We start from the raw sequence: 72089 nt of genomic DNA, 5'->3' as shown, positions 1-72089 counted from the left end.
TCATTCTGAGAGGAGACTCGAGCTCAGCAGTGAGCCGAATATGGGTTGATAATGATGATGAGGATGATTATAGATAGGTAAGTACGTACTAAGTACGTCAAGACCTTTTTATAAATGACCTAGAACTTTATTTGAATGCCTATAACAATAAAGTTATATAATACTGAAGGTTTGCTAAATAAATGTATAATACAATACATTTCAAGGTCACACACAAACATACCAATTAATCCATATACTAATATAATAAGAGCCAATGAACAATGAACAATGTTCTGTGAACAATTAGATGGTGTGTATTTGTTATAATTATTTTATTTATTATAAATTTAAATTTAATATACTGTGTAATTCTTAGTTTTAATTAATATATTATAGTGTTTTGTATATTTTATGTAGAACAAGTTAATTAAAATTGTAGTATAAGAGCCATGATAGCCCAGTGAATATGACCTCTTCCTTCGATTAGGAGGATGTAGGTTCGAATCCGGTCCGGGGCGTGCACTTCCAACTTTTCAGTTGTGTGCATTTTAAGAAATTAAATATCACGTGTCTCAAACGGTGAAGGAAAACATCGTGAGGAAACCTGCATACTTGAGAATTTTCTTATTTTCTTAATTATCTCCGTCTGTGAAGTCTGCCAATGCGCATTAAGCCAGCAGCGTGGTGCATGGACTAAATTAGTCTAACGCCTGTCAGTCTGAGAGGAGACTCGTGCTCAACAGTGAGCTGATTGTTAAAGATTCTTAATGGTGATGATAATAACCGATTTTGTAAATTCTTTAACTTACCACTAGAAAGTCACGTTATTTGTAAGTATCATTGGGTACCTATATTTTATTCCCGTATTTCCACGGGAACGGGAACTACGAAACAACGGGCCTTCGACTAGTTGGTTATATAAATACTAGACGAACGGTCCGTCCGTGTATCAGCCGTCCTTCAAGTCTGCAAAATATTACTTACCTTGAACGTTAAGTACTCACAAGGTCATTGTAAAAGCGAGATTATTAGTTTAAATAAAATTATTTTCATTTGACTATATAGCCCACGCGTCCAGTGGATATGACCTCTGCCTCCGATTCCGGAGGGTGTGGATTCCTTCTCAGTTGTGTGCATTTTAACAAATTAAATATCACGTGTCTTAAACGGTGAAGGAAAAACACCATGAGGAAACCTGCATACCAGAGAATACTCAGAGGCAGAATAATACGGATAATTGGGTCTCTGAGTATAGAATAAGTATAAACTATCGTTTACAGTTTTTCTGCATCACCGTGTTCGGCTTTAGCCTATGGCTGACAGCGTCGCCCACTTCATTCGCCAACGCTGTCAGAATGTTTGGAAACCCCACATTGAAGGTAATTTCACTATATTACGTGAATATTTTCCATAATAATGAAAACTAGCTCATCTACATATGGTCACTTTTTCGTATCGAGGAAACAAAGTTAGTTAAAACATCTTTGAATATCTTAAAATTTTGTATGAAGCCCCATAGACCGACCGCACATCTACCTACACCTCGCTACGCCCTTGAGCAGATGTATACTTACTGTTTTTTAATTCTTAAAAACGTATTCCCATAGATAAGTATACCTTTGCCCAAAGTCCTTCCACTATTATATTCCTACGTAAGCTATGAACTCCACCAAACTAGGCCACGCACCCCACTATAGTATTTACAGATAATTTGTAACATAACTCCGTGTATGGCCTCGCATGCAGTCAATTATTCAAACAATAATCAAGCTTTCATTGTTCAGTAGCTCGAGGTATCGTGAATGTAATCGGTTCTACTTTTTTAAATGACACGTAATAGCCCTAACAGTTAATTTTTAACCTATAAAACTATATGAAATTACTTTTTCTGACTCTATAGGAGTCAAGAAACTGAAAGAGAGGTTTTTGCTATGACGAACAAAAAAAAACCCTGACTGTTGTGGGCTCTTATAACCAAGGCGCTTTAAAACCCTCGCAAACGTAACTTTAATTTTTCCTGGAAAATGGGGCGGGCCCTAATGTGGGATGCTACATGCGTTGACACATTAGCACTGTGTCATATCAGGGAGACAGAATCAAGACCGGGAGCCGCAGCAGAAAACGCTGAAACCGGTAAGTGGCTCAAGTATGCCTCTCTGACAGAGAGTTACATATTTGTACCTTTTGCCGTGGAGACCCTTGGGCCATGGAGTCGCAGTGCCAAAAAATTTTATCGAATAATTTCACCTCGACTAGTTGCCTCGACTGGTGACAGAAGGGCTGGCTCATTTTTTACGCAAAGGATCAGCCTGGCTGTCCAGCGCGGAAATGCAGCCAGTATTCTTGCCACCATTCCACGTGGGCATGATTTGTTAGTTATTAGGATAAGTTAGCTTAAGTTCCATATTGTATTCTCTCTCATTTCAAGTTTATACCACCAATTTCTCATAACATTACCTAACGTTTCAAAAGTTAGAAATTAATGAACTGGCATTGGGCATGGGTGACATTATAAGAAAGCTCAGAGTCACACAGCGGGCGATGGAACGAGCTATGTTAGGAGTATCTCTGCGTGATCGAATCAGAAATGAGGAGATCCGCAGAAGAACTAAAGTCACCGACATAGCTCAACGAGTCGCGAAGCTGAGCTGATGGACGTTGGGATCCCAAGGCGCATTTTTTATAATCTATGAATTACCCCCTTCACTACAATCTCACCTGATAAGCGATGATGCAATCTAAGATAGAAGCGTGCTAACTTGTTAGGAGGAGGATGAAATTCGTTTTTTACATGACATCGTACCGGAATGTTAAATCGCTTGGCGGTACGTCTTTGCCGGTAGGGTGGTAACTAGCCACGACCGAAGCCTCCCACTAGCCAAGTGATGTAAGTTTACTCTTACAGTTAAGGGTTGCTGATGCCTTGTAACGGGGTAGGCATATCTTTAAATCTAATAAATACTTGGTCCACACAATACCAAGTGCAAGTTGATGAAATGAATAAAAGCTATAGTCCACAACTTTAGGCTTTTTACACAACCATATCACTTCTCAAAAAGGTTCTTTTAGGGCGACACTTTTCGTTTCGATTCACATACATTGTATTTTTAATAATAAGCTTTACGGCTCTGGGTTCTAGCCCTTTTGAGCCCGGATTCGCAAACAATAAATTAATTATCTCGGACCAATAATAGAAGGACCTACCTCGCAAGACGTTACCTCTCTGTCAAAGAATCAACGATCTATCTATATAGAGCGGGGCATTTAGAAGTGTTTGTAAAATCGGCTGGGATAGTTGAGCGGCTAACGCGTGTAAAAAAACTAACAAACGCGTTAGATTGTTCGATTGTATCGATGTTTCATTGTTGTAATCGTTTTCGTCGTCTAAAAAACTCCCTAAATATTCCGGTTTGTGTAGTAAGTAGTTCAATGGCATGAAAAACGGCCAACAACTTCTAATTCAGTAAAAGATGACGTGACGTTCAATTTGAAAATATTTCTATTTTATTTTTGTTATTCTTTACATGTTAGCCCTTGATTTCAGTCTCACCTGATGGTAAGTGATGATGCAATCTAAGATGGACGGTATGATTTCTACACGACATCATACCGGAACCAGCCAGACCTGGCACAATTAAGAAATTCTCAATCGGCCCAGCCGGGGATCGAACCTAGGTCCTCCGTCTTGTAAATCCACCGCGCGTACCAGTGCGCCACGGAGGTCGTCAAAAACATAATTATAATTTATAATAAATTTGTAATAAAAACAATATCTAAAAGAAAAATCGATTCTATTCTTCTAACGAACGAACGAACAGAACATCGATCCATTAATTTAACGTTCTGTGTACAGATTATATTATTCTTGTTAAATATTTTCGATGAGTGAGTTTACCTCGTCTCTTTCAAAAAACGGCAGGCAATTTTGTTTCTGCATTTGGGTGCGATTTCATTTCCATGTCTAATTCGTCTATGTTAATTATTATATAGAGTTTGCACAATGTTGGGCAAAATTTGCCCAAAAACGATAAACGACATAAAAAGAACCTTAAATACCCCAAGCAGACATGAGTCACAAACCATTTTCAAAAACATAGATATTAAGATTTATGGGTATTAAATGTGCATTTATAAAATTAAATAATAACTTTAATAATTTTTATAAATGTCGTATTTTCATATCAAAAGAAGATGTTTTCTTTTATTTTAATGTGAATTTTACCTTTCATTTATTGCAGAAATACCCTATACTATGATTAATTTTTTGATTTTGTGTTATTAAGTGAAAGAAGATTTGACATTTCACACACACACACTTCACAGCACAAAACACTACTTTATTTGTTGTCTGTGACTAATACTCCTACCTCACAGTATTCGTTAACTAAATCCAGACTGTTGTGCGTATTTTCTTCCTTTGTAATTTTTATTATTTCGTTTTGTTCTCGTTTCATTGTTGTTGTTAATTATTGTTTATTTGTTGTTTGTTTTTCGCGCGTATCTTGTATGTATTATTTATTACCTCATATCTTCGAAACCGCTGAACGGATTTACGTAATTCAGATATACCTTAGATTTGTTTTAATAACCCAAGTGTTCTTAGATAGGTGAAATTAAAAAAAAACCAACAAGACGACTGTGAGATGCTATAGAATCGAGGTGATTTTTTTTTTAATATTGCAACAAGGGAATCAAATTCAAGGGCTTTTTGTGAGAATTTCAAAATGGTATATAATGGCCAACAAAAAACTACAATTAGAAAAACTAAAAATTATGAAATAAAATAATTAAATAAACGAATAACCCGACTGCATAAATGATACAAAAACTGATTAAACTAAAGTGGGGACCTATTAAAAAATGTAGACGTAAATCATTATATTCAATATAATAGGTCCCGACTGTTTTCTAATTTTTTTCTACACTTCTGGACTGAGCTTGTTTTTTTTCTTTTCAGTTTTTGTATCATATAGGCAGTCGGGTTTTTTATTTGTTTAATTAATTAATTTATTAATTTTATTTAGTTTAGTACGAAAATGAGTGAAGCGGAGCCTGGTACTAGCCGGAGCAGTTATTCCGCATTGCTATCGTTTCCGTCACCAAAAAAGAAACGTACGAAGCTATCACCCTTATCGTCCTCCGAGAAAACCGTTTTGATTAATGTGTTTAAATATGTCGAGGATACCTTATGCTAGCTTATACATAATAAAAAACAAAACTATAAGGGTTCTTTATTGACTACGGAACCCTGAATATAAGTGAAACATTATCTGTTAGATAAATAACAGGATATAGGAATATAGAATAAAAAAAATATTGGTTATCAAAGGAAGTTTTATTTCATGACAATATTCGTAAATAATGCTGTAGTAAAATGTTGAGCACCCCTGAGTCAGCTGTTTTTGTTTATTTACATTGTTTAAAATACCTACCCGATCTGACTATAGTGGTAGTAAAAATAGGTTACGAGTGAAATCCGTACCGCTCCGTGACATACCGACTGTTCCACTGAATCTAAATACTTATAGGCGTTTGTTATCGTAGAAACTACAATTCATATATTGAATACCTACCTACTACAATCTTGTCCTATACTTTTCTACATAGTAAGAGACGAATATCTTAGCATTCCATGGATTCACCGTGCGGGTGCCGGGTCCAGCGCGTGGTAGAGAGAAAAACACCAAGCAAAGTCCAGGACTTGTGACTACTGGATGTAGTGTTAAGGAATTCCTTGATGATCGATCAACACTCCCCTTCTCTGCTTGTATTGTTCTCCCTACCTGAACAAATTTGGTAAGATCCTATTAAAGCAGCTTTGGATACTCGTTCTAATATAGAACTTGCTGCACTTCTAGAGAGGCCTAGGTCTTTAAACAAGTTATAGAGGGATATTGCTGGTAATCCTCTTGCACCTACTTCTACCTAAATATCGCCGTGGAGGTTTTAGTATATTTGGTGGTTATTGATATGAAGACGACGATTTTATTGATAGGTAATAGGTATATTTATACACTTTACTTATTATAACAATTGTATATGGATATAAAATAAAAGGACTATCAAAGTGATGATGCGATGTGGAATGGAGAAACGGTAAAGATGTAATGTATGGGCGAAACAATATATCCACGCATGCGCGGTCGAGGGAATTCTAAATATGAAATGAATGTAGAATGTGAATGTAGATGGCCTAACCTAAACTGGGCGAACGAAAGAGTTCGTTCGCCACAGTTCGTTTATATTATATATATATATATATATAAACGAACTGTGGCGAACGAACTCTTTTATTTATTTATTTATTCACTTTTATCCTGTGGTCCTTCGGAATGTTAGTCTCCCACGGCACAGTAAGCTCTACAAGTACTATTCGCTTAGTTTGTTTGGACAAAAGGAAAATGTCTGGTCTAGATCACGAAATAGCGACATCCGTTGGGATTTTATAATGTTTCTCATAAATTTAGCCATTAATAAAGTCGAATCAGGTGCAGAAAACCTAGGATAAACACATTTTTTGTTCCGTCCACAAGGAACCCTTATAGTTTCGTCATGTCTGTCCGTCCATGGTTTAGCGCAGAGACTACTAAAAAGCTGTGAATTAGCTTGAGCATGAGCTAATAATAGGCCATATTGTGTGCAGGCTTTGCTGCCCGAGGAAGCGTTATCCCCACCGCTGGGCGTGGGACTGGCGGTGCTGGCAGTATTCTTCTTCTTCGTATCATTCATGGGCCTGTATGGAGCCATCGTGGGATCACAGTTTCTGCTTTTTATGGTAATTACAAGTAGACGCCGCGCGGTTTCAACCGCGTAGTTCCCGTTCCCGTAGGAATGCGGGAATAAAATATAGCCTATAGCCTTCCTCGATAAATGGGCTATCTAACACTGAAAGAATTTTTCAAATCGGACCAGTAGTTCCTGAGATTAGCGCGTTCAACCAAAGAAACTCTTCAGCTTTATAATATTAGTATAGATTATGGAAAACATTAAAAAGGAAAGGAAAATTCCGAGCCGTTATAGCCCAGTGGATATGATTTCTGCCTCCGATTCAAGAGGACGTAGGTTCGAATCCGGTCCATACACCTCCAACTTTTCAGTTGTGTGCATTTTAAGAAATTAAATATCACGTGTCTCAAACGGTGTAGGAAACTATCGTGAGGAAACCTGCATACCTGAAAATTTTCATAATTCTTTGCGTGTGTAAAGTCTGCCTTTGGCATTGGCCTAACCCTTCTCATTCTGAGTGGAGACTCGATCTCAGCAGTGAGCCGAATATGGGTTGATACGTAATAATAAAAATAATAATGTAAGACAATATCTAATAAAGAATGGTTACTATTATGGAAAACAATATCTATACGTAAAAAATGTACATTTACCATCGATAGCAACCCATATTCGGCTCATTATTGAGTATGAGTCTCCTCTCAGAATGATTAGTATATAATAGGAGAGGATAGGCCGATAAGCTGGCACAAAGCTTCACACACGTGGCGCAGTGGTATACGCAGTGGATTTATAAAACGAAGGTCCTGGGTTCGATCCCTGGTTGGCCCGATTGAGATTTCTTTAGGTTAGGTTACTTATTAATTAATTTGAAAGCAATGTAATATGTAAAATGCAAATGTTTTCAGTACGCCACCCTGCTGATACTCCTTTTGTTATTGGAGTGTGCTGTCATGTACTACGTCTCTTCTAACTTACTGGAGGTCAGTATATCATCATCATCATCATCATCATCATCATCATCATCATCATCATCATCATCATCATCATCATCATAATCATCATCAGGTGACGCCGCAATCAAGGGCTTTGTCAAGCAATAAAAAAAATACGCACTGCACTCAGTGGACCAGTTGCGAATCTGGCACCCTATGTTTATACCGGCAGTACAGCCTAATACATTAAGTAATTATTGGCTGTACGGTGTAATGCCTTTGCCTGTTGCATACGAAAAAAAGGGGTAGAAAAAATACAAAAAAAAGATGAGGAAGAGCAATATGGGCCTCAAATTGATTATATTATATCAAAAACTATATTAACAAAATAAATTGTAGTATTTACAAATGCAAAAGTAATTCTCTTTGTTTGAACTTTCTCAACATTTTAATTTCATCGCCATTATAATAATTTTCGACAGTGACAATAACAATAAAATCTTGGTAACATTATTAATTGTCGTACATTTTCCGCGAACTAGAAGTATTTATAAATTAATAATTATTTCGCCCTTTTCGTATTCTATTTTTCTACCCCTTTTTTCCCTATGCAACAGGCAAAGGCATTACACCGTACATCCAATGATTACTATGTATTTAACTAATTTACTTTATACGTAAATAAAGATACGTTGGTTTAAATCAATAAATAGTAGATAAATACTATATTGTTATACAAGGGGCTAAAAAGACTCATTCTATTTTTAGGGCAAAGGCGAGGTCCGCTAAATAGAAACAAAGTTTAGTATGGGCTTAGCCCCGCGTGTTACACTATACTTTTCAGTACGATTGCGAGAAAATAAAATAATTCAATACAGTACCTACATAGTCAATGTTAAAATTCTTTTTGCAGACGCAGCTCGCAACTCAATAAAAATCAAATAAAAAAATACGTATTCCAAAGACAAGAACGCTGCATTTCGTTCTAATTTCAAATTTTTTTATCAAACAATCAGGGCCATAAATACGTACTTGTACCCACTTATTGATGATTCTATTTACGAATGAAACCTCCTTCGTTTAATAGAGGTAATTTTATTAGTATGATTAAACTATTTACGAATTAAACCTTTTTCGTTTTATAGTAGGCCGTAAGATAAATTAAAAAAACAAAATTACTTTAGCCTCTAGAGGCTGAAATGCTTGTTTAGCCCCGCTGTGGAGTGGTAATGACAGTGTTTTTGAGCAAGAGTAGTGAAAAAGTACTTAATATCTTTACAGAAAGGCTTACAGGAGCCCAACAGCTATACAAGCCACGCGCTCCGACTCTCGCTACGCTGCTGTGACCTCACTAACAGGTATTTTTATTTATTTATTTAATACACTTTATTTGTACACCACAAAAATAAAAGAAAACAAGCAAAACAGAAACACAAGAAAAAGTAGAATACAAAAGGCGGCCTTATCGCTTAGTAGCGATCTCTTCCAGGCAACCTTAGGCTTAGGAACTTATTAGGACAACTGTAGGTGGTGTGTACGTAATAATATTGTACATATACATACATACAAATAACTACACACTAATACATAAACCATAATACACAATTATATAATAATTATAAATATCATAAAATAAACTAATATATAAATATATCATTATGTCGTATGATAAATATTCTAATAAAATAAAATATGTAACTAGTGACTAAGATAATATGTCGTAACGGACAGGTACCTAGGTAAATTAAAAGAGTATTCTCCGAGTTAAAGGCACAACAAGCTCAGCTAGGTTTTCTTTTCTGTTATTACTACGGCCTCCGTGGCGCAGTGATATGGATTTAATAACGGAAGGTCCTGGGTTCAATCCCCGACTGAGCTGATTGAGGTTTTCTTAATTGGTCCAGGTCTAGCTGGTGCGAGGCTTCGGCCGTGGCTAGTTACCACCCTACCGACAAACACGTACCGCTGAGCGATTTAGCGTTCCGGTACGATGTCGTGTAGAAACCGAAAGGAGTGTGGATTTTCATCCTCCTCCTAACAAGTTAGCCCGCTTCCATCTTAGACTGCATCATCACTTACCATCAGTTGAGATTGCAGTCAAGGGCTAACTTGTAAAGAATAAAAAAATAATAATAATAAATATTACTTGTTAGAATATTCATTAAAATAGAGGTGTATGTCTGTGTGTATTCATCATTATCAGCCCATATTCGGCTCACTGCTGAGCTCGAGTCTCCTCTCAGAATGAGAGGTTTAGGCCAATAGTCCACCACGCTGGCCCAATGCGGATTGGCAGACTTCACACACGCAGAGAATTAAGATAATTCTCTGGTATGCAGGTTTCCTCACGATGTTTTCCTTCACCGATTGAGACACGTGATGTTTAATTTCTTATTGTATTGCCTATTGGTTTAATAAAACAGTAATAATTGATGAGTTCCTTATGATAAAGGTGCTCGGAGGCCATTGGATCAGCTTCCACCTTCACACAGGAAGTAAAACTGAAATTGTAATGTTGTCATCAATTGTAAATTATACTAATAATATATAATACTTTATGATTTTTTTTAAAAGAAGCAACTGTTGAGTTTCTTGCCGGTATCTTCTCAGCAGAACCTGCCTTCCGAACCGGTGGCAGAATCCTTACAAATAGTCATTGTAAACGGAGCCTACTTGAAATAAATGAATTAGGATAAGTTAGCTTAAGTTCTATATTGTATTCTTTCTCAATAATAAAAAAAAAATTGTCTTGTTTTTAAATAATTTTCAGAACTTCTGCGGAAAGTGCTTCACCCACCACACCGTGGTCATGTTGCGGCGCGGAGGCGTTCCCTACAAACTGCACACTCGATAAAGTTTATACCACGGTAATTATAAAAAAAAATCGGTTGTCTGTAAAGAGGGTTTACTGACGATAGTTGAACAACGTCAAAATTTACTGATGGAATGCTTGCGTTTTTCAAAAGTAAATTTCAAATAACGTATTTAAAACAATAAATAAATAAAATACTGTTTATTTTTCTAAAATACTGTTTAATAATCTTCATAGACCTGAATATGAATAGGATGAAGAATAGAAGATGTATAGGAATGACATTTGCTATCGACAGGTCATGTGATCAATATTCTATACATTTTTCTAGTTTTCGAAACGTTAGCGATCGTAGAAAGAGAATCGACATGCCATTTGGCTAGGGGGCTGGCCTTTCTATAACGCCTGCACTATTTCAGGGATGTCATCAAGCGATAGTGACGTGGTTGTATCGTTACGAGACAGTGATATACGTCGCGCTCGCATCGTCCCACGTGCTATTGTCGCTCTGCTCACTCCTGAGAAGAGCGCTCAGTTCGTCTCGCTCTTACACCTAGCGCTCGCAGCGCCGCTCTGGCGGTAAGTTTACCGAACTTTTGAGCAAAAATAAAAATAAAAAAACTTATTGTGACCCGAAGTTTCGCTTGTGTAATCATTAGGGATGATGACAGTTTATTAAATTGTATATAAATTAAGAGTATGCTAATAGTAAAGCAATTTTGTAAAAGTAAAAAGGTATCTGCGATCATTACTTTCGGAGCTACAGGGATTTAAAGGGTCAGATTTGCGGCGCTGCCGCGGATCCCTGAAAAACGCCCCATACAAAATGGCACGAACTAATGACGTCGCAGGCAATTAATGATCGTTAGATTTGTATGGGCGTTTAAACAAAATTACTAATATCTTTGTTATTTGTGCGTTTATGTTTATAGTTCATATATTAAAAAATGTCACATTTAATGTAAGGAAGCTAAAACTGTATGAATTTTCATCTAATTACGATAAAAGATTTTTAATAGATTTTGAAATTTTATAATCTCATTTATTTTGCAAATATCCAGACAATCTTTGCTTTTTATGTATAAATTAGTTAACATTGACCTTATTTACCCGAATGTATCATAAAAATCAATATATTCAAACCTAGTCATCATCCATTGAAACGTCATAAAGATTGCTTATTTGATATTATATAAGAAGGCTCAGAGTCACACAGCGGGCGATGGAACGAGCTATGTTAGGAGTATCTCTGCGTGATCGAATCAGAAATGAGGAGATCCGCAGAAGAACCAAAGTCACCGACATAGCTCAACGATTTGCGAAGCTGAAGTGGGCGGGGCACATAGTTCGAAGAGCCGATGGTCGTTGGGTTCCCAAAGTGTTGGCCGACCCCCCACCAGGTGGACTGACGACATCAAGCGAGTCGCAGGGATTCGCTGGCTGCAGGCGGCTCAGTATCGTGATGTTCGGAAGTCCCTACAAAAGGCCTTTGTCCTGCAGTGGACGTGCATCGGCTGATATGATGATGACTTATTCTTTCTCACAAAAAAATGTACATTTTTATAGCAATTTCATCAGCAGAGAGACCTCGTGCGTGGCGGGCGCGTGTCTCGCCGAGCATCGAACCTGTGACCGAAGACGTGCTCATGGTCGTGCTGGGCCGAGGCAGGCTCGGCTGGGTTGAGAAGACGTGAAAACAGTGCTTTAATTAAAAATACCTGCCCGCGGTATCCAGTTGTATACTCTTCTCGGACCTTCGTAACTTTAAGTTACTTAACTAACTTTGTCTATAAGTTTTCTACTTTAATTATAACCATAACACCATACATGATGTATGTATTAAAAGTGCTTGTAATAAACGAATTTTTGAATTTATTAATAGCACTTAAAATACAAATTCAAAAATAAATATGCCTAATACCCATTAAAAGAGAAAAAAATTGGAAATTATTAAAATTTTGTGGTATTTTTTTTTAACGAAAACTCTTCAAAACGAAAGAAAAATGCTTACTGCCGATTTGTTAAAAAAATTTTGTAAAGTATTTCCATTGAATTATATATTTATTTAAAAAAAAATTGATATCTAATAACTTTTTATGTTAAGTAATAAAACAAAGTTATTTTTTAAAAAAAAAAGTAATTTATTATACCAAACAAATACAAATTTTCACGCAGTTTTTACGAGCCCTTAAGCTAATGTTATGTATTAGTCTCTATAGCTTTTATTAGTAGAATTTATATGAATACTTTTAAATATACACAAATTATAAAATAAAATATTTCTCATTAAACATTTTTATTTTATTTATTACTGTAATTTGAAATTTATTGTATTTTTAATTAAAAAATAGTGTGCACACGTCTGAAGAAAAAATTTTCTTCTCAAAAATAAAAAACAAAACGCCATCTATGATCCTCAGGTATAACTACATCGCAACAGGTTATTGATGTGTACAAAAAGGGTTTGTTTCGAAGTTCTCTACAAACGCCATCTACTGGCAGTTTTAAATAACTGTTACTAACCTTGTAGATGCACGCTTCATATAAACCTCGCACGAATACACTTTTCGTAACCTCCCAAAAACCCAAGTCAGAAGTTTTACTTCAAAAATCTAATCCTATATTATGACGGCATTTTGCCGATAGATGATTTTACTTAAAAGCATAGCACAAATTGTTCTCTAACTTAGCACAACCAATGGAAAAGCATTAAGCAACCCTCATACAAATCCAAAAATATACACTTACAATATACAGGGTGCTCGGGAGTATTCCCCATAAGTCTAGCATTATATTCTTTAACGAAAATAATTAAAAATGTTCAAGGAACATGTGTTCTAAAATTAATATTTTCAAGTAAATAATATTTCTTTTGTAAATAGATCTTAAAATATGTTCCTTATACGCATCCGTATAATTATGACGTAGCAAAATCTTACGTATTTTAAAATGCAAGGATAGATAAAGGCGTGTGTCACATGGGTAGTTGGAATTATTTGAATTACTTCGTATGAAGTTTTTATTGTTTAGTTAAGACTCACCAAGGACATATCGCAAGTTAGTTTTGCTAGATTTGCTAAACTATTTTTTCTTTTTGTTTTTACCAATTCCATTTTATTTTTTGTATTATATAGTTTATTCAAATAGTAGTTGTAAAATGTTTCGTTTTCTTGTTACTGTAAAATGTATTTTTTTTCTTATGTAAACTGATTTAATGTAATCGTCAATTTATTTTAATATTACGGAAATGTGCATGCCGTGTCTACCTTCATTTGATTGTGCAGAGCCTTGTGTTTGTGTTTTTTTTAGATTGTATTTGTGTAAATGCTGCAACAGTCACTGGTGGACCAAATAAATAAATAAAATAAAATAAAATAAAATATTAGTTGCGCAGTTCGGCTCCTATAAGTGGACTTGTCAACCTTGAAGATAAGGGAAATAATCCCGAGCACCCTGTATAAAAGTTAAAAATAATGTTTTCTCAAAGGACAATGGTCTATTTCCAAACAAATTTTTGCTGACATTTTTTTAAGCGTCTATGAATGAAAAAAATATAAAATGATAGATAATTATTTTCTTAACAATTTATTCTTATGGTTTAATATTATGTGAAGTCTAGAATTCGAGATATTTATGTTTGAAGTTTTAGAGGTTATGTTTGGTCAACAACGAATAGAGACCTACTTTTTAAATTGAAGTCTTAATTATTCCATGATTATGAAGCCGGGTATTTGGGTTCGATCGAATAACATAAAAAGTAGGTTTGATCCCCATTTTTCTCTTAGACATGGATAATATACATACTTTATAAAAATGAACCTTCCTAATTAAATCTAAAAACCAACGTGGAATTTAATACAATAGTGTTTTAAGTCAGTAGTTTAGCGGGAGAATCGGTGTCCATAAACATAAAAAAGAATGTAGGTACAGAAAATCAGTTGATAAGTATCGGAAAAATGCAACAAGATTTACAAGACGCTTAAGTACGCAAACAACGAAATTACGACGCGATGTGACAACTGACTGACAGTTCAGTTGAATTGTTAGTGCATGACTTGTCATACCCTGGAATTCATAGTCGTGAAGTGAACAATCCCCCACAAACCAATATTCAGTATTCACCCAGGGGCTGACTATTGAATCATCCTTCATTGCATTTCATAAACAAACTACTGGAGAGCCCCTAGGTGACTGGAGTTTCAAGCAAATGTTGTCTATGATTTTACATTAGATCTTTGAAAATTCTGTGACACAACCACAGAGAGACGTATTTTGTTAATTCTTTGACATTTTACAAAATAATTGAGTTTCTAATATTTTCATTTACTTTTATTATCGTAGTAAAATTTAATTCGTTCAAGTGTACAATAGATCAATTTTATCAAAAAGTTTCTTTCTCACAAGAAGGAGTTGTTAGAAAAATATTGAAGTTATGTGGACGAACATGATCATATACAAAATTATCAGCCGATGAACGTCCACTGCTGGACATAGCCGTCTTGCATGGACTTTCAAACACAACGGTCTCGAGCCGCCAGCGTCCAGCGGCTCCCTGCAACCCGCTTGATGCCCTCGGTCCACCTAGTGGGGGTTCGACCAACACTGCGATTTCATCGGCTCTTCGAACTATGTGGCCTGCCCATTGCCACTTCAGCTTCACGACTCGCTGTGCTACCTATGTCAGTGACTTTGGTTTGTCTGCGGATCTCCTCATTTGTGATACGATCTCGCAGAGAAATCCCAAGCATACTATTTACTATATAAGTAGTTTGATATTTCATAGTTTTTTGTAATGTGGAATCCTACTTGAAATAAAAAAATTATTGTAAGAGGAAATTTGTTTATTTTACTCAAAACCACCTATAATTACCTGAAATAATTACAAGTAGGTACTATTATGCTGTATTTTCTTACAATTTATAGTAAGTGGAGTAAATAAATATAAGTGTAGCTTATCCTTAGGAATAGTGGTAAAATTGCATTTCACAAAGCTTTAGACCACATAATATTATATATTTAGGAGGTAGGCTTAGGCCGGTAATGGGCTGATAATAATGAACCACACAGTACTTATTGCAATTCTAAAATCAAACCTATATCCTTTTGATACAAAGTTTAATTAATAACAACAATAAATACATAATTTACATATAACTTATTGTTATTATTGTATATTTTTATAGGGCCAGACTTAAATGAAAAATGCAGAAGTAAACATTTAATAATTATCTTTATTAAAGATGTGAATCAATAAATTTCATTCAATTAAGATTTGTATACATTTTCTATTGTTATGGACTTCAGAGTGAGTGACCACCTTACAACATACTGCACTCACTTCTACTACCTCGATATTAAATGCTGCTGACTTTTCAAGGTATGTGGGTCTTCCAATTACTGTGATCTGAAAACTCAGATTTTCAAGGACCAAAGTATTCTCAGTATTCTTGGTAAAACAGTATTCTCAGAGCTCATCACTGCTATTCCCTGCCATGATAGCCGGTTTCTTTAAATCTGTGCATAGGGTCCTCCGGGGTTGTTTATATGTATACCTATGCGTGCCATCAATACAGCTTGACTTGTGGCATTTCTGTTATTTCATAGAATGCTTGATGGACTGCAAATACAGTCTGAAAATAAACATTATGTTAGTTACATTTATGTAGGTTATATATTTCCTAAATCAAAACTAGATAGGTATATTACAAACAAACTAATTAAATTCTTCATCATGAGTATGTTAAGCATGAGTCTCCTCTCAGAATGAGAGGGATAAGGTCCACCACTCTGGCCCAATGTGAATTGGCAGACTTCACACATGTAGAGACAATGTTTTTCCTTCAACGTATGAGACATGTGATATACATTTAAATTCATAAAATGCACATAACTGAAATGATTTGGAGGTGCATGTTTCAGACAGCATTTGAACCTACACCCTCCGAATAGAAGGCAGAGGTCATATCAACTGGGCTATATGGATTTTGACCTACTCCTAATTTATCTATACTAATATTATAAACAGGAAAAATTTGTTTGTTTGTTTTGTATAGGATCTGGAACTACTGAACTGATTTGAAAGATTCTATCACTGTTGGGAACCTACACCCTCATAATCAAAGGCAGAGGTCATACCCACTGGTCTAATTGGTTTTATATCTACTCCTAATTTATCTTTACTAATAATAGAAACAGGAAAGATTTATTTGTTTGTATGTATGTAGGCTCTGGAACTACTGAACCAATTTAAAAAATTCTTTCACTGTTGGGAAGCTACACTATCCCCGAGCTCTATAGGCTATATTTTATCCCCGCATTCTTACGGAAATGGGAACCACACAGGGTGAAACCGCGCGGCGTCTTCATGAACAAAAAATTATTGATAATGAACAGAGGTACGTACCTGGAAACATCCCGTTACATAGAATCGAAGTGCTGCTAGAATGCATAATAATAGCGGTATTGGTATTCCTCTCTTGGGTCTTCTGTGTTCATTCTTCATCAAACAGAGGCATATTATGCCTAATATGAGAATCTTTCGTACATTCCATATCGCCATAGTATTAAACTGGATTTACGCAATTGCGAATATTTATCTTGGATACTGATATAACTCGCTGTTTATACACAGTCTTAACACTTTCCAAGTCCACTTTTTAATAAATAAATCACGAATAACAACAAAAAAAAGTACCAGGGGACGGTTTGGCTGACAGTTATCGGTAATTCAGCAGTCAGCCGCCAGCTCCTGTCAAATGAGGGGTTTCTTTTGTCTATGAAACGCGTAGGGGTTGAATTCGACACATAGCGGCTGAATAATCCCCTTAGGGGCCCCCTACTACGACTATGAATTCCACAGATAGGAACACGTAAAAGTATCGATACTTTATAGTATCGATTAATGATTATCGATCTCCTTTCGATACTGTTATTTTTGTAATCAATAAGTAATCTTCAGGAAATTACTTACTATATTTACTTACGTTTTACCTTTATTTAAAATCATGTCGAACATACTTAAACAATAAATACCTTTGTAAACACTTGTTCCTTTCCTTTGATTATTAAAATATATCATATGGCTTACTTTTGGTAATAATTGTTATTAACATGTTTGACTATTATATTTTCTTTATTTTATTACTTAAATGTAAAATGCCGCTAAGTGAGAGTGAACTTTAGCAGTATTTTGTCATGATTAGAAATAAGTAATTTAAATTAAATAGGTGTACCTATTGCATTTAAATTAATTACTATTACTTGTTTGAAAATCAAAATATTTTATATATATTTCAAAATAATTATATTAATTCGTCATAAATATTAGTTTATATGTTTTTTCTACTGAAATTAAACTGATGTCATTGAATACGTGTAGTTCAATGACGATATTTTATTCGATTCGATACTGGCTTTTCGGTATCGTGCGCGTCCCTAGTTGTTCGATATATGCAATATTCGTATAAATAGTATGGTTGCCATACTCAATTATTTAGATGTAATTGATGTGAATATATTTTAGTTTTTGGACTTAATTAGACCTTTTGCTCTGTTTCAAAAAAATAAATAAATAATTTTCTACAAACTGTAATAGTTTACATTAGTAGACGCTTATGAATTCTATCAACAAACACCAGACCATTGTCCTTTCATAGGTCAATTATTCCTATTTCCTATACCAATGTACTTGTAATGCCAGTGTTTTTTTTCTCTAATAAAATAACCTCAGAATGAAAATAACAAATAATCCTCGTCACCAGGAAAAGGCGACGAATTAATAATATTGTTTATCTCAGTACGTTTAAGAGGAATATTTATTATCTCAAAAATTAACACTTCACATCTCGAGTCCATAAATGTTATAAATTCTTATATCTATCGTAGAACTGGTTTGTCATTTAAATAAATGCGTTTTTAGAAAAATATATATTGATCTTAATATAAATTGATCATATATTATGTTGTAATACTTAAAAATATATACTAAAAATAATAATGAATACGTAAATAATATAAAAAAAGGACTGGAATCTTATTTATAAAGCTAATGATTAATTATTACTACTTTCTAGTTGCAAAAAATGTGGTAATTTTATAATTTAACTGTTGTTTCAAATGGACAATAAAAACGAAAAATGTCCTTATACAAATATATTTTTTTGTATATTGGTTACTAGAGCGAAAAAAAATATTTCCATCTCCTTTTCAACATGGCCGTTTGATGTTTAGGGGTTTAGATCCCGTAAAGTATTATCCCTTCTACCCTTACCTTCTTAGATAAGTTAGCTTGAGTTCTATATTGTATTCTTGCTTAATAAAAAAAACTTGTGCGTTTCGGGACGCTCAATAGAAGCGATTAAACCTGCAACCTTAAAAAGTTATCTCTTCAAAAAAATATATACCTATTCACATCGATCGTTGATCGTTAGATGAGCCTCAGGTTTCGCACATTGATTACGTCATCACTCGTAACACATTTCTCATTATTCATGTTGTGGCTCGTGTTTTTACACTTCCAAAACACGAAGGCATAATTAAGGGATTAAAATAAAAAAAAAAAACAGTAAATAGCTTTTCAAGTCCACGTCCACTCACAGCATGCGCTTGTTACGTACTAAGATAAGATGTGCGTGCACGTCTTTGGGTAATGGCCCATCTAACGATTTATATCGATGCCTATACAAAATAAAAGTTAAATTAAAAACTATCACACACAAACATATTACATTACACCAAATTCACTAAAACACATAGCGTGTAATGAAACCCATCACAATCAGAGCGAGAATGGAGACCTTAGAGCTGGCTAAGCCAGGCGCAAAACCGGTGCAAGCATCCAAATGTCTGAAGAGTTCGTTGTAGTTATTCGCTTCCTCGTTCTCGTCGAAGCTGGAAGGTTCTGAGAGACCGTTGGCAGTGTTGAGGAATAGCAGGTCGTTGATGCCGTCGAATGCGGAGTAGATCTTCAGGTTGACGAGCTGGGCAGCGGAGTTGTAACCGAAGTAGAAGTCCAGCGTGTCTAGCAGTGCGTTTAGACTGTTCGTTATTGGGTCGTTCCTGAAATAGAGAGGTTTTTTGTACAGGAGAAACCCAGTCTCTATACTAATTCGGGCCCAAATTATATGAATGGTACAGAGCTGAAAATCTATATGTAGGTACCTCAGACCAATTATAGAAGGACCTGTATCGCACTCATAGTCATAAACAAAATTGTCTGTCATTTTCTGAGGAAAACGAGCTTAGATTTTGTATATATCTTATTCTAAACTAGAAGTTTTTGCCCGTTTTTTTAACAACTCAATTACACAAAAAGGTATTTTTACGGAGCTCTTTAATCGACGAACACGATTACAACTATATAACATCGATTCTACAGACACAGTTTTTATAATCGCATTAGATCGTTGATCATATACTTTGACAGAAAAGTAACGTCTAGCAAGGCAGGTCCTATACAATAATTGGTCTGAGGTAGGTACTTATAATAAATTTGTAGAAAAGTCAATTCTGTGCATGAAATATATTTCAAAAATAACTATCAGGGGGTGATTAGTGATCGATGCTGATGCCAGAAATGCAATCAGTAAAATTTTCGTCTGTCTGTCTGTATGTTCGTTATAGAAACTAAAACTACTCGACGGATTTTAACGAAACTTGGTACTATTATTCTTCATACTCCTGGGCTTATAGTATACTTTTTATCACGCTACGATCAATAGGAGCAGAGCAGTGAAGGGAAATGTTGGGAAAACGGGAGAAGTTACTCCATTTTCACAGCGATACTACTGTAAGGGCTGGATTAAACTCACGAGGCCAATTTTCAAAGAAATCTATATTTGCCTAATCAGTTAAATTACTTGTTACTTGTGGGCAATAAATGTCCCTTTGTCATGAAATTCATTGCATCATCTGATTGTAACTGACATGCGACAGTTTTTAAAGGAATTGACATTATCTTTACACATTTAATCAAAATAGGATATTAAATAATGTCAAATCCATATTTAACAATGACATCTCGTTAATTGATTGACTTTGACATTGACAGCCCGCGTTTGCAAAGATAACTGACAATCTGTGAAATACGCATTAAAGAGGATATACAAATCAGACATGTATTTGCAAAGCACGGTGTGAAAATAATGAAATCTAATCTAAATATTTCGGCTAAAATCCTAATCTAGTAAAATATACAAGATTTTAAGTAGGTACAGTTTTCATTCCTGTATCGTTCTGAAAAGTCCCAATTTCAACTTGGTACCTCGCATTCTCAAAATAAAGAGTTGAGAAACAGACGAACAACAAAGTGAACGTAGAATAGTTCCGTTTTTTCTTTTTAAGGTACAGAATCCTATAAAGACATAATTATCATCGTTCCTCATCTTCCACCATCCTCACCTTCGCGCCAGCACCTCGGAGTCCACGACCGACGCCAGCAGGCAGTTGGTGTCGTTGACGATGCCGGTGGTGAGAGCTAGCGTGTTGTTCCTACACAGCCCCCGCACCGCCGTCTCGGGGAGGTTGGCTGCTTGCAGAAACTCTGGAATGGTAATCAAGAAACTTAAATAATAAATTACTAATTCTTAAACCTACTAAAATTTACCAAGCAAATTAACCCATATTAAGCTCACCGTTAAGGGGTGTAAGGGGGAGGCTAGTACCAGTCAGTCTCCCCAACTGCCAACCTCACCTGCTCGTGGTGCACCCTGCAGATGGACCGACGAGGCTCTGGCGACCGAATAATGGCGGTATATCCATTCCCACAGGCTAGATTACGAAATGCCTCAGGCGGGTGTCGGGCAGCAGCGACACCGGCGCGAGTAATCTAGCACTGCGCTGACCAACCCGCATGCCCAGCGTGGTCAGTACTGGGCAAAACTTAGTATGGACTACAAAAACATAACACAGCCCCTAGTCCCCGGCAGCCCCGTTATTCCTGGCTCTGGCAGAGGTTACGATAACGGCGGGGCAAGGGGTGTTAAGAATCTCCGGCAGATAGGCCGACCCCCCACCAAGTGGACTGACGACATCAAGCGAGTCGCTGGGATTCGCTGGATGCAGGCGGCTCAGTATCGTGATGTTTGGAAGTCCCTACAAAAGGCCTATGTCCTGCAGTGGACGTCCATCGGCTGATATGATGAAGCTCACCGTTGAGCACGAGTCTCCTCTCACAATCAGAGGAATTAGGCTAACAGTCCATCAGGCTGACCCTCAGACCAACTATTGTATAGGACCTGCCTCGCTAGATGTTACTTTTCCGTCAAAGTATATGATCAATGATCTAATGCGATTATAAAAGCTGTCTCTATAGAATCGATGTTAAATAGTTGTAATCGTGTTCGCCGGTTAAAGTGCCCGTAAAAATACCTTTTTGTGTAGTTGAATGGTGTAAAAAACGGATAAAAACTTCTAGTTTAGTATAAGATATATACCAAATCTAAGCTCGTTTTCCTCAGAAAATGACAGATAATTTTGTTTGTGACTACGAGTGCGATACAGGTCCTTCTATAATTGGTCTGAGGGCTGACCCAATGCAGATAGGCAATCTCTGGGCAGGTTTCCTCCCGAAGTTATTCCTTCACCGTTTGAGATACGTGATATTTAGTTTCTTAAATAAGGTAGTTGACTCTTAACAATAAAAAAAAATAATAGTTTCGTGTAATACATGGAATAAGGGTCCGAAATATATCGATATAAATTAAAAAAATTAAAGATTTCTTATAAAATTTAATTTGAATATCACGTATTTTGTCAAAAACAACGCTGTCGTCCATTTTGTGATGTCATTTCACAACATGCACATATTGGAGATGCATGCCCCGGACTGGATTCGACCCTCGCCCGAATCGAAGAGGTCATCCGTTATATCCACTAGGATATTCACGGGTTAAGTATGGATTAGATTAATAAATTAGTGTAATAAAAGTAAATGGGAGCCGTGATAGCCCAGCGGATATAACTTCTGCCACCGATTCAAGAAGGCGTAGGGTAGAAACCGGTCCGGGGCATGCAACTCCAAATTTTCAATTGTGTGCATTTTAAGAAATTAAACATCACGTGTCTCAAACGGTAAAGGAAAACATCGTGAGGAAACCTGCATACCAGAGAACTTTCTTAATTCTCTGCGTGTGTCAAGTCTGTCAATCCGCATTGGGCCAGCGTGGTGGACGAAGGCCTAACCCCTCTCATTCTGAGAGGAGACTCGCGCTCAGCATTGTGCCGAATATGGGTTGATGATGATGATCTTGATATTATAACTTTGCTTCTACAGTGGAAAGCTGGTCAGAAAACAAATATTTTATATAATAATTGACGAAGCAATCCACTGATACTGCGTCATCACTTATCATCAGGTGATAAGGGCTACCACATAAGCGACCTGGTTCCCTCAAAAATGGGGCGGACCCTATTGTGGGACGCTACATGCGTGACAGATTAGCACCGTGACATATCAGGAAGACAGAATCAAGAAAAGAAAATGGCACAAGTCTCTTACTGAAAGTTAGGTTAGGTTATTTGTTCTCTTTGCCGTGGAGACCCTTGGGCCATAAAATCGCAGTGCCAAAAATGTTCTCCGAATCCATTCTCCACAGCTGGTTGCTTCAGGATCAGCCTGGCTGTCCAGCGCGGAAATGCAGCCAGTATTTTTGCCACCATTCCACGTGGGCATGATTTGTATAGTTATTAGCTAGCGTAAAAGTATATATTCACGTCTCATATTCCGCATCTCGACAAAGGCGACATGGTTCTCCGGGTCAGCGAGACACTGCACCGTGCCGTTGTTGCCGTAGAACAGGTTCGTGTGGTTGTACGCGCACGTGACTGCAAACAGAGAGATTCAACTCTAAATATGTAAAGAGAGAGAGTTAAGATAGATATTGAAGTCTAAAAGAGAAGTTCTGCAGGTCTCGGATGCGCGCCGTCTCAGATCAGCCTTATTATTTGAATGGTACACCGAGATACCTATTAAACCTTCAGATATCTCATGAAGACAAAGACATATTATATAACTTGTTTTTTTTTTACTATTTAGTTTTTTCTTTTAATTTTTGATTACATAGTTTTAGATACATAAAGCAAAAAAAATTAAATTACATATTTAATTTTTTTTTTTATAATTAAGTTGTAAAATTTAAGTATTTTGTTTTGTAACATTATTAGATGAAAGTGGTTTTGCAAGCAATGTTTGCTTTAATATGATTTTGCATACGCTAAGCATGTTAGTTCATAAGTTGATTTTTTGTATGTGTAAAAATATGAAAAGCTAGCAAACTTAATAAATAAATAAATAAATATTGTCGATGCATTGAAAATGTCGCTGTCTTTTGTCTCCTAAAAGAGAGCGCTATATTTTCGATTCTGCCACTATTGGTCGACAATATGACGTCTGTTTCTCCTACCTCCTAAGGCCTACAGAAGAGAGATTAAAGATAAATTATGAGTGAGTTACAGGAGTGAGATTATAGTCAAATTATGTCCAAAAAATTACCCACTAACCTAACCTAATCCTAATGTTTAATTAACATTATAAAAAAACCTAACCTTTGAATGAACGAAAATAATGAAACCCAGAGCAATGTGTTTTATTTAATTCAAATGTTTTAAATAACATAATATATACGATAATTAAAAATAACTTAAAGAAAACTCGCCCACTATGATACAGAGATTAAATATCGCATATAATACTTACAGTTTTCGCCCACCACGCTAACCGACGGTCTGCAGACAGTGCACAAGCTCGTTGCGTTCCACGACTGGAAAATAAATTTTCACTTTCATTATGTTTTAACACAACGATATCTCTTTATCTATATATAAATAAGTAATTAAATAAATAAATATACTTATACAATACACATCACTATCTAGCCCCAAAGTAAGCATACAAAGTAGCTTGTGTTATGGGTGCTAAGACAATTGATATTATAATATTAATATACATTTATATACTACATATAAATACTTATATAATGTATAAATACACACAGACACTGGAAAACACCCATGCTCATCACACAAATATTTTCCAGTTGTGGGAAACGATATACATAATATGTGAATGAATGTAGTCACTCACGCCATGCACTGCACTCTAGTTAGGGTTGCCAGGCCATAAAATGCAAAGGCCGGACTTCGCACTATATAAGGCCGGACATGTTCTTTTTTATTGTCAAACTTGTTGTTTTTACAGCTGGGCTGTTGAAAAAAGTATTTATACGTGATGTAAAGTGAGGATGAGATCGAAGATATATGCATATTCGATATTTATTAAAAGATGGACATAATATTTATAACAAAAAAACTTGTTTACGAATTTGAAATGTTTATTAAGTTAGCGAGAATCGCCACTCTGACAAAAAGCCTGACAAAAGCCGGACAGGCCGAACATGTACATATTTGGCCGGACGCGACCGCAAAAAGCAAAACATGTCCGGCTAAAGCCGGACACCTGGCAAGCCTAACTCTAGTATACTCACAGAGTCGCCGAGCGCGTGCGAGTTGGCCAGGGCGCCGGGCGCGCACGCGCTGTCGAACAGCTCGCCCACTGCTTGCGCGTAGTCGCACTGCGATTTGCTGATCACGCCGTTGTCTTGCGCCGCGCGCACGAATGCCATGTACGCTGAGCAAAATATTTTAGGTATTAAACTAATGAGTTATAAATAAAGAGAGTAGATGAATAAAGAGAGATAGCTGAAAGTACAAATTTTTAAAAAAAAATTAAAACAAAGCGCCATCTATGCGCCCCAGGCATAACTACATCGCAATAGGTTCTTGAAGTGTACAAAAAGGGATTGTTTCAAAGTTCTCTAAAAACGCCATCTATTGGTAGTTTAAAATAACAAATACTGCTTCTTTATAGATGGCAGAACGCATCACCCGATTACCACTTTCGTAGCACATTCACCAACTTACTACTCCTCAAGTCAAATTATGAAGAAGTTTTACTTCAAAAAATAATAATTTATTTATTTTTTATTTAATACACTTTATTTGTACACCACAAAAATAAAAGAAAACAAGCAAAACAGAAACACAAGAAAAAGTAGAATACAAAAGGCGGCCTTATCGCTTAGTAGCGATCTCTTCCAGGCAACCTTAGGCTTAGGAACTTATTATATAATATATATAATAATAAACTCATAGACAGGTACCATATTTTCTTTATTAATCTATAGCTGTAATTTGGTGAAAAGTTAGTTGTAAATTCCAAGTAACTCTGTATCATCGAGGAAATCTAGATTCATACGTTTTATACACGTTTTTGCAATAGTGGGTTAAAAATAACCACCAAATTCTATATTTAACAAACATTGCATTTAATTGTAAACTCTGAATAGCAACATATCTTTTAACAAAGTTTGTGTGTGTGTATGTAAGTATGTTTGTCCCTCCTATACGCTGCGGCTACTAAAGCGAATTGACTGAAAATTTAAATGGACACGGATTTTACTCTGGATGAACACATAGGCTACTTTGCATCCCGGAGAAATCGATGGTCCCCGCGGGATTTGGGAAAAACTGAATTCCACGCGGGACGAAGTCGCTAGTAAGTATAATCAATTGAGGGGGGGGGGGGGGTTGGGGTTTGATAAACTTATTTTAGCAGACTCAGAAGTGGATTACGAAAATAAGAAAAGCAATGTCGAACAAAGGTTATGGTTATTCACAACATTTGTTAGGGCAACTTAATTAACAAATCAAACTGTAACCAAAATAAGACCCTAGAGTGGCAGAGAATGACCTTGAGTGGAGTCACGCACTTGTGAAAGTTGAGTGTAGGGTTAAGGCGCCTTTGACAGTTAACTAACACTCCCCTTTTCCACTCAAGTCATTTGAGGGAACGACTTGCGACTTATATCGCAAGTCGTTCCCTCCAACTGACCGCTACCCCTCTCCAACTCCCCACTCTTTACGGAACTTTCCTACACTTACCTATGCCTCCAAACTCGGGGAAGCAAGCTCTCTTCCCCCGAAGGTTCTCAAAGCGTGTTATGTCGCTCTGCGCGGAGGTCTCTTTGACGAGGGCGGCGACGCGGGAGAAGGACTCAGGGTTGCTGCGAGAGTTCTGCACCAGCTTCACTGCTGTCAGGCGGTAGTGTCTGCAACAAGGAAGCTTTGCTGTGTGAAATCCTTATCTACTCAGACCAATTATTGTATAGGACCTGCCTCGCTAGACGTATATGATCAACGATCTAATGCGATTATAAAAAATGTCTCTATATAATCGATGTTAAATAGTTGTAACCGTGTTCGTCGGTTAAAGAGTTCCATAAAAATACTTTTCTGTATAATTGAATGGTGTAAAAAACGGGCAAAAACTTCTAGTTTAGTATTAGATATACATCAAATCTAAGCTCGTTTTCCTCAGAAAATGACAGACAATTTTGTTCGTGACTATAAGTGCGATACAGGTCCTTCTATAATTGGTCTGAGCTTATCTATAATAATATTATAAATGCGAAAGTATGTCTGTCTGTTTCCGTATCACGAATAAACGGCTAAACCGATCAAAATGAATTTAGGTATAATGGTAAATGGGACCTTGGAGCAAAATATAGAGTACTTTTTGACTCTAATATAAAAATAAAATGATGATGACGATGACGAGATGACGAGATGACGAGATGACGAGATGACGAGATGACGAGATGACGAGATGACGATGACGATGACGATGTCGATGATGATGATGATACTCACTGTCTAGACAAGTATCCATAATTAGAACGCGAAGCAATGAAGTCAGCGTTGTTATTCCGTATGTCATCCAAGCATTCGAAGGTGTTGGTCCGTTGTTGGCACGAGATGATCGGCTCCAGCCCCAGGGTGAAGGCGGAGTTCCTCACCCACGTGCACTTGGCCTGTTCCTGGGCGGACCTGGTGCACCAGCGGTGGACTGGGGTGCAGGAGGAGGAGGCTTCCACTCTTGTGAAGTTACGAACTGGAAATCACAAAGGTTTTGTTGCTGGCACAGAGTAACCAGAGAGAGCCTTTACAAACTGCGTACTGGAGCCCTCAGACCAAATATTGTATAGGACCTGCCTCGCTAGACGTTACTTTTCTGTCAAAGTATATGATCAACGATCTAATGCGATTATAAAAACTGTCTCTATAAAAACGATGTTAAATAGTTGTAATCGTGTACGTCTGTTAAAGAGCTCTGTAAAAATACCTTTCTGTGTAATTAAATTGTGTAAAATACAGGCAAAAAATAAGATATATACTTAATCTAAGCTCGTTTTGCTCTGAAAATGACAGACAATTTTGTTCGTGACTATGAGTGCGATACAGGTCCTTCTATAATTGGTCTGAGACTGAAGCCGGTGCAACCCATAAAAAAAACAAACGTCACGCATCTCCTTGGCATACACAAACTTTTTTCAAAATTTGTATTTCAAAATTTAACACTAACAACAATTACATAAATTAATATAATAACCAATAAAAAAAATACTCTATCATATTTCTTTAGTTTTTGTGAACAGATTTTAAAATATTTAAAAACGTAAACGCCATTTTTCTTGAATAATATTAAAAATTACTGATGCGACGGTTCGTATCGTACTAACAAGAGAACGTATTCGTTTTTGAATTTCGTATCCGTGAAGAGTACGACACCACCGTGTTCCGTACGCTACATCTGTATATTATTGATTAATCTGTGGTTGCTGGTTGTTATTTTTTTAACATAGGTACCTACTCATACATCATTATACTATCCTCTTTATTCTGAATTGGTCGAAGTTCCGGTTATGAGTATGTTTCAAATCTCGCGAGATAGATTATAATCTATATATCTGTGTCTATGTAATTTACTGTTTTTTTATGATAATATTATTTGCCTCGTTTAAGTTGTTTTTTACTTCTATAACTACCATTTTTTTTAAATACGCGAATAGTGAAATCACGAATAAAGGAAGCGTGAATGAGTACACACTCTCCTGAAGAGTTGTGATAGTCAAGTGGATATGACCTCTGCCTTCAATTAGGAGGGCGTAGATTTGAATCTGGTCCAAAACATGCACCCCTAACTTTCAGTAATGTGCATTTTAAGAAATTAAATATCACATGTCTCAAAAGGTGAAGGAAAACATCGTGAGAAAACCTGCATACCAGAAAAATTTATCAATTCTCTACGTGTGAGAAGTCTGCTGTCTGCCAATCCGCATTGGGCCAGCGTAGTGGACTATTAGCCTAACCCCTCTCATTCTGCTGCTGTTCGCTGAACAGCACAACAGATCGGCTTTCTAGCCGAAAATGGGTTGTTGGCAAATTGTACTCACTTCCTTGGGTATACTCCAGGGGCGTGGGTGGGTTCTCCAGGAAGACGACCAGCGCGTTGGTGCCGCCCACCAGAGCGCCGAACAGGGCGGACTGCCAGGAGAAGCCGCCGGGGTCCACGCCGTTGGGCCAGAAGCTCTGCAGGCTGCTCTGGACGGCAGATGCTTGTGGACTGAAATAAACACCTGGTTATTCAGTGGTTTTTTATTCAGTTACAAGTTAACCTTCACAAAGGCTCTGAGTCACAAAGCGGGCGATGAAACGAGCATTGCTCTGAATATTTCTGTGTGATACGAGTAGAATCAGAAGAGATTCGCAGAAAAACAAAAGTCACCGACAAAGCTCGACGAGTCGCGAAGCTGAAGTGGTAATGGGCGAGGTACATAGTTCGAAGAGCCGATGGACGTTGGGGTCCTTAGGTGCTAGACTGGCGAACCTGCAGTAGAAAGCATTGGTCGACCCCCACTAGGTGAACTGACGACATCAAATGAGTCGCAGGGATTCGCTGGATGCAGGCAGCTCAGGATCGTGATGTTTGGAAGTCCCTGCAAAAGGCCCATGTCCCGCAGTGGATGTCCATCGGCTGATAGGATATTGATGGACGTTTTGGGATGTTAGATGGGATCGTACGTGCGGAGGTGAGGCTGGTCTACTACACAGACCTCGTCTCTTCGGAGGCAAACATTCAACAGCTACACGGTACTTCAAGGTTTGCGCACCAGTGGCATAGGAGACGACGTGATTTGAAGCGCATTGATGCCAGTGATGGATATGTCGTGTAGTGCTGTCATAGCCCCAGAAGGGGGAGAAGGATGACGAGTAAATAACTTGTAAGGAGTCAAGAAGTATGCCCCTATACCACGCGTCTTCGTGTGCTACTAGGCCGTGTCTGGTTATTGCTCGCGCTCCCACGATTCGGCCCGAATGACCTTGAGGTCAAGGAACAATGGAAAGTGGTAGGTTGTCACCGGATGTTAATGTTAGAGGACTTACTTGGAAGATGTTTAGTTCATTCCAACAAAGCCTCTGACGATTTATACGAGGCAGGGTCGATGCGTGCCACCTCAGGCAATTTAAATAACATGAGAATATTAGGCAGGGTACGGAAATCACACGATCAATCACCACACTGCCACAATTCAGGAGGCCCAGTTGCTAGCGCTGACTACCTCAGGCGCCTGAGTCATCGAATTACGACGTTTTTACCTGTATGAGCTCGAGGAAAGGCAACATTCTCGCAGCCCCGCAACCCGCGCAAATTAAACCCGCAGAACTATGTGAAAGGAGAGTCGTTCTTGTCGCGTTACACATATATTTCCAGGCTCTTAAAATCACAATACCAACTACGATAGAGAGGTCCCCAAAAAGTCCCGCGTGCCAAGAATCAGCTCAAGAACTCACGCAGAAGCGACGATGGCACCCCAGGGTTGTCTGACGAAGGCGCATGGTGCAGTGGTAGACGCCAGCAGCTCAGAAGTGAGGACCCTCAAGGAGTTGTCTTCACAAAGAAGCGCGTATGATGTTGCCAGCTCGGGACTGCGGATCTGCAAAACCAAAAAAGTGCATGTTGAGTCATCACTATCAGACTATTTTAATAACCCAAAATAGCACCAGACCTTCTTCTTCATAAGAGAAAATATAGAGCATAGGCCCACCACGTTGCTTAGATCTAAGCTTATGTTTTGACTCTTTAACAATTATTAAAAGATGACAATGACGATGACCGGGAATTTCTACGTGCCAAGGGGTTTAACATCTCTACGTTGACGTAAATTTCGCAGCCCGCAATGTTGGATAGTATATCTATCCAACATTGCGGGCTGCGAATTTTTACTGGAAATCAAAACATAAAAACTCAATCAAAGACACTAAGTTCGAAGTCACCAGTGGACTAACGAGGGAGAACTCGATCAGAACTCATTAGCGCTTAGATGTGGCAGTTGTTTATTGTATTTGTTGCAGTTACCGCGACAATAATGATAACAAGTACAATAACTAAAAACTAACAATAAAGTACTCCTGGACGTGCTGCCAAAAGAAGTACGTGGCGGTGCCGTTGTTGTTGTTGACTATACTCTGCCAGGATATGTATGTTATTGTCAAAGAAAACAACAACAATGAATAATGTAACAAAGTACTCACATTGAAGTACTCCCGCACGTGTTGCCAAGCAACGTACGCGACAGTGCCGTTGTTGTTGTTGACGAGACACTGCAGCGCCTGGATGTGTCTGTTGTTGTTGTTAACTCCGGACACAGAGATGCCCATGTCGATGTTGTACTGAGTGCAGTTGGTGTTCTCTCCGCAGAGCGAGCACAGCGATGGGAAACGGCGTTCTGTGGGTGAGGCAAATGTAATTATTGTTAAAAATGGGAACATACATAATTATACTGTTCTAGCAGTTCTAGCATAAAAATTCAAAATTCGTTTATTTCAAGTAGGCTCAGTTTACAAGCACTTTTGATACGTCAGTTGACTATTTGTAAAGATTCTAGCGCCGGTTCGGAAAGCAGGTTCTGCTGTAAAGAAACCGATCAGAAAATTCACAAGTTGCTCTTTTTAACACATTTAGTGCTCACTACTCGGATCCGAGTTGGGAGGGGGGATAGTAGCGGTGCCGCGCACTCGGATCCGAGTGACCGGCCTGTGCATTTTGTAGTAGTCAGTAAGCCGCCGGCGTTTGAGGTGAGTTTATGTTGGTTTGCGCGACCGCTCTGAAACATATTCAACTTACGAAAACGCGTATTGGTTTCATTATAACAGTGTAATTGTGACTTTTACACACGATCGTATCAAAGCTATTTTTGCACTAAAATGGACAATAAGGCTGGACCGTCTGGAAGTAAATCTACGAGTAGTTCTAGAAAAAAGCGTCGGCAAAGTGATGACTATGAGTCTGACTATAGTGATGAGGATGTGTATTCTCAAAGAGCTGATGAAGACTCTTCAAGTTCAGAGGACTCTTCTAGTTGCGGCAGTGATGATAGTATCTTTGATACTAGACTGAAGCAAAAGACGACCAGCCGTGTACCACCAGCTCAACCTTCAAGGTCATCTGCCCCAAAGACGACAAGCCATATACCACTAGCTCAACCTTCAAGGTATGACTAACTAATGATGTTATGAACGCATGACAATAAATATTTGAAAACAATGTGGAAAATGAAATCTCCGAGTGGGAATCGAACCCGTTCCTTCAGGATTCCATCCTTGACACTTTAATCACTAAGCCTCAAAAGCCAAATTCCTCATTGCTTTGAACCGTCTCAAAGAGGTGTAGTTACCATCAAAAAATGCTTAAAAATATTTATTATGAAATTAAATTGATTGAACTCAATAATAACAGTAAATTGTACTTAATTCCATTTAATTTTATTTAAAGGTCACCTGCCTCAAAGACAGTCAGCTGTGTACCACCACCTCAACCTTCAAGTTCATCTGCATCAAAACGTGGTTTATGTGAGTCAGATGGAAGGGCTATCATTCAATGTAAGCGATTAAGACCTTCATTTAGGGATGGCCCCACGCGTAATAATTCTACTCAATCGTTGAAGTTACCAGATCTAAATAGTTCCTCAGCATCGAAGTCAGCGCCTCGACTACTGGAATTTGATGGAGACGGTAGCTTTGAATTCAATTCTGAAATTGACTGCCGTCCTACATCGCCGAATATCGTACAGGACTATGGAGATTTTTTGCCGGATATACCAATTAACCCTACCAGTTCAACACCTAGCGTATCTCTTCTGAGATCCGATGCGATCACCCCCAACCTTTCGCCAGAACGTGATGACGTCTCTCCATCAATTATGGCTGTTCGGAGATCTGGAAGTCGTACTCCAGACTTACCCGATGATTTTTATCTATCACCCAATAACTCACCCTCTGGTCAAGGAGCCACTACCACCTGGAGCAGTGATCCAAGCTCCATGAAAAGCTTAGAGTTTACTAAGGAACAGGAACTCTTAGTGCCGCCTCCAACTGATCCTTACGAAGCATTCCGACTAATGATTGATGACGAGTTGTTAGATCTTATAGTTCGCGAGACCAACGCGAACGCAATAAGAGTCGGTAATGCACAAAACGTCAAACAAAACTCCAGAATAAAATCTTGGAAAGATTTAACAAAGGAAGAACTGCTGACATTTTTAGGACTCCTTCTTCACACAGGAACAATTCGACTAAACCGTTTAAGTGATTATTGGAAACGACACTATTTGTTTAATATTCCATGCTTCGGACAATTCATGTCACGAAATCGTTTTTTACTTATTTTACGATGCCTACACTTTACGTCTGTAACCAGTGAAGAAGACCGTCTCAATAAAATCCGACCATTCATGGATCATTTTAACAATAAAATGAAAACTATTTACTGTCCAGGTAAAGAGCTATCATTGGATGAGTCCATGGTATTGTGGCGCGGTCGGTTGCTGTTCCGACAATATATAAAAAACAAACGGCATAAATATGGCATTAAACTCTATGTTTTAGCAGAACCAGATGGTACGGTCTTGAAATTTCAAGTTTACGCCGGTGCTAATGATGAGACATCAGGGCAAGGACATAGTAGTAAGATTGTCTTCAAACTACTAGAAGAGAGACTGGACTGTGGCCATCATGTATACATGGATAATTATTATAATTCTTATGGCCTGGCTGTGAAATTGCTAGATCGACAGACATACTGCACAGGAACGTTAAGAAAAAACAGGAAAGATAATCCCGTCGAAATTGGCTCTGTTTCACTGGAAAAGGGAGAAAACAAATCCTTGTTCTTGAACGGCGTTCATGTCGGAAAATGGAGGGATAAGCGATACGTTCTGTATATTTCTACAGAACACGGTAGTGAGATGATGGAGACTACTTCCAAAAGAGGATCTATAGTAGTGAAACCAATGGCAATCGTTCATTACAATAATTTTATGTCGGGTGTTGATCTTCAAGATCAGATGTTGGCATACTATCCAGTCCAAAGGAAGACGCTGCGTTGGTACAAGAAGCTGTTTGTGCATATGCTGCAAATGAGCCTTACTAATGCATTGCACTTGTACAATACATTTTCGGCGAATGACAAATTAAATCTATATGATTTCCGTATGAAGATACTGGAGAAGCTTTTACCTGATCCTAATGATGTAAATCGACGCAATGTTTTGAAAGTGAAACACGAACTCACAAAAATAGAAAAGACCCGGACGAGAGTTAAGACAGTAGGAAGAGTCACGAAACAAACTATCGAAGTGGTCCGAAAAGAATGCAAAGGTTGCAAATCACAGAAAAAAAGGGTGCAAACAATTTATGAATGTAAGCAATGTGAAGGTTCTCCAGGTTTCTGTACAAAATGTTTCTGCCTAGCACATTCATAATTGTTTTCATTAAATTTTATTGTTTTGTTACCTATGTGGTTAAAATTTTCAGAATATTTTTTATTCCTTTGTACCTTTATGTGAGTGACTCACCTTTATTCTGTGACAAGTTTTCAATTAAACTTATAATTATTACGTACTGATACTTTTGATTGTATGGCTTTGATTTGATTTTTGATAAATATTATTGTATCGCTCAGATTTATGAATGTCTTCCTCAATAAATAATTATTCAAATGCGCATTATATTTTATTTACTATCTATATCCCTATGTTACTTAGGGATAATATAGCATTTAAAATGTAAAAGAATTATCGAAATCTGTGGAGTAGTTCCATTCCAACCATTGCTGTCCCTTACGCTCGGATCCGAGTGACCGGCACCTGGCGCGCTATGTGCCTAACACTCGGATCCGAAAAAGGTTATTTTTTATTAAAAAAATAATAATAACAATATACTTTCATCCATATTTTTAAACATACCTATATACTTAATCAAAATACGCCTTAAAAAAATTTGGTTTCTGCCTAATTATTTTAATAATATCTTAAGCAGTGAATGTGTTAAAAAAATAATTCAGTATTATAATTTACAATTGATGACAACATTACAATTTCTTATAATTTTACTTCCTATGTGAAGGTGGAAGCAATGGCACCTTTATCATTAAGGAACTCATCAATGGTGTAGTAACCTCGACTAAGTAAACGTTTTAACACATTGCTTAAAGATATGCATTGGCAGGTCCATCCATAAGTCCCGTTACTGTGGGAATACAAGGATAAATAGTATCCTATCATCATCATCATCATCATCATGAACAACCCAAATTCTGTTTACTGTTAAGCACGAATTTCCTGTCAGAATGAGAGGGGTTAAGCTAATAGTCCACAACGCTGGTCCAATGCGGATTGGCAGACTTCACATACAAAGTGAATTAAGAAAATTGTCAGGTATGCAGGTTTCTTCGTGATGTTTTTCCTTCACCGTTTAAAACACTTTAAAAATGTGCTATAACACTCACAAATAACGTGGTTATTGGTAAATGAATTTTCAAAATCGGTTAAGTAGATCCAAAGATTACCCCCTCACCCTCACAAACTCTCTTTAAATTATTAGTATAGATATTAATTTATTAGAATTAGAGAGGCAGTCAAAAAGACTTTATATTGGAACTCACTAAGGTCAGCATCCACAGTGGTGTTCATACTCCATCGCCCTGGGCGGCAGGCGCTGCCGAAGAACTCTGACAGGGTGGTCACCTCCATCTCCTCAGCTGTCCGGCTGGCGGTGTTGACTCCGGGGCACCGGTCTGTTCGCGCCGCCTGGTCAATACAGAAGAAGAAAACATGTACTTATTGTCAGATAATACGGAACCCACCAGCTCGGTTTTGTCTGCATCACAAGATCGATCATCGATGGATGCCCCACTGGAAGATTCCAGGAGCAGCCGCTAGCGCTGACTAGGCGGCGGCTGAGCCATCTGATTTCAATGCCTATCTACCTATACACGCTCGAGGCAAGGCAACTCTCTTCAAATAGTTCGGATCGTTTCATGGAAGCGACTCCATGGCACAAAGAATGCCTAAGGTTTCCCCGGAAAAGGTACAAGTATATCTGGGTCAGAGAGGCATACTCGTACGTGAGGCACGCACCGGCAATAAATATGCCAGACAACACAGAGATACAATTTTGTTTTTATTTGCATATATGGCGAGCTGTTATACCTAACCATAGTACCCCATGTTAACGAGTAAGCAATAAACAATCTATTGTATCATAATTATTGGTATTTAAAGCTACCGGGGTTAGATACCCATTTAGTCGTAACTTAGCCGCGGAACTCAATACACACATTGTCTTAATTAACTAATATTAAAGTGTATTTTATCTTTTAGTAATAAAATATCTTTTTTTTAAAAAGGGGCTTTCAATAAACCCCATAACAGAGCGTTTGGCTGCTTGTCAGTAAACGATGATGCAGCATACTGTGGAACGCACTTGCCTAGAAGATGTCTAATAACTCTTGACTTAAATATACCCACGTAAGTGGTAAGAAAATCGGGAGCTGAAAGGGCATTCCATAACGCAGTGCGGATAAGGAACATCAACTACGTATGGATGCAGACTTCTGCGATGCCTGGCAGACAGTTGCAGGTAAAAAGAAGAAGGATCAAAAAGTTCCTGGGCGCACTCTCCGATATAAATCCTGTAGAAAACCGACTAACAGGCAACTTTTCGGCGATACATCGAGAAGTAATACTTACAGCTCGCTCAAAAGCCTTTAGAACACGCGGAGACCAACGCAGCTCTGTCTGGTCGAAGCCAGGGTGGCAGTATCTTCCTCCACGCAACCCTTCCAGCCCCCCGGTGTGACTGGCAGGGACTACCGCTACAGCTTCGAAGGCGAAGGGCTCTGAAATCAAACAGTTTTCAAATGATACGTTCTAGATAGAATACAATAATTTAACTTAAGCTGATTTACCCTAATAACTATACAAATCATGCCCACGTGGAATGGTGGCAAGAATACTGGCAGCATTTGCACATTGGACAGCCATGGTAATATTTTGGCTGATGAATCAGCCTTTTGGTAAATTTTTTTGGCACTGCGACTCAATGGTTCAAGAGTCTCCACGGCAAAAGGAATATGTAACTCACTAAACGAGTGAGTCATACTGGTGCTACTTGGTTACGTTCTAGATTAATTCATTCCAATGGTATAAAAAACAGATTCGTAGTGGCTAAAATGGAGAAAGGTAGACCACTCCGATGTCTCCCTGGCGACGAACTAAGTTCAACGCAAGAGAAGTCCTCACCATTCCTATTGACGTTCCTGATGGACGCAATGACTCTGTTCTCGTTGGGCATCTGGTGGGAGAACAGGATCATCTCTTCCTTAGGGAACACTCCGATGTCTAACCTGGTGACGCGCTAACTTCAACGCTATAGTAAGAGAAGTCTCTCACCATTCCGATTGACGTTCCTGATGGACGCAATGACTCTGTTCTCGTTGGGCACCTGGTGGGAGACCAGAATCATCTCCTCCTCCGATGTGTCCCTGGCGACGAACTAAGTTCCACGCAAGAGAAGTCCTCACCACTCCTATTGACATTCCTGATGGACGCAATGACTCTGTTCTTGTTGGGTGGGAGAGCAGGATCATCTCTTCCTCAGGGAACACTCCGATGTCTACCTGGCGACGCACTAAGTTCAACGCTATAGCAAGAGAAGTATCTCACCATTCCTATTGACGTTCCTGATGGACGCAATGACTCTGTTTTCGTTGGGCATCTGGTGGGAGAGGAGGATCATCTCCTCCTCAGAGAACACTCCAATGTCTCGCTGTTGGCGAGCTAAGTTCAACGCGCAGTCGATCCTAGAGCAAGAAAAGATTCTATTTAAGAAAGATCTATTAATATCATAGTTGCTAAGAGTCCCCGAGCCACGAATAAATTTTATGTAAATGTAGCCTGTGGTTATGGTTACCACGGTAGCTGATGCTTCATCATACGCGTCATACACCATATCGTATATTATGTACATTTATTTCGATATAATTTATTCGATTTAAGCCCCAACTAGTTAATCTTTTGGGCTGAATTATGGAATAGGCATTCTAGGTCATTTAGCATGTGGCATGTAGATTCTCTTGTCACGTGATCAAGTTATCGACCGGATCTGTCATTTCCATGTTTCGTTTTAGTTATCGAAACGTTAGCGTTTGTAGACAGGGAATATATGTGCCACATGGCTACAGGTCCTGATAAACACACAACCTCCGTGGCGCAGTGGTATGCGCGGTGGATTTACAAAACGGAGGTCCTGGGTTCGATCCCCGGCTGGGCAGATTGAGATTTTCTTAATTGGTCCAGGTCTGGCTGTTGGGAGGCTTCGGCCGTGGCTAGTTACCACCCTACCGGCAAAATGCCGCCAAGCGATTTAGCGTTCCGGTACGATACCGTGTAGAAATCGAAAGGGGTGTGGATTTTCATCCTCCTCCTTACAAGTTAGCCCGCTTCCATCTAAGAATACATCATCACTTACCATCAGGTGAGATTGTAGTTAAGGGCTAACTTGTAAACAATAAAAAAAAAACCTACTCGTAGATAACTTTTTACCCCGGAGAAAATCAGGACTCCCACGGGGTTTGCGAGAAACTGAATTTCACGGTATAAGAATCGCAGGCCTCTTGTATGGACTTCAAACAGTAATTTCGATACTAATCGATAGTCGATAGGTTCATGCAAGAGACCTATGTCCAGCAGTGGACGTCCATCGGCTGACAATGACGAGCCGCAGGCATTCTTAGTTTTTGGAGTTAAGAATCGATTTTTAATAATATTGCCCCAGTATAAAAATATATGTTCAGTAAAATTAGATGAACGAATGACAGCGTTGCGTTTTTTGTGCGCAACCTATTCTGCGCACCTTTCAAATTGGTGTATACTGCGGGGCAACATACACCTATTTAGACAGTCGATCTGTGTGCCTAGTGGGAGTTTTCAATATTTTCATACTGTTACTATCGCGTTAACGTAAACGCAAATTTATATGGAATTGAAACAGTTGTGCAGTATTTTTTTTCTATTCTTTACAAGTTAGTCCTTGACTATAATCTCACCTGATGGTAAGTGATGATGTAATCTAAGGTGGAAGCGGACTAAATTAGGAGGAGGATGAAAATCCACACTCCTTTCGGTTTCTACACGACATCGTACCGGAACGCTAAATCGCTTGGCGGTACGTCTTTGTCCCCACCAGCTAGACCTGCACCGATTAAAAAATCCTCAATCGGCCCAGCCGGGAATCGAACCCAGGACCTCCGTCATTAAATCCACCGCGCATACCACTGCGTCACGGAGGCCGGTAGTAGTGCCACTAGATGGCGCTGTTTCAATTCCTTAGAAATTCGCGTTTACGTTAACGCGATAGTAACAGTATCAAACAGCCAATAGACCCTCAGACAGAGTAAACTCCATTCGTACGTCGGAGCTGACATACTTTTTTTTAAATTGGCTAACCTGGTCTCGACGCGCCGGCACACAGCAGGGCTGCCACCTCGCTCGATGTTCTGGCAGTCACTCTCCTGTGTCCTAGGCATGCATACTCCGACTGTGGACAACATTTCTTAGTTACATTTTTATCATTATCATCACTAAATATGCCGCCAGTTTTAAATATGCCGCCACGCGATGCTGGAACAACATTCCGCCACCAATTCGCGAGTCTCATACCAAATTTAGTTTCTGTCGGAAATTAAAGAAGTTCATGTTAGTTAGGGAGAAAGAGTTTGAGAATTATGCAGTGGAGGCATCTATTAATTATTTAGTTTGAACTAGGGTAGGTACTTTAGATACAAAAACATTTATAAGTATTACTTATTAGTAAGTAGTCATATTTCTATGTATGTATACAAATTATATATGTTTCTATGGGTATATACAAATATAAGATATATAAGAGCCGTGATAGCCCAGTGGATATGACCTCTGCCTCCGATTCCGGAGGGTGTGGGTTCGAATCTGGTCCGGGGCGTGCACCTCCAACTTTTCAGTTGTGTGCATTTTAAGAAATTAAATATCACGTGTCTCAAACGGTGAAGGAAAAAACATCGTGAGGAAACCTGCACACCAGAAAATTTCTTAATTCTCTGCGTGTGTGAAGTCTGCTAATCCGCATTGGGCCAGCGTGGTGGACTATTGGCCTAACCCCTCTCATTCTGAGAGGAGACTCGAGCTCAGCAGTGAGCCGTATATGGGTTGATAACGACGACGTCGATACAAATATATAATTTTTAATTTTAAGGTTGGTATGTTATATTATTTAGTGTATGTTGGCATTTATCTGTATCTATTTTTTAATTTGTAGGTATTTTGTTCTGTAATTATAACTAGCTGTGACGTCACCAGGGTCTCAGCTTTCAGCGCCGAGCATTGCTTTTTTGCGATGAACGGCTAATGCTGAGCTGTAAACCTTTTCTGTTTGATGTCACAGACAGTCTTAAAATATAGGATGTACTGTTTGTGACACTAAAAATTAATAAACATATTTTCTTTCTCTCTTTCTTTCTTTCTACTAACTAGTCCTGGATTAGTCTAAGCTATGCTTGGACATGCATACCGTTTAGGCAGCCAGAAGCTAATGAGAATAAAATTAACTTATTTTGACAATTTCTTAGCATATTATAAACGTCTATAAAGTGGTAAAAAGAAAATTTGAAAAAATTAATTGTGATTCCTTCCCATGCAAATGCATGCCTTAAAAATAAATTAAATTTTATATTCTTTTAATTCTTAATTTACAGTTTTTTGAATTTTGATTGTAAGTTTAATTATTTTCATAGTTTCACTATCGTTATTCGTATTTAATTTTAATACTATTTAAAATTTAATATGAGATTCTAAAATTTTAACCTGTTTCTATACAAAAAATTCTATAAAGGCCCATTGACATGAAGTATAAGTATATGTAAGTTAACTTTAAGAATATAGATAGTATTAAACGTACATGGTGTCTTTCCGGACGTGTCTTTCATTTATTTCCAACATTACCTAGTCAGCATAACACAGACATATCCAGGACTGCTAGACCACGTTATTCGACTCAGACTAATTACTTATGGACTAGTATCGCACCCAAATTCACAAACAAAATTGTCTGTCATTTTTCGAGGAATACGACCTTACATTTATATTTATAAACAAAACTAGAAGCTGTTGACCGTTTTTTACACCATTCGACTACACAAAAAGGCATATTTACGAAGCTCTTTAACCATCACGATTACAGCTATGAAACATCGATTCTATAGAGATTATCGTCTAGCGAGGTCCATAAGTATTACTCTTAGTTATCCCAAGTCATACACATACGAGTCAATACATGTCTAGTCCTTGTAGTTATTGACTATGTATTGAGTACATTTTTGTAGGACAAGCTGATATCACTGTTATGAATCAAGCTCATGTCATCGAAGTACCGCGTACGGTTATCGTTATCAGTATTGACATAGCTGGGCACCGTTAATCAAATAGTTAACTTCGTTAATCGTTAGTCCGCTACAAAAAAGGTTAGCTTCGTTAAACGTTAAAGCGTTACATGTCGGAAGAATTAACGCAAGTTAACGTTAATCGTTAATCCGTTAATATGACTGGTTAATATTGCATTTTTATATCATTGTGTGAGATCCCCATTGCAAAAATAAAGGTGAGCACTGGGGAAAAGTGCCATAATTTGTTTTAGTTGATTTTTTCTATAATTTTAACATAAATATAGTAATTTGTTGATTTCTTTGAAAAAAAATCTTTCATAATTTCTTACTTGTCTAAACCTGTTAATCACGTCGCGCGGTAAATAGTAAGCATTGGATTAACGATTAACGGACTTCTGCACATTAACGGAAGTTAACGGGTCCGTTAACATTTTTAAAAGTTAACTTAAAAGTTAATCCGTTAATCAAAATGTTAACTTCGTTAATTAACGATTAACGGATTAACGAGTTAATGCCCAGCTATGAGTATTGATCATCCTTATCAGCAACAATTACATCACAACTGGTACGGACTAAATGACTAACTAACTTAGCATAGTAAACCATAAGCTATTGAGGAAAGGAAAGTTAAGAAATTGACTAGGTTTGAATATATTGATTTTATGATGCATTCGGGTAAATAAGCAAAACTAATTTAAAATACATAAAAAGCAAAGATTTGCAAAATAAATAAGATTATAAAATTTAAAATCTTTTATAGTAATTAGATGAAATTTCATACAGTTTTAGCTTCCCTACATTAAATGTGATATTTTTAAAACATGAACTATAAACATAAACGCACAAAATACGTGAATAATACATATCCCATAGCTTTCCTCGATAAATGGGCTTTGTATCATTGAAAACATTTTTCAAACTGGACCAGTAGTTCCAGAAATTGGCGCGTTCAACCCAACAAACAAACTCTTCAGATTTATAATATTAGTATAGATTTCGTGCCAAAACATTTGCTTATCTTTGCCGCGAAGGCAGTTACTAGCCAAAACCAAAAGTACCGGTACGTTATTATGAAAATCATAAATGTAAAATTGACCTAATTGAAAAACATCTCGGTTATAAACATGGTATTCGTTTAAAAGTTAAACAAAGTACGTCTTCATTTAAGAAGACCTCACCAATTTAGCTAGCAACACATCAAATATCGAATTACATGATGCAATTCAAACCATAAAGATTAGTTTAAGGCATGTTTCACCACATACAGATAAGTATCCGATATTCATTCTGATTGTGTAAGTGCCGTAGGCTCCTTAAATGGGACCTCAGCGGCGTCACCAGGGGTTATTGGGCGAGCACAGAAGCATTGCCTGATGGAGCTTGAAGACCGAAGCAGATAGATAGGCAAAACGACTCTTTAAGGGCGTCTATTCTGAGATCTTGGCTTAGAGAGCCGTTCTAGAAGGGCCAGTGTATAAACCCCGACCACAGCGAAGCGTGAGTTACAAAACCCACATCCGGATGACATTAAACATCGTGGAGAGTATCCAATGGCTTTTGAAAGTCTTTGTCACTTGATATAAAGTAAGAAAGTGACAAAAACGTTTAGACTATCCAGCACTTGTCGCAAGGTTTTATTTATTCGATGACTTTACCCGACTTTCGACTGCGATATCATCTGATGATAAGTCTAAGTTAGGCATTAGGTAGTGGCTAGTTACCACCCAGGATACCGACAAACAGTGTTAGAAGTCCATGCAATACCGTTGTGTTTGGAAGTCCATGCGTCATTGTCATCACCATTAACAGCTGGTGGATCCACTGCTGGACGTACCAGCCGGTGGACGTCCACTGCTGGACGTACCGGATAGAATAAACTTGTGCCTCTTCTAAGTAAACACGCTTCCATCTTAGACTGCATCATCACTTAACAACAGTTGTGATCGCAGACAATGGCTAACTAGTCAAAGAATAAAAAGTACTAATCTATACTAAAGTTATTACATAACATCAGACTCACTCTCTTGCCCATTGGCCCATCCAATCAAGAAGACAGCAACAAAAACTCCTCTGAAACCCATTTCGGCACTATTACAACACTTACAACACTAAACGGGACGCAAAATCCCGAAACCACACCCTTCACAGACCGCGGTACTGAGCAAAGCGTTCGATACGCTGTCTCATATAAAAATGTATATTTAACCGGCATTCACCGTATGCCGGGGACTGTTATCAACGATTTCAAAATTCAGTGTAAAGGTGTGCGATAATAAAGTACATAATGATAATCTGATAAGAACGCGACGAATGTGCGATATTTTATATATGTGGTGTGCGTCAGGGTGGACTGCTTTGCCTTGCAGTGTTGATAACATAAGTACCATAGAAATGTTATAGAAAAATAATAGAATTGTTCTATTCTAAACTAGAGACTAGTAGTGCACGCAACTCCGTTCGCATGGTGCTCTGTTATTTACAAATCTTGCAAAGACCATGATTTTTATTTTGATAAAAAATAGCTAATGTTCTCCAAGGTCCAATTTATCTTAAAACCCAAACCAAAATCGGCTTAGCAAACAAACTTTAGTATTTACAATATGAGTATAAATTAGTTAAGGCTGCTATTGACGAATACACTGGATCTAGAGAGTCGAGTGTTGAAACATTACGTAGTATGAGCCATATAATATGTCTTTTTATACAGCAACATATACACCGTGAATACAAACTAGTTAAAAGTTAAGATACAGTTACTCTTGAATTTGGGACTAGATCAACGTAACTACATGCCATTTCTGTTGCCTTAGTATTAATATCTCTATGGTTGGTTAATTCATAGTGTGATTTAGAGATAAGGATGGAATTAAATTAGGGAAGGGCGTTGATGAATCATGAGTTTATAAAATATTAGGCACCATAATTAATTTTATGCGAATGTGAGTTTTTATAATAAGATTTCACGCCTCAACCACTATCGATACCTTAACCAATTTAAACAATTATTTATGTAATGGAACTATACTTTTTTAGTGAGTATTGAATATAGCATAAACTACATTTTTATTTTAATAAATATATACTAATTTATATTAATATTACAAAGCTGAAGAGTTGGTTTGTTTGATTGAACGCGCTAATCTCAGGAACTACTGGTCCGATTTGAAAAATTCTTTTAGTGTTAGATGGCCCATTTATCGAGGAAGGCTGTAGGCTATATAATATCCCCGTATTCCTACAGGAACGGGAACCACGCGGGTAAAACCGCGCGGTGTCAGCTAGTAATCTATACTAATACAAATTAAATATAGTGTTTTGTAATATATTTTGTATGATCAACATTGTTAAAAAAAATTAAAAAGTAAGATTATCGTCTGTGACTGTTCTGTTTATGTGTGTGTTTTGTCGTGATTACTATAGCACATACAGAATATTAGTGAGCTTATCAGTTATTATCAGATATAGGCATATCGTTATATGCTTTGTGCCTGAAGCTGAAGCGTTAGCCTGAGTACATTAATATGAAAAATTGTACGCATAGTAGGGACTGCTATTATGAAAAGCGTCCTTTTTTTAGAACTTTTAATGGGAATATTGGTCATCTATATGTACATTTATACATATGATAAAACATCCAGGTCTTGGTTTTTTTTTTTTTTAATTAATAAAACTAGTATCCACAGACGGTTCGTTATTTTTATTATAACTTTATTTTAATAAGAAGTACAGACTTTTCTTTTTTTTTTTTTTTTATAGGTCTAGGTTAGGTTAGGTTAGGTGTTAGGTTAGGTTAGTGCAGGTCCAATATTTTGAAAAATTTTGTTGGAATCTAAAAAAAACTATTTTTATAAATAGTTTTTTTTTTTAATTTTGTATTTGTCTGTCTGTTCGTGTTTTTGTTGACCGGGCATCACGCTGAAACTACTGAATTAATTCAAACTTGGCACGATTTGAGACTATCATATGAGAAGGTTATAGGCTTAATCGCGAAATTAAAATTAGAAGGGGTTGAAATACGGATTGAAAGTTTGTTTTATTTGTTGGACAAAAATTGGTATGAACTACTCAAAAAATAATTAAAATTATGTTATTCAAGATTTTTCAAAATTGGGGTTGAACTTTTTTTTAATAAAAATAGTTTATGCGTTTTGCGTTTTAAAAAATTACGGAGTTTTTTACAAATCCCGCGGAATCTAGGTATTGATTTTGATGATGGTATTTATTAGTATATTTTGATATGTATTTTATTCATTATTGTAGGTATTTGTGTGATATTGTTTATGTATTAGGATGTAAATTATTTGTATGTATGTGTATTACTAATACTATGGTTATTTTTGTTTTACGCCACCTGCTGATGTCCTTAAGTTTTCCTGAACCGAAGGTTGCCTGGAAGAAATCGCTACTTAGCAATAAGGCCGCCTTTTGTATGCTGATCTCTTCCTAATTTGTTTTTTATTTCACTTGTTTTTGTCTTTGTGGTGTGCAAATAAAGTATATTTATCTTATTTATCTTTTGGGATGAAAATGTTTTAATCTAGAGTAAAATCTATTTTCACTCCAAATTTCAGCAAAATCGCTTTAGTAGCCGCAGCGTAAAAGACGAACAAACATACTTACACACACAAACTTTCGCATTTTTAATATTAGTAGTGTAATATTGTAATGTGATGTGATGTGTTAGTGTGATTAGTGGACAAAATATAAATAGAGGGGGGTGAAACAGGGGTTGAAAGTTTACATCGATTTTCACGGACAAAGTCGCGGGCGTCCGCTATATAATTTTTTTTTTTTTTATTCTTTACAAGTTAGCCCTTGACTACAATCTCACCTGATGGTAAGTGATGATGCAATCTAAGATAGAAGCGGGCTAATTGTTAGGAGGAGGATGAAAATCCACACCCCTTTCGGTTTCTACACGGCATCGTATTGGAACGCTAAATCGCTTGGCGGTACGTCTTTGTCGGTAGGGTGGTAACTAGCCACGGCCGAAGCCTCCCACCAGCCAGACCTGGACCAATTAAGAAAATCTCAATCTGCCCAGCCGGGGATCAAACCCAGGACCTCCGTTTTGTAAATCCACCGCGCATACCACTGCGCCACGGAGGCCGTCAAATGAATCCGTCAATATGAATGAAATGATTATAATATATTTGGTTAAGAAATTAAATATCACGTGTCTCAAACGGTGAAGGAAAACATCGTGAGGAAACCTGCATACCAGAGAATTATCTTAATTATCTGCGTGTGTGAAGTCTGCCAATCCGCATTGGGCCAGTGTGGTGGACTATTGGCCTAACCCCTCTCATTCTGAGAGGAGACTCGAGCAGTGAGCCGAATATGGGTTGATAATGATGAATATCGGTAATATTCAAAAACAGGACATTGCGTCAATTTCCTCCACTTACAAACTGACTCAATAGTTTTATACATTAAATAGAAAAAGAAATACTTTCTGAGAAATATTATACGTAGGTATGACAACACCGATACGAATAGTTCTAATAATATTTGAAGATTCCTTATAATTTTGTTTCTTAGTAAAAGATAAGTTAGCGGGATGCAAATATGTTTTATTATCATTGACAAGGTAATAAATAACTTTTATGTAAAATAAAATGCGATTATACAAAAATAAAAATAAATATTAAGTGCCTTAACAATGTACGAGTACACATCACTATTTAGCACATAAAGCAGTCTATCCAAGCTATGCTTCTGCATCATCACTTACCATCAGGTGAGATTGCATCATCACTTACTATCTGGTGAGACTGCATCATAACTATATAATGATTTATTTATTTTGCTATCAACCGCGAAAAGCCGGCGAACCCATGCGACAACGTCAACCAGGTCCGACAAAATACTCTCTACGTACGTTTCACCCCGAAACCGGAGCATCCTCAGGAGATGTTGACTTTACAACGTGCAATTGCACGTTGTAAAGTGCACGGGGTGAAACGTACGTAGAGAGTATTTTGTCGGACCTGGGTGACGTTGTCGCATGGGTTCGCCGAATTTTCGCGGATGATAGCAAAATAAATAAATCATTATATAATCATGATGAACTTCCGCAAAGTAACGCCTGCTTCTATCCAATATGCATCATAACTTACCATCAGGTGAAATTGTTTTTAAGGAGTAACTTGTCTATACTAATATTATAAAGAGTAAAACTTTGTTTGTATGTTTGTTTGTTTGTTTGACTGTAATGAATAGGTCAAAACTACTGGACCGATTTTAAAAATTCTTTCACCATTCGAAAGCTACATTATCCACAAGTAACATGGGCTAAATTTTATTTTAGAAAAAAATAGGGTTCCGTAAGATATTTGGGTTTTTCGGACACAAGGTGTAAAAAATCAACCAGAAAAGTAGAGTAGGCGTAGGTAGGAGTAGGGTAGGGGTAGGGGTAGGGTAGGGGTAGTTGAAAGTTTACATCGAGTTTCACGCGGACGAAGTCGCGGGCGTCGGCTAGTAAAGAATAAAAAAAAATTGGTTATTAAGATAGTTGATTTATTATATTATACATTTATATCATCATCATCATCATTATCACTCACTCCTGAGCTCGAGTCTCCTCTCGAGAATGAGAGAAGTTAGGCCAATAGTCCACTATGCTGGCCCAATGCAGATTGGCAGACTTCACACACACAGAGAATCAAGAAAATTCTCTGGTATGCAGGTTTCCTCTTGATATTTTTCCTTCACCGTTTGAGATACGTGATATTGAATTTTTTTAAATGCACACAACTGAAAAGTTTGAGGTGCATGCCCCGGATTCGAACCCGCACCCTGCGGATTCGGAGGCAGAGGTCATCTCCACTGGGCTATTACGACTCTTACTTTTATATATTGAGACGCGCTGAAGAGATGATGGAAGCGGGCTAACTTGTTGGAGTAGGTACAATGAACATCAACACCCCTTTCGGTTTCTACACGTACCGGTACGCTAAATCGCTTGGCGGCACGTCTCGGGTGGTAACTAGCCACGGCCAATTAAGAAAACCTCAATCCGCCCAGCCGGGTATCGAACCCAGGACCTCCGTTTTTTAAATCTACTGCGCCACGGAGGCCGTCGAATTACTTTTTCAGAATCATGCGATACAAACTTTCTATACATGAAAAATCCATTTACTACTGATCTATTTCAAGGGTTCCCAAAGTGTGGGTCGCGCCCCAGTGGTGGGTCGTGAACGAATATTGATACAAGAGATCCCAGAGATGGGTCGTGAACGTATATTAAGTGGGCCCTGATACAAGAAATGCGATCGGTCTAACACAGATCGGAAGAACAGTCGTACCACAGACTAGAAATAAAGTTATTAATTTACAATAATTATTATTTACTAGCAGACGCCCGCGACTTCGTCCGCGTAGAAATCAATGTAAACTTTCAAGCTCTATTTCATCACTTTAGGGGTTCAATTTTAAAATTTTTTGAATTACATTATGTTTCGTATTTTTTTTATGATTTATGAACTATTTTTTAAAACTGTAACTCTAAAAATGAAGGACTTTCCATATAAACTTTTAAACCCTATTTCACCCCCTTCTCATTTTATTTTAGCATTAAAAAGTATCCTATAACCTTCTCCATATTATGGTCTTAAATCATGCCAAGTTTCATTTGAATTCATTCAGTAGTTACAGCGTGATGTCCGAATAACAAAAAAAACTCGGACAGACAGACAGACAGACAAAAAATCGAAAAAATATTATTATTCGTTTCAGTATCGATTATATAATGGCCCTCAACAAAAATTTTCAAAATATCTTCAATGTACAAAATGTATTCGTATTATTTCGAATTCGTATTATAAATATAGATTCTAGATGGTACTCTATGCCACGCTAGCGTTTGTTGTTACAAATGGTATAAGTAAAATCTCAAATTGCCAAATTATGTATAGACTGCGACCACTTTTATTAAAAATATAGATATAGATAGATAGATTGTTGACTGTGATGATGAGAAAACCTGATTAGTGACGACAGAGACTATGTAATATGCTAGCCATCCGTCTCACACACCCGCTAGGGTGTGGAGGAAACAGTTCCGGGGTTGGACCCCTTTACTGTGGTTGCAGGCGCCTGCCGTGAATACGGTCAGGGTCATTGGGAAGCCATTATAGGCTTATAGTGGGTACTCAAGGAAATCACCTGGGCTGGGTTAGTCCCGCTTGTGGGAAGCCCGGCCCCGGTGAGTGTGGCTGAGCCACTGTGAAAAATGGTGGTCTGCGAGAGATGATAGAAGGTGCGAGATACCTTCTAGGAGATACTTTAGATAGAGAGGGGGTCTATGTTAAAAGAATAGCATCCCTAGGGAATGCTTTCTTGTCGGGAGGTCTCCTGATGTAATATGAGGGTTAGCAATATTTTATGCCCGCTTTTTAAGACGGCCAAGAGATAGGTCCCGAATTAGTCCATTTTTGTTTGGTGGGTCGGGACCCAATCAAGTTTGGGAACTACTGATCGTTTCAATTACTTTTGGTTTCCGTGCTAAACTGAATACAGTTAATTTAAGTCACGCAGTGAAAAATGTTTTAAACACATTGCTTTTTTGCTTTGGCCATAGTACAGTATACTATAATACTATAGGTAAGTCCATTTTCGTTAGGTTCGTTCGTTTTGGATCAAATACCAATTTTTCAAAGTTCTGACGGCCTCCGTGGCGCAGTAGGTACGCGCGGTGGATTTACAAGACCTTTACAAGGTCCTGGGTTCTGGGGCTGATTGATGTTTGCGGGAGGCTTCGGCTGTAGCTAGTTACCACCCTACCGACAAAGACGTGCCGCCAAGAGATTTATAGCTTTTCGGTACGATGTTGAGTAGAAACCGAAAAGGTGTGGATTTTCATCCTCATCGTAACAAGTTAGCCCACTTCCATTAGACTGTATCATCACTTACCATCAGGTGAGATTGTAGTCAAGGGCTAAGTTGTAAAGATTGAAAAAAAAATTATATAACACTAACGTCCCGCCCCGGCTTCGAACAGGTGTTTTGTAGATACTAATATGGGGCAGTGTAAATAATTATTATTAAAAATAAAAAATCACTGTTTGTTCAGAATTTCTTATTATAAGCTTGGCAAGTTAGTTGATGACACTCCCATGATATGCGGGCGACGGGGGAACAGACTGCGCGGGTGTGAAGTCGAGCGCGCGGGCTTAGGAAAGGACTGTGCGGGCATGAAGTCATGCGAGCGGGGCATAACTACCCCCCTCCCGTCCCGCGCAGACCATCGGAAGTGTTACGAACGAATTTGCTACGCTATTGATACTTTATTTCTAGGCCTTTCCATCGAAGATATGTTTTCACCGCAACCCCACAACTCACCCCACAACCAAGGGGTTGTGGACGGCATCATAAGTGGCTGCAAGTCCTTCTGCTTGCAGACCAGCATCCATGGCTTCAACCACATCGCAGCACCGAAGAGGCATTGGATTGAAAGGTATGGCAAAAGAAGTCCTTCAGGAATTCCAGGAAGTATACATTAGTCTTTGGATGTAGGCAACGTACATGTGGATAAGGCTGACTTTAGTTTCCACAGTTCCATACTATACGTCATCACAGGCAAGACCTCAAACCAATTACCTTGTATAGGATCTGCCTCGCCGGAAGTTACTCCTGTCAAAACACGAGTGGAATTTAGTTTTTCACAAATCCCTCGGGAACCATGGATTTTTCCGGGATAAAAAGTAACCTATATATTAATCCGGGCAATAATATTTCTCAATGCTATATTTCAGCTAATTCGGTTAAGTAGTCGAGGCGTGAAAGAGTAACAAACATTCATATCATCAAAATCATCAGTTTTCACAAATCTCGGGAATCCATGGATTTTTTCAGGATAAAAAGTAGCCTATGTGTTAATCCAGAGTAAAATCTATTTCAATTCCAAATTTCAGCCAAATCACTTTAGTAGTAGCGGCGTTAAAGAGTAACAAACATCCATACAAACTTTCGCGTTTATTATTAGGATGATCTAACGTGTTTATAAAACTGTATCAATAGAATCGACGTTTCATTGTGTTAAAATTAAAGTGTGTGTATATGATTTAATAGATTACCAACAAAGTCGAGACCTATTTACTTAAATACCTACTTTGTATGATGTGTATATACTTTTCTGAATAAACTTTTCTTTCTTTCTTTTTTCGTTTAGTATCGCCTTGTCCCTTTTATACGCGGTCGGCTTCTACAATCATGCAGCACCATTCGGTTAGTTCCTTTGTCATCATTAGTCAGGTCCCTGCCCAGGCCGTCAGACAGTCTGAGATGGTAGACAGCTATGAAATTACTAACTTTCTATACTCCGCGTTGGTTCACGGATTCCTTTGCGTGATCATTAGTCAGGTCCTTACCCAGGCCGTCAGACAGTCTGAGATGGTAGACAGCTATGAAATTACTAACATTCTATACTCCGCGTTGGTTCACGGATTCCTTTGCGTGATCATTCGTCAGGTCCTTGCCCAGGCCGTCAGACAGTCTAAGATGGTAGCGAGCTGACATGAAATTACTAACTTCCTATACTCCGCGTTGGTTCACGGATTCCTTTGCGTGATCATTCGTCAGGTCCTTGCCCAGGCCGTCAGACAGTCTGAGATGGTAGACAGCTATGAAATTACTTTCTATACTCCGCGTTGGTTCACGGATTCCTTTGCGTGATCATTCGTCAGGTCCTTGCCCAGGCCGTCCGACAGTCTGAGATGGTAGACAGCTATGAAATTACTAACTTCCTATACTCCGCGTTGGTTCACGGATTCCTTTGCGTGATCATTCGTCAGGTCCTTGCCCAGGCCGTCAGACAGTCTGAGATGGTAGACAGCTATGAAATTACTTTCTATACTCCGCGTTGGTTCACGGATTCCTTTGCGTGATCATTCGTCAGGTCCTTGCCCAGGCCGTCCGACAGTCTGAGATGGTAGACAGCTATGAAATTACTAACATTCTATACTCCGCGTTGGTTCACGGATTCCTTTGCGTGATCATTCGTCAGGTCCTTGCCCAGGCCGTCCGACAGTCTGAGATGGTAGACAGCTATGAAATTACTAACATTCTATACTCCGCGTTGGTTCACGGATTCCTTTGCGTGATCATTAGTCAGGTCCTTATCCAGGCCGTCCGACAGTCTAAGATGGTAGCGAGCTGATATGAAATTGCTATCATTCTATACTCCGCGTTGGTTCACGGATTCCTTTGCGTGATCATTCGACAGGTCTTTACCCAGGCCGTCAGAAAGTCTAAGATGGTAGCGAGCTGATATGAAATTGCTATCATTCTATACTCCGCGTTGGTTCACCAGGTTGCTATGGCTGGTGGCGGTACAGTCTGAGATGGTAGCGAGCTGATATGAAATTGCTATCATTCTATACTCCGCGTTGGTTCACCAGGTTGCTATGGCTGGTGGCGGTGGTGACGGCAGTGTGCGGCGTGGTGGACATCTCGCTGGGCCAGTGGCAGCGCTACCGCGAGAACCCCACCGTGGTGACGCTGGAGAAGGACTTCCGCACGTGGCACTACACCATGCCCGCCGTCACCGCCTGCGTACAGGTGAGTAGCTATAGGTATATAGGCGCTAGAATACTCACCTATACTTACCTTACCTACCTACATACTTACGACTGCGTAAAACTCGTCCTCGCCGTCGCCGTCCGCCTGCCCGTCGATTACAGAAAGAAACAGGAACGCAGGAAAGGAAAAAGGAAAGCACTTTAATATCCGAGACCGCGAGAGGCGCTCCGCGCGTATTGCCGCATATGTGAGAAAGAAAGAAAGAAGAAGAAAGAAAATAAGTTTATTCACTTTTTAGTGTCACAAACAGTACATCCTATCTTAGATATTACATGACTGTCTGTGACACCAAACAGAAAGGGTTTACAGCTCAGCATTAGCCGTTCATCGCTGGAAAGCAATGCGCAGCGCTGATTTTCAGCTGAGACCCGGGTGACGTCACAGTCAGTTATAATTATAAACTAAACATCTAATCAAAATACTTTAAATACATTCAAAATAAAAATTCATATAATAAGACACAAAATATAAAACCAAAAACAAAAAACCTATATATATATATATAACCTATATATGTGTGTGTAAACCATGTGCATGTCTGTGTACATGGATTGTTATGCGACAATACCGATATAACTCGCGCGCGTCTTTATTTGTGAAGCAAAAATGTATATATTAGACTAAGATTGATTCAATAAAATTATTATTACATTCCGATTAAAGAATCGTGTCTTTCACTTGAACTCCTGAGCAGCGAACCTTAAACGAAAACTCCTACAGGTATATACAGGGTGCTCGGGTTATTTCCCATAACTATAAGGTTATAAGAGTCGTGATAGCCCAGTGGTGACCTCTGCCTCCGATTCCGGAGGGTCTGGGTTCGAATCCGGTCCGGAGGCATGCAGCTCCAACTTTTCAGTTGTGTGCATTACATACGAAATTAAATATCACGTGTCTCAAACGGTGAAGGAGAAACATCGTGAGGAAACGCATACCAGAGAATTTTCTTAATTCTCTGCGTGTGTGAAGTCTGCCAATCCGCATTGGGCCAGCGTGGTGGACTATTAGGCCAATAGTTATATGGGTGTAGAGTGATGATGATGATAAGGTTATATTCTTTATTATATATAGTTATATAGTTATTATAATAATAATAATTCAAATTTTTTTCTATAATGAATATTTTCGGAGTAAATAATATAATATTTTCTTTTGTAAATAGATCTCAAAATGTGTCCCTTATACGCATCCTTATGCCGTATTTAGTTTTTAAAACTAGCTGACGCCGCGCGGTTTCACCCGCGTGGTTCCCGTTTCCGTAGGAATACGGGGATAATATACAGCCTATAGCCTTCCTCGATAAATGAGCTATCTAACACTGAAAGAATTTTTTAAATCGGACCAGTAGTTCCTGAGATTAGCGCGTTCAATCAAACAAACAAATAAACATAGGAACTCTTCAGCTTTATAATAGTAGTATAGATTTACCAAGTTTTGGTAATTCTTTTATTATGGTCGTAGATAAAGTATTGTATGCCACTACACGTAATTAGCCATTGTAGCACTCATGCTGTCTGTTTTGCAATGAAGTGAAACCAAAGTATTGTTAGTCACTGCACTTAATTAGCCACTGTAGCACTCATGCTGTCTGTTTTGCAATGAAGTGAAACCAAAAATCACTCGTGCTACAATGGCCCTCATTACATGACAGTGACATATGTAACTATTGTTCCAGAACCGAACAAATCAGGACAAGTTACAGAACGCTATCAAATCACGGTGGAACGTCACCCCGGAGTCCCACCCTACCAAATACTTGTACTACAGAAGGTTCGTCGACGTGGTGACCAGCTCTGACCTCTACCACTTGGAGGGATATGAGGAGTTCGCAAATGATCCAGACCTGAACGTTGATCTATTTGAGTTGGTTGTTGAGGTGAGTTGACAAATGTTAGTTCACAAATGTCAACAGTAAAAGAAGAAATAAAATTCACTAACGACAAATACAAAGATAGATTCAGAAACTAGTACTACAGATGATTCGACGCTTGATACTGCAAATTCTTGATTGAAAGCCACGTATGACATATTCGTATATATGGAGCTTCTTCCGCTGGGGAAGGCTCCTAACAGCCAAATCTCCCTACAATTCACTGCTCATAGTCTGTTGACTGATCGCATGAGTACAATAGAAAAGTTTCTATGGCTTTTAAACGTCATTTTGACGGTCGCATGCTAAAGTGGGTAGTTACCCTGCGTCGTGCATCCACGACCGTGGGTTCGATTCCACAACTGGAAACTATTTGTGTGTTGAATATTTGTGTTTTTCAGTGTCTGGGTATATTACATAAACGAGTACAGGGTCAGTGCTAATTAATAACAGATGAGGAAGAATACAATAAGCAATTAATCGACGCCTCCCGTGACCAGAAGCAACGAGGCAATACTGCCAGCCTTCTGGGCACTTTACCAATGATCGAATGAATTCTACGACGCCTAAGTCTGTAGATATAATTTTATATTTCTTTTTATTTTATTTTTATAGTAAGTTTAGGTTAGGTTAGTTACTAGTAATTTAAATATTATTGTATTTAGTTGTGTATGTATAATTGTAACAGCAAACTTAAGTTGAGATAATACACACTTAAGGAAGTGAAGCTAACTTATCCTAATAACTATACAAATCATGCCCACGTGGAATGGTGGCAAGAATACTGACTGCATTTCCGCCCTGGACAGCCAGGCTGATCCTTTGCGCAAAATGAGTCAGCACTTCTGTAACCACATGAGAGTATATATTTCTAACTAGCGGACGCCCGCGACTTCGTCCTCGTGGAAATCAATGTAAACTGTCAAGCCCTATTTCACCACTTTAGAGCTTGAATTTTAAATTTTTTTAAATTACATTATATTCCGTATTTTTTTCATGATTTATGAACAAATTTTTAAAACTGTAACTTTAAAAATGAAGGACTTTCGACACAAACTTTCAACCCCTATTTCATCCCCTTCTTATTTTATTTTCGCAATTAAAAATATCCTATAATCTTTTCCGTATTATGGTCTTAAACCGTGCCAAGTTTCATTTCAGCGTGATGCCAATAAATATACGAATAAATATACGAAATACGACGAATAACCAAAAAAAAAAACACGGACAGACAGACAGACAAAAAATATTTCTAGCTTCAGTATCGATTATATAATGTCCCCCAATAAAAATTTTCAAAATACCTTCAATGTAGAGAATGTACAACATGTATATTATATGAGCATAGATTCTAGATGGCGCTAGTAGTACTCTATGCCACGGCAACGTTTGTTGTTGCAAATGGTATAAGTAAAATCTCAAATTTCTAATAAATTTTTATTATAAGTATAGATATAGATAAATATAGATAGATAGATAATATAGATATAGAACTTATTATAAGTACATATATATGTAGATGTCAGATCTTAAAACCATTATTGTTTTCATGGACACTACTAATGGCCAATTATTTTCTCTCCATCCAGCTGATGCCTGAGCAAAGGGTCAAGCTAAGCACCGCAGAGCAAATCACCACACCGCCGAAGTGGACCCCCGTGATGACTGAAGTCGGCGCTTGTTATACCGTCAACTCCTTGGCTATCACCGACGTCGCGCTTGTGTAAAGGCATCTTTATCTTTTCTGCAGCCTATTTTAAAGCTTCAGTACCAGTACAGAGCTCAGGTTATGTTAAACTCTGGACCTTCGCTAAGAACCCCTTAACGGAAATAATTGTCACTTTACGCCGAAAATCGGGTGATGTCCTTCAGATGGTATACTAGACGTGGCAAGCCAAAGGCAGGTGGCAATGGAAGCGGTCACAGATCTTTAAAATCTTAATTACAACAGCTAGAGAATTGAAAAAACTGATTCATGATAGAAAAATTTGAAAAATCCGAAAAAAATATAACTTGCTCACCCTAGGGAATTTTGGAAAACTATTCAAATTACTTTTAGATAGTTAAGTGCTGTATCTAACATTTGCGTTTTATCCATTAACTAGCTGACTCAGCGTGGTTTCACCCGTGTAGTTACTTTTCTCGTAGGAATACATCATCATCATCATCATATCAGCCGATGGACGTCCACTGCAGGACATAGGCCTTTTGTAGGGACTTCCAAACACCACGACACTGAGCCACCTGCATCCAGCGAATCCCTGCGACTCGCTTGATGTCGTCAGTCCACCTGGTGGGGGGTCGGCCAACACTGCGCTTACTAGTACGGGGTCGCCATTCCAGCACTTTGGGACCCCAACGTCCATCGGCTCTTCGCACTATGTGCCCCGCCCATTGCCACTTCAGCTTCGCAACTCGTTGAGCTATGTCGGTGACTTTGGTTCTTCTGCGGATCTCCTCATTTCTGATTCGATCACGCAGAGATACTCCTAACATAGCTCGTTCCATCGCCCGCTGTGTGACTCTGAGCCTTCTTATGAGGCCCATAGTTAGCGACCAAGTCTCGGAACCATAGGTCATCACTGGCAATACGCACTGTTCGAAGACTTTTGTCTTCAGGCACTGAGGAATTTCGGACGAAAAGATGTCGCGAAGTTTCCCGAATGCAGCCCAGCCGAGTTGGATTCGACGGTTCACCTCTTTCTCGAAATTGGACCTACCTAACTGGATCATATGTCCTAGGTATATGTATTCGTCTACAATTTCGAGTGCAGCGTTCTCAACTATAACTGGGTGGAGCGATACATGAGCATTACACATTATTTTTGTTTTGCCCATGTTCATTTTCAGGCCCACCTGTTGAGAAACGCTGCTGAGGTCATTGAGCATGGTACTAAGGTCATCCAGAGTCTGTGCCATGATGACTACATCGTCCGCGAATCGCAGTTGAGTGATGTACTCGCCATTGATGTTGATGCCAAGTCCGCCCCAGTCCAGAAGCTTAAAGACGTCTTCCAGTGCGGCGGTAAATAGCTTCGGAGAGATCACATCTCCCTGACGCACTCCTCGCTGCAACTGGATTGGCCTCGTAGTCTGATCCTGAATACGGACTGACATAGTGGCGTTTTCGTACAAGCACTTCAACGCATGGATATACCTGTAATCAATTCGGCATCTCTGCAATGACCTTAGCACAGCCCAGGTTTCCACCGAATCAAAGGCTTTCTCATAGTCCACAAACGCTAAGCAAAGTGGCTGGTTATACTCGTGAGTCTTCTGTATAACCTGCCGCAGCGTATGGATGTGGTCTATGGTACTAAAACCTTTTCGGAAACCGGCTTGTTCGGGAGGCTGGAAGTCGTCAAACCTATTAGCGAGACGATTCGTAATGACTCTCGAGAACAATTTGTAAACATGGCTTAGCAGCGAGATGGGTCTGTAATTCTTCAGCAAGGTGTTGTCACCTTTTTTGAAGAACAGAACCACCACGCTCCTATGCCACGCCTCAGGCGTCGTGCCCTCGTGAATGACGGAATTGAACAATCGCTGAAGGACTTTAAGTATAGGTTTTCCACCCGCTTTCAGGAGTTCTGCTGTGATTCCGTCCTCACCTGGCGCCTTATTGTTCTTCAGGTGTTTGAGAGCCACACTAATCTCGTATAGGCTGACGTCCGGGATATCTTCGGTATAGTGTCGGGTCAACTTGGCTCTGGGGTCTTTAGCCAAGTTGTCAACAGGCTGCTGAGTAGTCGTGTATAGCTGTCCATAGAACTTCTCGACCTCACTTAATAACTCGGGCTTGGAAGAAATCAGATTACCGTGCTCGGTCTTCAAACGCGTCAGCTGCCTCTGTCCAATAGACAGATCTCTGGCGAAAACTTTCGAGCCTCGATTGTTTTCAATCGCATTTTTGATACGCTCGGTATTAAAGTTTCGCAAGTCGCTGGTTTGCGACTTAGAGATCTGTCTACTGATTTGTCGGTATTTTGACGCATCTGCTGAAGACTGCAATCTCATTTCTTGTCTCTCTTCCATGAGTTTAAGTGTATGGTCTGAGAACTTTTTGGTTCTTTTCGTACGGTGGGTCTTATAGAACTTAGACCCAACGGAATGGACAGTTTCCACGAACCTGTTGTTCAGATCGTCCACAGTTTCGCAATTTGCTAGGCAATCAAAGCGGTTCTGCAGTTCTAGTTGAAAGGACTCGGGGTATTGGATATGGGCACGAGTAGGTCGGAGCGTAGACTTCACCAGTCGATACCGTTCCAGCTGAATGTTGATATTCAACGTGCCTCTAACCATTCGGTGATCGCTACCGGTTTTCACCCTATGGATCACAGAAACATCGTTGAATATTTGCCGTTTGGTAGACAAGATGAAGTCAATCTCATTTTTTGTGGAACCATCGGGGCTCATCCAGGTCCATTTCCTGTGTGGTGGCTTCTTGAAGAAGGAGTTCATCATAAAGAGGCCCTCCTTCTCCATGAAGTCAGCCAACATTTGGCCCCTATCGTTCCGTTGCCCATACCCAAATCGTCCCACTTTCAACTCTGAACCGCTACGTTCGCCCAGCTTTGCGTTAAAATCCCCCATCACAACATTGTAATAAGAGTTTGAGGCATGTACGGCTTTAGAAATATCCTCATACAATACCTCTACCTCCTCGTCGGGATGTGTCGAAGGAATACATGGAAAATATATATTTATCCATGTATTTATCGAGGAAGGCTATAGGCTATACTATAGCCTTCCTCGATAAATGGGCTATCTAACACTGAAAGAAGATTTTCAAATCGGACCAGTAGTTCCAGAAATTATCGCGTTCAATCAAACAAACAAACAAACTCTTCAGCTTTATAATATTAGATTAGCACAGATAGAGTGGCCACTTGACAAACCTATATGCGAACAGCACGAACGCCTGTATAGAAGCTTAGTTTCAAAACCACGCTTCTTGTATTAAAAATGAATTTCCAGTAAGCTGACTGTGAACGACACGATGGATCTCCCCACCACCTGCAAATATTCGCCGCAAGGATGCTTGTTCGTCTTTGAAAACTGTGATCCCATTCATGTAAGTTATCATTATTTGTTGTAACCCTAGGTATTACCTTTAATTAGAACTGTTTAACTGGCAGTAGTTTATGGCGTGGTGTAAGTGTGTGTGAGCCGTGTTAGACCAGTGGATATAACCTCTTCCCCGATTCCGGAGGATGAGGGTCGAATCCGGTCCGGGGCATGCACCTAAACTTTCAGTTATGTGCATTTTAAGAAATTAAATATCACGTGTCTCAAATGGTGAAGGAAAAACATCGTGAGGAAACGCGTACCAGAGAATTATCTTAATTCTCTGCGTGTGTGAAGTCTGCCAATCCGCATTGTGTCAGCGTGGTGGACTATTGGCCTAACCTCTCTCATTCTGAGAGAAGACTCGAGTTCAGCTGTGACCGGAATATGAGTTGATAATGTTGATTCTGTGTGTTACAACGAATGCCTGTGTCAACATAATTAACAGCCGATGGACGTCTACTGCTGGACATAAGATAGGCCTCCTAACTTCCAAACACCACGGTCGAAATCCGCCTATAACATCCATCCACTTCCAGCGGCTCCCTGCAACCTGCTTGATGTCTTCAGGCCACCTAGTGGTGGATCGACCACTGTGCTTTCAGGTTCGATGTCGCCATTCTAGCACCTTGGATCCCAACATCCATCGGCTCTTCAAACTATGCGTCCTGCCCATTGCCTTTAGCTTCTTGACTCGTTGAGCTATGTGAGTAACTTTGGTTACTTCCTTGAAAGGCTTATCATCTTTATTGCATAGGAGTCTCTGTATCTATGTGTATTTGTGGTTAACCAAGATTGGATTGAATAACTTGAAATAAATGTCAATTTCTAACATATTACAGTACTATGTGCATTCAGCATACGACATAGCGGATGTGATGACTGCGCCATTCCCCGCCTACCCGTCCCTCAACAGCGTCTCCGACCTGAGCACCACGGAGACGCGTGCAGGGCCGGGCGTGCGGGAGCTTCAGCCCCGCAGGCGCCACTGTCGATACACTGACGAGCCCACTGCATCCGACAGACAAGTAAGTGCCTACCATATAAAAGCATACCTACCGACTGCGCCATTACTCGCCTATCAGTCTCTGAACAGCTTTCTCTAAACCGAGTACCACAGAAACGCGCATGGGGTCCGGCGTGCGGGAGCTTCACCCACGCAGGCGACACTGTCGATACACCGACGAGCCCACTGCATCAGACAGACAAGTACACTGCCCACCATGTAACAGCGTACCTACTGACTGCGCCACACACCGCCTACCCGTCCCCGAACAGTGTCTCCAAAATAAGCACTTTAAAAGAGGATCAGCAGTAGAATGCAGAACTCTGCGTGCAGGCCCTACATCCTTTATTTTATTGGACAATAGGGCACTATGGCCTACATCCTTGATGTTATTGGAACTCGCATTTGAAAAGCGACGGATTTACGCATGAAAGAGCATAATTTTCATGGGGTTAACGCTGGTTGTTCATTGATCTGGACAGATACATCTTGATGTGGGCAGTGAATCTATGTACTAATATTATAAAGCTGAAGAGTTTGTTTGTTTGATTGATTGAACGAACTCAGGAACTACTTGTTCGATTTGAACTATTCTTTCTGTGTTACATTGCCCATTTATCGAGGAAGGCTGTATATTATTCCCGCATTCCTGCGAAAACGGGAACCACGCGGGTGAAACCGCGTGGCGTCAGCTAGTATATTATATTTTATGAAATAAATCCATTAGTATAACGTCATGATCGGCCACATTACAAACCGGCCACGCCATATGTATAAAGCACCATTATTAGTAGATTTAGTTTTCCGGTAATCTCCCAATCTTTCAAACGACAAAATAGGTTGACACATCAAGTAAAGATGTTGAGCCTTTTCCAGGAGTACCCCCAATCCAATTATGGTTGTCCACAGGTTCACAGCACTAACCTGTGTCGACAAGACTGCAAGAGTCGGCTGGCTCTACAGCTCTGTGGATGCAAGCCCTTCTACTACTTTTATGCAGGTATTTAGCTACAGATTTACATGATGTCTAAATTTTCACCTTAATGTATGTATTACTAATTTATTTATCATGGTCGACCATAGAGATACTATTCACTCGTCGATCAAACTGCTTATACGCATTTTTGCTCCCTTTCCTCTAAGCTGTATGCCTACAGTTTTATACGCGGTCTTCTGCATAAATCTGAGGACATGCCAAATACGCCACTAATTGTTATTTCTTGCCATCCTAAAGCCTTTATGGTACTCCTTTACTATGGATTTCTACTGTCCTCCACGACCCTCTCGTTTGCACAACACGCTCTTCACCTCTTGTGCCACTAATATGCGAACTCCGAAGTCGACGGAAGTTTTCCTCTATTGACTAGAAGACTCGCTCCCGCCAGTCCCGTGTTTTCCTCATGGTCAATTTAAGTCAAGGTTGTCAATTTCAGGGTGTGCCTTTCTTAATCACCAAGAAGTCATCTATAAAAATAACTTATGATTATATACAGAGGGTCCGCTATGCACTCCGGCTGGCATGCGCTGCATGGCAGGCGTGGCGCACCGTCTGGCCACCTTCGACAACATCAAGTGCTCCTGCGTGCAGCAGTGCACCGATTCCGTGTTCCGGGAGGTCACCACCGAGATACATATATGGTATATTTCTTTTAACTTTTTCTTATAGTAGAGCCAAGATTTACATTTGCTCGTGAACATGAATCTATACAAATAGGTCTAGGTTTGGGGAAGACGAACAAAACATATACGTGAGATATTGGGATTTTTGTTATTCATAATCTCACTACTGAAACACCTAACGCTCATTGTCGAATTCAGAATTGCGCCACGTATGTAAACGCTTTAAGAAAGGGGTGTTTGCTGTCGTCACGTGACGTGACCAAAATGTCATCTATGAAAAGTTGAGGTCAGATATGTCATTCATAAACTTTTAAAAACTTCTGCGTCTTTGGCTGCGGCTAAGAAGTTGCACTCATAAAAATATTAAAAACCAAAAGGAGTCGTGATTGCAGTTTTATGCATATCGCCTGTTGACAGGGATTATTTTTAAAAATTGGTACGTGAGCATTTACTTGATTTTGCTGAAAATCCATGCTGTTTATGTGTGCCGTCCGGTACAGTTCGCGTATTTATGTCTCTTCTTTCTATGAAATAATACTTGACTAGCTATTTATGGATGTGCAGGGACAAGGGCCCACTGAGGCTGCGCGGTGTGGTCCGGCTAAACGTACAGCCACCACGTATGCGGTACACGCGGTACATCGTGTTCCACTTCCAGGATCTCGTCGGTACGTGCGAGTGTGTGACTTTTTAGCTGACTCAGAAGTGATTACAAAAATAAGAAAACTAATAATAATAATAATTTTTATTTTAAGGTATTTACCCAATATAAAATATACAAAAGTAATCATCATCTCCTTACCCTTATCCCACTTAAGTGGGGTCGGAAAAATATGTCAATCTTTTCCATTCGTTTCTACTCGTCAACTCCACATCCAACATCCACTCCTTTAAACACATGTCCTCTTTCACACACTCCAACCATCTCTTCTTTGGTCTTCCTCTCCTCTTATGACCTTCCACTTGCACATTCAACATATTTCTAGTAATATGACTTTCCTCTCTACGCCTTACATGTCCATACCAAGCTAACCTTCTACTCCTCAATTTTTTTGTCACTGGCGCCACCTTCAGACTTCCTCTTATATACTCATTCCTTATTTTATCTATTCTTGTCACACCACACATCCATCTCAACATACGCATTTCGTTCACATGCATTCGTTTACTATCCATCCCTTTCACCGCCCAACATTCTGATCCATACAGCACGACAGGTCTTACAACCGTTTTGTATATTTTACCCTTAAGTCTAAGAGGCATTCGCAGGTCACATATGCCTCTTAGACTTAAGGGTAAAATATACAAAAGTAATAATAATAATAATTAAATTATAAGTAGCGAGGTACATACCTATTACCTACATTACTTTATATTCGGCTCCTGGCGCGCCAATGTTTAAGAATTGAGCAGTCTTGACACTCCGCCAGTGTGTTGAGGATCTCGTCTTTCGAGGATCGCAAACGACTCCAAAACTTTGCGACTCGCGATCGCATAATCGCGAAGAAGTCCGGTACTCTGGCCCCAGCGAACATTTCCGACGTACTGCAGTACCGCGGGAACTTCATCAGGATACGATACGTGACATTGTATTGTACCCTGATGTTGTTGATAGCGCGTCTGGTGTACTTAGTCCAAAGGTCGTTACTAATGTCGAACAAAGGTTTTCACAACACTTGTCAGGACAACTTTATTAACAAATCAAACTGTAACCAAAATGGCAGAGAATGACCTTGAGTGAAGACACGCACTTGTGAACGATGTGTGTAGAGTTAAAGCCTTTGACTGTTAACAAACACTCCCCTTTTTCACTCAAGTCACTCTCCCCGTAACCCAAGTAACCCATGAAGAATTACACAACAAGAGATGTGGACGGCTCGAACGCCACGAGCACACTGAAGCCGTCCGTACCGCAAGCAGGAAGCAATTGCTACCTTGCAATAATTTTGGTACAGATTTACCTTACAATGATCCATCCTTACGATTGTTCTCTAGTGTCGTTCGGAGGAGCTACGGGTTTGTATATCGGAGCGAGCTTCATCAGTTTCGTGGAGATCGTCTACTTCCTCATAGAGCGTATCTTACGTATTGGACGTAAGGAGGAGATTAAGACATTGGTAAGCAGAGCTTTGATTTAAGAAATATCCAAGACCACATTTAAAACCAAAATTAGAAAACATTATCTTTTAATTCAAAATATGTATCATCATATTTCATCATAATTCATCATATCATTTCTGAATTTCGTGCTCAATTAAAATGGTTGACTATAGCTCAGCGTCGTAATTTTCACATACTTTCCTTGCTTTATTCTATACTTAATCACTATCATTCTCCTCCGTACTTAAAAGAAAGGTTTCACTTTCGCGGTTCTAACCACCTTCTCAATCATCGATACAGCAATGATAATAAGTTATCTATGCCATTTAGTCGGACTCACCGCTATAGTGAGTCGTTCACTGTTAAGGCGGTAAAACTATGGAATGCCGTGCCGCGGGATATTCGTCATTCTCAGTCGATTCATATATTTAAACGTCGTCTTAAAGACTACTTTTTATCACAGTAATATATTTAGGTATGTAATATCAATTTAAGTAAGTTTATTTTATTGTATATATATATACATATATATTATTAATGTTAATATTGGTATTTATGTATTTTAATTTTCTTAGTTTATGTAAGTATATTTCATTTATTGTTTATTGTACAGTATTTTAAGTCGATATTTGCGCACCAACCACTTCTCTTTGTAAACGTGAACTCCTTATAATAACGGTTGCCTGGAAGATATCACTTTAGAGATAAGGCCGCCGTTACACCATTGTTTGTATTTTACTTGGTTTGTTTTTGTAAAATTTTGTTATTTTGTTTTTGGTGTAATAAAGTGTTCTATTATTATTATTATTATTATGTAAGTATTGGGTCCTTTGTTTAATTTATTTATTTACAAAATTACTATGTTATCATTTATTTATGGGCTTAGTTTTTTACACCTTTTTATTTGTAATATATTTGTATTTTTAATTGACGTATATAAAGTTCAGAGGGGTTTTGAAATAAAATTCACTGTTGATCTTCAATACTATGTATTATTCACCAATAAGACACATATATATATTACACTTCACTGCTATCGCTTTGTATTATACATCAATACAATATAGATATATCACACTCCAATCGCAATCACTTGGCACTTGTTGCCTCTTCGATAGCAAATGAACGAATGCCCCGCAAATAAGGAACCGATAGCTTTTATACCTTGTATAATGACAATATCTCAATTTATTATTTACAAATGTCAAGGTGTGTTTCCTGTCATGATACCAATGTCAATGTACCAGCGTATCATGACGTATCATGACTTAGTAAGACCAATATTTAAAATTGCTAACACGTATCTGTCTCTTTTTTATATTTCTTGATGTTTGACTAGAGGCGCTCCGTACGTCTCGATACCGTCCAAACGTCACCTTAATGGCTCCACGGAAGATCAGCGCGGTGTCCCCACGGACACTGCAATATGCTGAGTGGAGACCCTTCTAGGATCACATCATGCAGCGTCAGCATCAGTTGCAATGTATTTTAATTGTTGTTTTTTTTTCTCTCTTTCCTTTGTATGATGTGTATTCTGAATAAACTATTCTTTCTTTCTTTCTTTCTTATATAATTTTCTATATGCAACCATCACCAAAGTCACCGACATAGCTCAACGTGTCGCGAAGTTGAAGTGGCAATAGGCACATAGTTCGAAGAGCCGATGGACATTGGAGTCCCAAGGTGCTGGAATGGCGACCCCGCACTAGAAAGCGCAGTGTTGGTCGATCAGGGAGGAGGGATTCGCTGGACGCAGGCTCAGTATCGTGATGTCTGGAAGTCTCTACAAAAGGCCTATGTCCTGCAGTGGACGTCCATCGGCTGATATGATGATGGTGTTTGTACCTTTTAGGCCATGTAGTTGCAGTGCCAAAAAATTTCTTTGAATTATTTCACCGCGTGGCATTGTAGTTGCGTTGCAATTTAATATACTCGTATCTCTGCGGACTACGGAACCCTAAAAATGCTTAAAAATTTGATTGGCCTAATTCTCTTGGCTCTATCTTCCCTCTGTTATTTGCAAGAAGGTCTAACCTTATACGGAGCATAAAATAGGCCTATTATATAGACCTCAGACCTTCTATATGACCTGCCTCGCTACAGGTTACCCCTCTGTCGAAAATATATGATCATCATCATCAGCTTTCTGTACATCAGTTTTTTGTTTAATTTTTCTTATTTTTGTCTATTTTTACTGTGGTGTTTTGTTCTTTTTAATTTTTATGTACATTTCTTTTAATTAGTGTAACTGGATTTATCCGTGCTAATTAATAATAAATAAATAAATGATCAAAGGTGTTCATACAAACTGCATCTATAATCGATGTATCATTGTGTTAAAAATGTATATTTGCATGTAGAGTAAGGAAACAGAATATATTAATTTGTGTTAAATATTTTCGATGTGTAAGTTTATCTCGTCCCCATCAAAAAACGACAAACAATTTTGTTGATGAATTTGTGTGCGACACATTTCTCACGTTTCGTGCGATTTGTGAACACTCTCAATGGTCCGCGGGGGCCGGGAGGCGGGTAGCGATGACAGCAAAACCCACGACCGATGCTCCCCACTTCCAGCCTGTGCCCCGCGTGTACGAGTTCACACCCGCGCAGTCCTTTCCTCCCGTCGCCCGCATATCATGGGAGTGTCATCAACAAACTTTTTAAACTATAACAGATTATTTTATTTGCAGACAATACCTGTTCGGAACCCATATGAAGAGCGCATACGAAATCTGACGTCTTTAATAGAAGGGCATGTATACGAACAGAGGTTATCAATACATCAGCCGATGGACGACCACAACTGGACGTAGGCATTCGCACGAGAGTTTTTTTAACGGACGTTAAAAAAAGCGTTCAAATACAACAAATGCATTCCCAAGCATATGTTCACCTCGTTATCAACCCATATTCTGCTTACTGCTGAGCTCGAGTCTCCTCTAAGAATTAGAGGGGTCAGGCCTTAGTCCACCAGTCCAATGCATTGGCAGACTTCACACACGCAGAGAGATTAAGAAAATTCTCTGGTATGCAGGTTTCCTCACGATGTTTTCCTTCACCGTTTGAGACACGTATTTAATTTTTTGAAATGCACACAACTTTAAAAGTTGGAGCTGCATGCCCCGGACCGGATTTGAACCAACACCCTCCGGAATCGGAGACAGAGGTCATTACCACTGGGCTATCACTGCTATATATATGTTCACACGACAACGTTTATAAAACACGAAGTTTTTTTGTCGAGCAGTGTTGCATTTTCAATTTTGGCCGTTGGGAAAAGAGCTTCATTCAACCTCATACTATACGCACGCCAACAATGGGTTTTAACGCATCGTTTTTTAAACTCTCGTGCGAATGAGGGCTTCTGCAACTGTAACCAAAGGCTCCCTGCGACAAATCCCTCGGGAACCATGAATTTTTCCAGGATAAAAGTAGCCTAGGTATGTGTTAATCCATGCTATAATATATCACAATAACAAATTTCAGCTAATTCGGTTCAGTAGTAGCGGCGTTATAGAGTAACAAACATTCATATCATTAAAATCATCAGTTCTCGCAAATCTCGGGAAACCATGGATTTTTTCGGGATAAAAGCCTTTGTGTTAATCCAGAGTAAAATCTATTTCCATTCCAAATTTCAGCTAAATCGCTTCAGTAGTAGCGGCGTTATAGAGTAACATACATCCAAACATCCATACAAACTTTCGCGTTTATAATATTAGTAGGTAGGATTGTAAAAGCTTACTTGAAATAAAAAAATGTTTTTTTAATTATAAAATAAATTATGTAAAAGGCATCTCAGAAATGGTTAATTAAATAAAAATCATTTTATCACAATCACAGATTTGACCGTTTATTCAAACAGTATTCGTGTTTACAAACTTTAAATCGCTAAGATCAATTACGCATTCATTCATTATGTACTTCACTACTAATGCTGTAGTAGTATTTAACATTAATTAATATTCATAATAAACGAACAAAAATAATGTAGATCACAAATAATAAAAATAATATCACGCATTTCGCACCTTAGTTTTTACAAGCCGTTCATCTCTGTCATTCAGAAAAAAACATGGCGACCGACTCATAGATACTCAGACCAATTATTTTATAGGACCTGCCTCGTTAGACGTTACTTTTCTGTCAAAGTATATGATCAACGATCTAATGCGATTATAAAAACTGTCTCTATAAAAACGATGTTAAATAGTTGTAATCGTGTTCGTCGGTTAAAGAGCTCCGTAAAAAATACCTTTCTAAGTAATTGAATTGTGTAAAAAACGGGCAAAAACTTCTATACTAATAGCATTAACAACTGAGTCTTAGGGCCATAAATCATTTCTCTATATCTATCTCGCTTGCACTTATGGGTCTTATGGAGCCGTCTAGTGAAGGGTGTAACAATGAAAGACATATTATCGATAAGTAAAGTTTATTATCGTATCTTGTTCACAAAATTAAAAAAATTAACAATATTTGATTTAATATAATACATATTTCATATTATATAATTATTAACTAAATAAAATTAATCTTCATCTGAGTCTTCATCATCAGAATCTTCGTCTTCTGCCAAATTTATTATATATTAGTATCCATAGTGCGCAACGAGTAACACATGAATGTATTTATTTAATTGCAGTAAACACATTTATAGCAAAAAAAATACGCAATGCAATTACATTAGAAACCGACCAATCAGAATCGTCCAAATCATTATTGACTCATCATTAGCACGTGCGCAGGTAGCCGTTTATCGATAATTAGGGTGCGCAGGTAGGCGCGCTGCACATTCCTATCTTTTTTGACTTTTATGACCGGGCGACTCAGATGATAATGCGCATACTATAGTTTAGTATAAGATATATATCAAATCTAAGCTCGTTTTGCTCAGAAAATGACAGACAATTTTGTTCTGGACTATGAGTGCGATACAGGTCCTTCTATAATTGGTCTGAGCATAGATACAACCACAGACAACATAGAAATAGTGAGTAACACGGTACTATAGGACAGTCGTGTTACAATTAATATTATTAAACTTTCATCTATTTAAAACTTTCGTCATCACTATTCGCTACCGTAGTTACGTATGGTAGCGTGGGCTGCCTTAAAATAGTTGTCTCGCTATTTCTGATCCGATTGTAATGTTTGCTGTTACCAACATTATCCGATATGGTCTAGTGGCTAGGATACCTGGCTCTCACCCAGGAGGCTCGGGTTCGATTCCCGGTATCGGAATATTTTTATTGTTTTTTTTTTAAATTAAATTTTTGTTGTTAATTTGTTTATACTCATTTTTAAACAAATAAAATATTTTAAACAAAAATAACAATGAGGTTATAGTACATTATGATATAAGTGGGGTAAGTTGAAAATTACAGCCGAAGCGATATTGCAGCTCGAGCCAAAGGCGAGAGCTGTAATAAGGAAGCATAGGCTGTAACTATCAAAGCGCACGTATGTCATACGACGTTTTATAACACACTAGATGACGCCGCGTGGTTCTCGTTCCCGTAGGAATATGGGGATAATACATGGCCTTCCTCGATAAATGGGCTATTTAACGCTGAAAGAATTTTTCAAATCGGACCAGTAGTTCCTGAGATTAGCGCGTTCAATCAATCAAACAAACAAACAATCAAACAAATTCTTCAGCTTAATAATATTAATATAGATTTGCGAGGAAACACACTTTGAACACACTTTCTGAAAATTAATTTGCTTTGTTTTCTGTAAGATGACACTTTGAAAAGCAAAAATAACAAGCTCATAGCTTATCATTTTTGCTTAAATAGCAAAGTGCGTGCGTTTTATAGGCAAATGCACCAAAAACATACAGTATTACTAATAAAGTAAATTAATATTTTTGTGTTTCTGTTGATATTTATTGTCAAAATTATAAAAATGAAAAAATTAAATGTTTTTTTTATTATATTTTATTTCACAAAGTTATTCATATAATGTTGAGCACATTTTTGACATAAAAACTCTTTGCAAAGATATAGAAAAGTACCGTTCGTTTTTTAGACGAATGATGAAGGCATATATTAAGGCACATGTGCGTAATGAGATACATTACGATATTGAAATTGGTGAAATAAGCGATACTTTACGAGCAAATCACTTTTTTGCATCATCACTTACCATCAGGTGAGATTGTAGTCAAGGGCTAACTTGTAAAGAATTAAAAAAAAAATGTGTTATAAAAATATTATTCAAAAAATCTCTTTTCTTACGGAACCATACTATACGTATGTAATATTTATCTATCTATATTTGAGTTATAATTTTGAAAAATTATTAGTGGAATATATGTTATACATAACTCTTGCGAAAATATAAATAGAAGAGAGTCTATTGGGGTTAAAAGTTTATATAGATTTCCACGCGGACGAAGTCGCGAGCGTCCGCTAGTTAGAAATAAAATACGTATATACGTACGTAACCCTAAAAAGGTAATGAAAAAGGATCGATTGCAATGACCCAATTATGTAGGTTTGCGTGACGACATAATACAGGGGGAAAATTGTAAAAAAAGTAGGTCGTAGGGAATTTGTTGCAATTTACATGGTGTTGGTATGAAACAACTATGCAATTTACTACTAGATTGTAAAAGTTTTGTTAATTTAACGAAATAGAGCATACTAAGTTTTCGGATATAAAGTTAGTACTTCCTTAATTGGTTATTTATACATATATTTACATAATTGGTAAAACGACAACTATCTAATAAATAAAATTCTCGTGTCCCAGTTTTCGTTGCCATACTCCTCCGAACCGGCTTGACCGATTTTGATAAAAAAATTTGTGCATATTCAGTAGGTCTGAGAATCGGCCAACATCTATTTTTCAAACCCCTAAATCCTAGGGTAGGTTAATAATGGTAGGGGTATGGTATAGGGATATGGTAGGGGTAGGGTAGGGGTAGGGGTAGGAGTAGGGTGGTGTAAGGTAGGGATAGGAAAGAAGTGCAAATAAATAAATTAATAAGTCAAAGCGAAGCTTGAGCGGGTCCGCTAGTATAAATATAAATTTCACCATTAGGGTTCTGTCCCATACATCCATAATAACCAAAGTCGCTTTGTACATTTTTAATAGTCAAATCAGCAACTATGACATTGCCTTGCGTAGACTGTAAGATGTGTATTCTGTCATTCTGTAACACACAATGATAATTTTATACTATAGATCGGTTACGTCTCTACAAAATCACCGCAAAAGTGATCCGAACAATAGGCTACAAAACTGAGCGCACAAATGCACAGTTTTGTCTTTAAATCCATTATTTATTTATGTAGGTATATATAGATTTTACACTTACTTGACACACAACTCCACATTGTAGAGGATACTTTTTAAATAACGTTCTTTATTAACCACAACTAACATTGAGATGTGTACTATTATTTGTGTGTGGTGTGAAATTTCCTCTTTTAAGCGCCTCATTTTTCATGACCTAGTAACACATCTAACAGTATTTAACATCATTGATGACACAGCTTTAGTGTTGTGTGTCCAGGACACTTTGGGTGTTGGCACGCCGGTCACTTGACATTGGAGTGTCATATCCAGTGGCGTGCATAAGGGGATTAACTAGGGTATGCACTATATGCACAATTTGGTTACAAAATGGATAATTCCTTCTCTGACACAGGTTCGTAATGACTCCGTAGGGTAGGCAGTACATTTTTGCTTCTATGGAGTGCACGCCACTGGTCACATCCTGGCCTGGC

General features: G+C 38.5%; 3 protein-coding genes, 1 long non-coding RNA gene and 1 other non-coding gene across 5 annotated transcripts; 3 read left to right on the top strand and 2 right to left on the bottom strand.

Annotated features, from left to right (window-relative positions):
- Positions 1-15666: 15666 nt before the first annotated feature.
- On the bottom strand, positions 15667-18099 carry LOC128199610 (uncharacterized). Its single transcript, XR_008252188.1, has 2 exons — positions 16859-18099; positions 15667-16085 (listed from the first exon to the last, which is right to left on the bottom strand). It is a non-coding gene; the product is annotated as an uncharacterized LOC128199610 (long non-coding RNA).
- Positions 18100-18651: 552 nt separating this feature from the next.
- On the bottom strand, positions 18652-43367 carry LOC112054578 (transferrin-like). Its single transcript, XM_052889833.1, has 15 exons — positions 43125-43367; positions 39135-39225; positions 37353-37489; positions 36378-36526; positions 35291-35435; positions 30883-31076; positions 30142-30284; positions 28743-28912; positions 27160-27400; positions 26392-26558; positions 24936-25078; positions 24149-24212; positions 23167-23277; positions 20854-20995; positions 18652-19512 (listed from the first exon to the last, which is right to left on the bottom strand). Exons 1-15 carry the CDS (start codon positions 43183-43185, stop codon positions 19197-19199), a joined length of 2274 nt encoding a protein of 757 aa, XP_052745793.1. The 5' UTR covers positions 43186-43367; the 3' UTR covers positions 18652-19196.
- Positions 31303-34248, top strand: LOC128199603 (piggyBac transposable element-derived protein 4-like). The gene is made up of 2 exons (XM_052889823.1): positions 31303-31841; positions 32123-34248. The coding sequence occupies exons 1-2, from the start codon at positions 31555-31557 to the stop codon at positions 34107-34109; spliced, it is 2274 nt and encodes a 757-aa protein (XP_052745783.1). The 5' UTR covers positions 31303-31554; the 3' UTR covers positions 34110-34248.
- A 7051-nt stretch (positions 43368-50418) lies between the features above and the next one.
- Positions 50419-61635, top strand: LOC112054575 (uncharacterized). The gene is made up of 7 exons (XM_024094412.2): positions 50419-50561; positions 52504-52663; positions 54360-54560; positions 56144-56277; positions 59532-59628; positions 60464-60649; positions 61537-61635. The coding sequence occupies exons 1-7, from the start codon at positions 50419-50421 to the stop codon at positions 61633-61635; spliced, it is 1020 nt and encodes a 339-aa protein (XP_023950180.2).
- A 7887-nt stretch (positions 61636-69522) lies between these two features.
- Positions 69523-69594, top strand: Trnae-cuc (transfer RNA glutamic acid (anticodon CUC)). Its single transcript has one exon. It is a non-coding gene; the product is annotated as a tRNA-Glu (tRNA).
- The last annotated feature ends 2495 nt before the right edge of the window (positions 69595-72089 follow it).

Source organism: Bicyclus anynana, chromosome 26 (assembly GCF_947172395.1).
Source record: "Bicyclus anynana chromosome 26, ilBicAnyn1.1, whole genome shotgun sequence".
NCBI classification, from domain to species: Eukaryota; Metazoa; Arthropoda; class Insecta; order Lepidoptera; family Nymphalidae; genus Bicyclus; species Bicyclus anynana.
Note: the sequence above shows the minus strand (reverse complement) of the source record. Positions and strands in the feature narration are given on the sequence as shown.

What these genes read in the sequence shown, in the direction of transcription:
- LOC128199603 (XM_052889823.1), top strand. Translation starts at nt 31,555, where the DNA reads ATGGACAATAAGGCTGGACCGTCTGGAAGTAAATCTACGAGTAGTTCT. An exon ending in CCACTAGCTCAACCTTCAAG is followed by an intron (nt 31,842 to 32,122) that starts GTATGACTAACT and finishes TTTTATTTAAAG; the next exon opens with GTCACCTGCCTCAAAGACAG.
- LOC112054578 (XM_052889833.1), bottom strand. Translation starts at nt 43,185, where the DNA reads ATGGGTTTCAGAGGAGTTTTTGTTGCTGTCTTCTTGATTGGATGGGCC. An exon ending in CACTGTGGATGCTGACCTTA is followed by an intron (nt 31,077 to 35,290) that starts GTGAGTTCCAAT and finishes CCTCACCCACAG; the next exon opens with AACGCCGTTTCCCATCGCTG. An exon ending in CCTGGAGTATACCCAAGGAA is followed by an intron (nt 27,401 to 28,742) that starts GTGAGTACAATT and finishes TGTGATTTCCAG; the next exon opens with TTCGTAACTTCACAAGAGTG.
- LOC112054575 (XM_024094412.2), top strand. Translation starts at nt 50,419, where the DNA reads ATGTTTTCACCGCAACCCCACAACTCACCCCACAACCAAGGGGTTGTG. An exon ending in ATCACCGACGTCGCGCTTGT is followed by an intron (nt 56,278 to 59,531) that starts GTAAAGGCATCT and finishes ATGAATTTCCAG; the next exon opens with TAAGCTGACTGTGAACGACA. An exon ending in CCACTGCATCCGACAGACAA is followed by an intron (nt 60,650 to 61,536) that starts GTAAGTGCCTAC and finishes GGTTGTCCACAG; the next exon opens with GTTCACAGCACTAACCTGTG.